Below are 66,269 nucleotides of genomic sequence, written 5' to 3'. Positions count from 1 at the left end.
AGGGCGGTTCGGGCCCCCGGGCTGGGGCCGGAGCCCCCTGCAGCCCGTGGGCAGGGGCTGCCCAGGCCGGGACCGTCCAGACCGGGACCGGGCCACCCTGCGGACCGCTCTGGCCACTGGCTGACCCAGCTGTGGGCTGGGGCTGTGCCCATCTCTGCCGGCTGAGCCACCTCAGCGCAGCCTCTGCGCGGGCACAAACTGGTTCTTGCACTTTGAGGGGGTTTTCTTCTTTCTTAGACAAGAGCATTAGCTTGGGCTAATTACATACCTGCGCAGCAGCCCTTCAGTAGTTCTATGCAAATTGTTTTTGGGCTTCAAAGGGTTGCTGAAGAGCGTGGAAGACCAGGTCCTTTTACTTGAGCTCCTGTTTGTACAGCTTGCAACACACCTTGACAGCGAAACGCTGACGTTCATTACTCTGTAACTCAATACCTTCTTGCTCACCCTCAAGAACGAGCTGCAGGTGGATAACTTTTCCCATTCCAGGTGTGCACTCCCACTGCCCCTAAAATACATAAAGTTCCATTGCTTGTGTGTGAGAGAATTGTTTCTTCAAAAGCTGAATCAGTCTGCAAATAGCATTCTTCCTCCATGATGACGGCGTGTTAAATTTTAGACGTGGCGGCATTAAAGGTTGGCTTGTGGGTTCTGTATTTGACACAAGACATTTATAATAATCTGCTTTATAATCTATGCAGGACTAGAAGCTTTTGAGAATGGAGTTGTTGGAGAGGTCAGCAAACTGTTGCTTAGAAGAGTGGCAATGGCTCTATTCATGGTTCTTCATGGAGTGTTTGGAGCAGTGGTGTTCTCTCTCTTTGGCTGCACACTTTCCCTTTATCTTAAAGTTGAAAAGAAGCAAATATTTACCTGAGACTTTGTTTCTGCTGAAGAAATCATGATGGGAAAAAAACATTTCCTGAACTTTAGATTATATAAGACGTACAATAGTGCTGTTTTTTGGCAGCATTGATATTAATGTTAGAGTTATTTTAGAGACCAAAGGAGGTGGTCTAGTGGCATTTTAAGCATCAAAGTCCTGTGGGATTTAAAAATCCAGAGTGCTAGACTTGCTAATGATCAAAAATGACCTATTTGTATTCATATATATAACCCCTACCTGGAAGAACTGGGTTGGATAGGGTTCTGAAGAACTTTGTGTAGAGGAAGGTGTGTCTGCCCACAGCATGGGTTCAGAATGAGATAACAAGGTCCTTTCTAGCCATGACTATTCTATGATTCTGTGCCATTTTCTGTTTTGATAATTCTTTAAAAGATGGCCCAGCAACTTTAAAAATATTTTTAAACTCCAGGCTGGAAAGGTGGGCTGTGTGTTTGTAATAATGTTGTTAAATTATATCATTAAATGACCTCCAGGTGCTGTGTTTGTACTGACAATAGCAGCAGGCTGGGGGACTGTGGTTATATTTTTCTTCAGGAAGTTCTGAATGTGGGGAACAGTGTGTGTGAAAATGTTTAGAAGCAGGAAGGAGCTGGGTGAGTTTTACCAGGTTGGGCAGCTTGTCCCAAAGATCTGTGTTACTGAAGCTGTGGAGCACTTGGTGCTGGCTCTTCATCGCCTTTCTGGAGCTCCATCTGCTGGAACCAGCTCTCCCATCCCAGGGTGACACTGCACTGGGATCTAAAGGGATTCAGATGTTTCCAGTACTGTGCTACAAAGTGTTGAAAAGCGTATATCAGGATTTTGGCTACTTTGTGGGAAAAGATTGCTATTTCCTGTTGTTGTTCACATTTTACTTAAATCACTCCTTTAAAACCCAAATGAAGCTTCCAGAGAGTGTTTCCACAGATTTGAATTTGTGGTTTCTTTAGGTATCATGTATGTTTTGGGAATAGATTGAGATTATCAGGTCATGGTTGGAGGAAAAAAATGATCTAGTGGAATGATTTGAACTGAAAAGTAAAGAGATTTTTGAGGTGATGAAAAATTACCTCCCATTTTGGAGACTTTCAGCTGTTGTCTTCAACTTGATAAAAAAGCTTTCAGTCATCTGTTGTAAAAAAGAAATTGTCAGGAGAAAGTCTCAGTCTTAGGATGGTCATTCAGATGTACTTGACTCAATGTCTGGAACCTCAGATGTATCAAACAGAATGCAGTACTGAGATTGGATGTCATTTTACATTTCTTTCTAACTAAAATTGCCATCCAGAACTGATGAAATCGTCTCACTGCATCTGCATTAAAGCTTTTACTTTTTACCAATCCTTGTTTCCTGTCAGAAAGGGAAAAACTGACAGAAAGATCCCAGACTAACTGAATCCGAGTTCAACATCAACCTCACTTACTTTGGTTTTCATTTGTTTTTTCTCCTTGGGTAGTTTGCTTAGTTGTTTTGCACTCTGAAAAAGAGAGAATAATAACTATTTTCTTCTTGAAGCTGCTGTGCCAAAGAATAACTCTTCAAAGTGGCTTTGGCAATGCTGAGTGCCAAGACAACTTGCTGCTGGTACTTCTTTTTCTGTTCTTGAATATTGATTCAGTGGGCAGGTTCAGGAGAGCTGTAAAGGTGTACTGAAGTGCCATGCTTGAATTTTTATTTGATTGGAGAGAAAGTGGCATTGTTATTGGTCAAGGTATGGTGAAGTATGCTTTACAGATGACTTCTGAAGAATAAAGCCAGGTTGTTGGAAGCTCTCAGGGAAAAATAATCTAGAATGTTATGTAAAGCAATGATTAAAGGCAAAGCAGCAATCTCCTATTCGTTCAAGTATTTTGTGTCATTCCTATATGTTATTTTCATGACAGCCTAAGATACTGTTCAGCAGTGGAATGATAACAAAGCATGATTTTTTTTAAAAAAAGTTGCAACAAAACATGTTACAGAATGATTTATTTTGAAAATGCTTTACTTAGATTTAATTTTTTTAAAAAACTCAAAAAACAAAAAGAAAATAAACCAACCCAAACCCAAGTAGATGAAATGTAACTGAACAAAGAAAAATTTCAACTCACATGAAGTACTGCAGGAAAATGCTTTATGGGACAGAATGTGTATTTTGTCCCTTCTGTGTTGGTCACCACACTGAAGTGTGAAAGAAAAGAAGTGTAAGTCAGCATAAACCAGTACAAAGCAGACTTCACAAACGGCTGAAGAAACATGCCCAGGTAACTCACTTGCTGCCTACCACTCAGCCTGCATCACTGCTGGGAAGAGCAGAATCCAGCCAAAAGGGGGAATTTCCTGACATCCCTTCCAAAGTTCTCACCAAGTCTGATTTCAGAAGTAATACAGATCTCTACCCTGACCTTGCAGGCCTTAGGAACACAAATCTCACAGATTTTGTCTGGCTTCTTACCATGAGCACAGCAGAGTGAGTTTACATTTTGCTTCAAGCTTTATCTGTCTGTTTGCTGGGTACCTAAATGTGCTCAATACCATTGTATGGTAGTGGTCTAGTGCAGCTCTTGCTGACTTTTTTTCCCCTCATTAGTTTTAGGTGAGTTTTATTCTCACCTGTGAGATGAGAATTAGACCTTTAAAAGTTGAGAGTAACTATGTCAGAAATGTAGGTGGACCAGAGGCAGTAAAACTGAAAAGTGAGAGGACTTGGAAAAAAGAGCAAGTGGGTTATTATTATAGGGTTGTCTAAAGACCCTTAAAAACCCCAAAAGCAATGATATCAATCACACGTGACCTTCAAAGTGACAAAGATTGTAGATCATCTGAATTTAAAAAGAAGAGCTGTTAAAGGTTGCTAAATATTACTGTGGCCTGGTTTATGATGAAAATTTACTCCTAATTGCAACAATCCTCTGAATTTCTGTAATGCTGAATATATTTCTTTTATTTCATTGTTGATCCTGCATGAGGTAACTTTTTTTTGTACATTCCGATAGATCAGTGATGTTGCAGGATGTTTGGGCTTATTTTTGTAATATGCCAGACTGGATTGTGTGTCTTTATACATATATTTTCATTCTGTCTGATGCAGGCAGTTCTACTGACTGGGAGTGCTGACCCACAGTGGTGCATTTTGTCCTCTGAGCAGTCATGGCAGCACAACAAGGAAAGGGAATGGTAGAAATGACACCAGTGCATTTTATTTGTCTGAACAAACCTATCTTAATGAATTTATTGCATTGTTTGCCCATTCAAATACAGGATGAGAACTGTGAGCCTAATGCAAACTAGATCCTGCTTGGTCCAAGTTAAACATGGTGGGACCAAGGGCAGAACACGAGTCTGCCAATTTTCTGGTCTTTGTGCTGCTCACTGGACTGCTTTGCCACATCCCTTTGATTTGTGAGCCTTTGCTGGAACTGAAAGGCTTTTTAAAAGACCTTTGACGGTGCTGAGGCATCAATAACTCAGTGATTTGAGAGCTGAATTAACCTCAAAAATAAATGGTGTCATACTCCATGTACAGCTTGAAATACTATGATATCCTGAATTCCAGAACTGTATCACTGTTGTGTCTCTATGCAGAATATTTGGAGAACACGAATATTGAAACCTTTCCAGTTGCTTTGTTGTTGAAGTAATGGCATTTCTGCAGCACCAAGGAGTCTTAGACATGGGCCAGAAAAGTGTTCAGGAACACAGAAAGATAAATGCTGAGGTATTAACAGCTTGGCACATAGAACAGGAAGGGATATGGGAGAATTAATTTTCTTGCATTAACTTATTTGCTTTTGAATTATGAAGACATTTCTGTATTGTCTGAAAACTGAATAGTAACAAATTATTGTGAGAACTGCTTATTTGTTCTTTTCATCCAAGATTACTTCTGATCTCATGTGGGTTTGGAAATGCTTGCAGAAGAAAAGAATTCTTCCCAAGTGATGTGCTTTTTGTTTTCTTTGAATGTTGAGAGTTTTTTTCAGGCTCACAACTTGTAAAGGAGTGTTGCTCACAGAAGTACTAGTGGATTTAGGAATGACCTGGAGAACTGGAAAAGGCTAAAGGAGGTAACCCCAGGTGTGCCCTGATATCTCCTCATGTCCCTGTGATTATCCAGCATTAGAACAGAAAATGGTGTCATGGCTAGAATTTCTATATTTCTATATCTTTTTGAAAACAGGCAGTGGGAAAGACACTCTGGTGTCAGTGACAGTACATGGGATGTGAACTGCTGACCCGTTGCACAAGAAAGGGCACAGGGAGGGACACCTGGGGACACAGCAGGGCTGAAGAGCCCCAGACTTTTTCCTGTTTAGACCATGAGGGGATAAAAGCCCAGGGATTCCTTTGTTCCGTGTCCCTTCTTGGAGGCACCAGCTCGAGCTGTTATTTTGTTATTGCACCAAGATGAAATAATTTTAAGGACTGGGACATCTGAGACTGTTATGGGAAACCTGAGGTGGAGCCTGTCTCACTGTGAGTGTGGGATGTGCAGCTGAGAAGGGCCTTCGGTCCCAGCTCAGGTGATGGGAGTGTGGCTCCTGGATGGTCAGACAGGGAAGTTTCCTTAACACTGAAACTGAGACCTTTGAAATGTGCTTTGGGAGGCTCCTCACATCTGTGAATAGTTGAAGTGTTAGCATTGTTGAAACTCAAATGGCGTTTGACTCTTTGTATTTTATTCTCCTCCAAATGAAGTCACCCATGTGCACAACCTCAGCTGACTTATGCAGATAAGGTAGATTTGGCAGAGAAATGCATCTATATTTTAGGATATGACTGATTTAACTTGCTTTTAATGTTTCACAGTACTGAAAGAGCTCTTGAATTACTATTAAAAGCATTACTACAAAGGCACAAACCTCAGACTTACCTTTTTTTGTAAAGTTCTGATAATTACTGAGGTTTAGCATTTTGCACAGTATAAAGTTCAAGATGTTTTTTTAATTGAAGAAGTCTGTAAAACCCAGTGACAAATGACAAAGCTTATGCACTGCAAACTCGTAGTAAGAAACCAGTCAACATAATGCACACAGTGAAATAAAATTATGCATAAATATCATAACTCCCATGCTCAAAATTCACATGTCTCTTTCCTTTTGTCCATGGAAAACATAATTTATTTTTTATAATATGCTTTCATCTTCATTAATATTTTGGATTTTAGTTTTGCTTATTTTTGCTTATTCATTTTGTCTGATACTGCTGTTGACAGCAGTTCTTACTGCAACTCCCAGGATATACTGTGGTTGTGATTTGTGAAGCAACCCCACTCATGGTCCCTGGGGCAGAGAACAACGATTTCATAAATAACAAAACCACAAGGAGAACCATATGACTGCCCTTGCAAAACCTGCTGCCCAAAAGCAAAAAAGGAAAGAACCTTGTAAAACCAGCAGGGAAATGGCCTAAATGTGGAAATATTTCAGATTTGAATTTTTTACATTTGTTTTCTTTAGTTACAAGAAAACATACATATATGTGGGGAAGGGAGAGGTTGCATACTGAAGGTTGTCTGAGCATGTAATTGTTTCTAGAGAAGTGGTATTCAAATAAAACCTGCCAAATCAAGTCTTGAAGAGCTTGGCAGAGACAGCCAGAGCTTTCACCATATACAGGACTTTAAGGGCTATTTGGAGAATACAGTATTAATGAGAGACTGTACAAACAGCTAGTGAGAATGATGAAAAATATTTTCAGAGTATCCTGGGATTCTACCTTGGAAGCAGCCAGTTAATTTTAAATTGTAACCAGTAGTTACTCCCAACTAGGGGAAAAAAAACCCAGTAATGTCTTTTGTCTCCTGCTGTGGCCCAGGTACACAATGCTGTTAGGAACATATAATGGAGTCATTATTGGGGCAGCCTGGGGATGTATTACAGTAATTTTTGTACCAAATGCAGCACAAGCTTTTCCTGTACAGGATGCCATAAAACCAGCAAGAGATTTAATCAGGTATGTTAATGGATTAAGAGTATCTTCCTGGAATTGTCCTTAGCTGGTTTATCATTTTTGGGTCTTTCTTCAGCAGTGTATGTCTTCATTAGTGGTACTGCTTTGTGTAATCTAGCAAACAGATAATTTCTGATTAGATGCTCTTGGAGAAACTAATTTATGTAAGTAGATCATGGCTGATCAATTTCCATGGTCCACCTCTCATAGTAAGTGGAAGGACTGGTAATGCTTCTTGTAGTTGTGTACAGGGCTGGTACAGCTGAGGTGCCAGCAAAGCAGTTCAGGGGAATACACTGTTTCATTTTGGGCAAAACCAGCCAGATGAGCTCACTCCACTGATTAAATTGTTAGTGCCAACTCGCCTCATTTTCCATGGCATTAAAGAGAGATTGTTACAAAGAGCGTGTAAAGTCTCAGTTCCTCCCAAAAGTACAGGAACTAACAAAAAGCAGCAGTTTGGCTTCTGGATTGGAGCCCGTTTTGTGGAGAATCCTTGCTGGGAAGAAGCACTTGCTCGTGTCTCTCGCCTGTGTGCTTCTCACATTTGCAGCAATTACTGCCTGAGTGCCGCCTGTCAGCTGCTCTCGTTTGGCTCTCCGTTCTGGTTCGCAGGTTTCTGATGTGGGCCACGGCCACACGCAGTAATTCTTGTTGTTTCGGCTCTGTAATTACAAGGGTATTTGGCTTCTGCCTGGTCTGGACAGAAGAAAAGGTGGCTGATGCTGCTGCTCACTCCAGACAGGTCTGTAGATCAGAGACAGGCTGGCAGCCGCCAGCCCCTCCTACATTGGAGGTATCCAGCTGTATTTGGATCCGGTGGCACAAGAGCCCGGTGTGCCAGGGGCTGCCTTCCAAATGGCTGGTTTGTAGGATGTGGCCGGTGAATCAGCCGTGCTCCCGTTCCCGTGGCGGTGTCCAATCGCACAGAGTGGTGCCGCAGGCGGGCGCTGCCCTGCGCTCCACCGGGGCTGTCACCCGCAGCTGGCTCAGGAGCACCGGCTGCTGCTGATGTTCGAGCCTAAAAGCTGAGTGGGATTACAATGACTATGTCAGAACACGCAGGAGACTCAGCAGAGAGGTGAGTAGCAGCACACAGCATTTTACGTTTGGCTTAGAGGCAGTTTTGATGCTGTTGTTGGAAGCGGGAGGGATCTGCAGCCCACTGAAGCATGACTAATCAGTTTGCTAAAATGCTGAGCACCCTCGAGTTTCAAGTATTTCTACCCTTTTCTTAACAGTGACAAGTGATGGTTTGTAGCATTTATGTGAGGTGTGTATTTTGCCCGGGTCTTAAGCCCTCGACTTGGGAGCTACATCCTGAGGCAGGTTTCCTTGGAGTATGAGGGAAACATGCAGCTTGTGTTTCTGCTGCTGCTCTGGGTAGCACTGTGTCATTAATTGTTATTCCAGAAAAGATGCCAAGTGATTATTGTATCTTATTTCTGCTTTGAGCTTCAGCAGTGGTTTTATTCTTTGTCATCTTTCTGTTTCAAAGGAATATTTTGAAAAGGTTGATTTGTATTGAATGGGGTAATTCTCCTGCATGACAAGAAACGAACTAACAAAAAAAACATGTAAAATGCTAGTAGTCTAAATATTTTAAAACAGGTGAAGATGTTCTTGATTTGTGTTAAATATGTTACTTGGTTCAGACACACAGATTTAAAAACAGGAAGGTAGGTGTTTTAATACAATAAGCAATAATTGACTACATTTTAATTATTAAGAAGGGCTCAGAATAGCTCAGGATAGACAGACATTATATTGCATTTTGTATGAGACGGATGCCAAAACTTGGTTAATCAATGCTTGCAAAACACTCACAGACTGTCTTGGGTGCAAAAGGATTTGCAGTGTATCTGAAGCTGTGATCACAAAGCCACTAGGAACAGTGTCACATAATGTTTCTCTTAAATTTAAAGTCCTGCTTTTCGTATATATAATTATACTCTTTATTTCTTTGCAGTCATTATTCCTAAAACCAAAACCAAACCACTGCTGCAGTGGGTGGTTATTACTGATGCTATCTGCTTGTGCTGTGCTCCCCTGCCTTTTCCTTAAGATGTTATCAGGACTCTGCTTTCTGGTTTTCCTTTCAGCATTCTGTGTCGTGCCACTTTTTAAGGAACTAACACAGTCTCTAAGTCACAAGATAGATCACATTAGTTAGAGCTGTTCAGAATCAGGAACATGGTGAGGATTTATTTGTGTTTTGTTGGAGGATGTTTTGTACATGCTTGTATACAATATATTAGAGCAGTGTAGCTCTTTGATCTTTAGATGCAGATGTTTCAACTGTCCTAACACTGGCTAGGTGACCTTAACTTTATTATTGCAAGGCTTTGTTGTTTCTTTCGTGGATTTTTTTTTTTTTTGTCCAGCAGTTCTGCTGGTGATGAACTTGGGCCAAACTAACTCAGCTGGTCTGTGTTATCCTGTTGCCAGTAACCTAAAGACCAGCTGAGAAGCCTTGTGACGGGTCAGGCTGACAGCTGAATATTGTAAAGTAGAAAAGTACAGCCAGAGTAAGTCACTGAGAGTCTTCTGACTTTGAGATATCACAGTAGGTTTCTTTGGGTGCAGTAGCACTTCCTGGGAACAGTGATGTTCCTACAAATATCCACAATGGGAAATCTTACCCCACCTGTGAGTTTGTTGTGGTTTGTTGCTCAGGCACTGCTCTGAACATGAGCTGAATGAAGGCAGATGTTTCAGCAGCAGTTGGTGTAATATTCTGATGTAGATTGACAATGTCTCATCCTCCAAGTGATAACACAATCATGATCTCTCCAGCTGGAGTCTGGCAGCCTTACCATGAGATGTGCATCGTCACCCAGTGCTTCTGTGCTTCTGCTACCTGAGCTCATCAAATTGCTGTGCTCCCACATGGCAAATTCTGCATGTCCAGGTTCTTATGTAAAGTACATGCAGTTTGTCTCTTTTGTTTCAGAAAATGAAAGACTTCAGTTGCTTTTTACATGTTCCTTGGTGAAAGCATAGTTAAAAAAAACCCCAAAAATCCAAATCCACAAACATAATAGGAGTCGCTTTCACCTTTTGCAATCACTAGGGAAAAAATAGCAGGTTATGCAAGGGAATAAATTTAGAATTGAGGAAGGGGGGTTCAAATGCAGCAGGAATGCACTGGTAGAAGGAGAACAGATGTGCTGAGTTTATTATCTCTTCTGGCAGGTCATCTACGTCAGACCTCAACGTGGCACTGCGTGAATGTATGGCAGCTCTGGATTTATTTCTTAACAACAAGTTCTCGGATGCTTTGGCTTCTTTACAAGCAAAGTAAGTTGATAAGATTTCCTACTTTCTCTCCATTTTTCTTTGCTTCACCATCTCTCAGGAGATTTTGACCAGACAGCTCAGTTCTCTTTTAATAGTTGGTAAGTCTGTATGGTTTTGGTTAAGAAGGGAGTGGTAAGTTAATGTGTTAAGTTTTGGGAAAGACAGATAAGTGCTTTACACTTGTGTGAGTTAATAAAATCTTGTTGTTTACTCACACAAGTGTAGAGCACTTATCTGTCTTCTAAAATTATAGTGTTGATGTCCAAAGAAATTACTCCTCATCTGTAGCACAATATGTGAGATTCTTCCTCCTGGAAGAGTAAAAACCATCTTCTGTCACATTTTTTTTGTCTCCTTTCCCATATTTTTCTACTCACTGAGAATCTGAATAATTACAATTTTGTGTCTAAATGAGCAACTGACTATGAACTGAAGGTTTGAGGAACATTAGGTATGAATTCTTTCTTTGTTGTTGTAACTACTTGCAGAAACTTTCTCACAGCTTATTTTGCAATTCAGTGTCGTGGTCATAGACTCTGTTTCCTAATTATGTTGCAGCTCAACTTCTAATGAGTGGCCCTGCTACAGGCAGTGAGTTCATGAAATAGTTCCTAAAATTGTTGTGTCTTTACAATGTCTGTGATCTGTCATACCCTGTCCTGAAGTTACCTGTGTTCTTGGCTTGTTGAAGTCTGTGGTTAACTTAAATTTCTCCCCCACCCACCCAATTTGCTCCATTTGTTTTTGAGCCACCAGCAAATAGCATCATGCCTTCTTTTAGGACACTGGAATATGAAATGAGTAAAATTCATGGTGTGTATTTGATATGTATCAGGGGTAACCACAATGAATACTACATTTCTCCTTTGCTGAGGTATCAGCCTCATATTTGATGCCAGAATCTGTAGCTTAGCTGTGTAAGTACACTCTGGGAAAGACATTAATGATAAATTGTAGCATCAGCTGTATTTATAATGCCGGGTTTATTCACAGCAAAGTCGTTTAGTGTTCATATATCATTAGAAGATATAATAAAAATGGTAAGAAGAATAACTGTGTTTTCATTAAATCCTGACAGTAAAGCCCCCGTGCCCATCTGGGAAGGCTCACTCAGTGCTTAGCATAAAATAAGGGGATGTTTTATTGCAGCAGGTTTCCAAAACACTGCAAAAGCTAGTGAGGCTATGGGTTGTTTTTTTCTGTAAATCCATTTTTCTTCTATTGCATATGGTTTTCATTCAGCTTTTGTTGGGCTCTGCAGAACATATTTCATGAGCTGATACTCTGTTTTTGTACCTGACTCTATTCCATACTGCAAAACCATTTTGAAACTAATTTTTCATGTTAGCCTGTTGTTATGAGGAGGCCCTTATTCCTGTTGCCTTTGGCAGGGAGGGAAATAGAGACTTATGATCTTTGTGAGTGCAATGAAGAAACAGGATGCTGAATTTCCCTACAGATGAAATCCATTATGGACACACTCCATCTCTTTAGGAATGAGAAGAGTTGTAGAGTGGGCACATGTGGTAGTACTGAGTTATTTCTTTCAGAGCCACCAGTTCCTCACTGTTCCCTTTTGGTGTGCTGAGATTTGAAATTAGTTTTCACAGTCCATAAACATGCTACCAGTGTTTAGAGAAATACTTTTCAATTTCTACATGCTTGTGAAGAATTTAATATCTTAGATTTTTGTGACTTTAATGCTTCTGCTGTAGGAGGTACTCTGCTCTGTATTACAGTAATGCAGATTCACTAAATTGCTCACATTTGGCTTCCACAATAAGGGTATTTTCAACTAATTTGTACCATGTGAAACTGACAGCAGATTTGGCACAATGTGTGAGGCTTAAAATCCAAAGAGCTTTCCTAGCTTAAAAATAAATATCTGAGGATGGTGTCTAGACTTGTGTTGAGGTAAAGTTCTTTTTTTTCCTGTTAGAAAAGCAAATCCATCATAAAGAAAAGCAAATCCATTATAAAGATGAGATCTCATTTCATAGAAAAAATACATCTGGTGTTTTTGACTCATGTTATGTAACTTTACTTGTCCTGAACTACCTTTTGGCTTTTAGAGTCAGTTTTCATTATTATTACCAATCACTGTATAATACTGGTTTCTGATTATCTTGTGCCTTCTACAATAAGTTTAATTAAATTTATCTTTTATATGGGGTATTCAGATTGCATCTAAGAACTCTTAAGAAATTCCTAAAGTTCAGTCTCCAAGCACAGCAGAGATTTTCAATATGTAATGTGCTAACTGTTACCAGGCATAACACTGAAACTGTCCAGTCACTGGAGCAAGGAAAAAAAATCTCATCTTCCTTCTCAGCCGTGAGACATGCAGTAAATCCATTAAATGCTGACTGGATTTTAGCCCTTGTGTAATTACAAACAGACAGTAATAAATTAAGAGTTGATTCGGATGACATGTCCCCTTACCTTCCCAAGACAAATGTGTAATATTTTAATAATTATCCTGAAGGAAAACATGGCATCATCACCTGATAGGTTGCTGATATCAGATCCACTGGGAGAAGGGTAAATGAGATAAATTCATGATAGAATTATCTGGAGCATTGGATGAGGTGCACCACATGTGTTGCTGCTTGCAATATTAAAGGAAGAATAAGACAATGATTTGTCCCAGGCAGTTGATTTCATTCTGAAAATAGCCTCCAACAAGCACTGGGTGTTTGGTGGAATATTAATTCTAGAATGACTGTGCTTTGAAAGCTTTCCCTGGGAGCTGATCTCCCAAAGGTCAGGTGTGATTGCCAAATGCAGAATGGTGGGAGAATTGGGGGAAGCACACCCAGGTACAGTGAAGCTCTAGAAGGTGCTTAGATAAATATGTTGCTCAAAGCTTGGGTTAGCTATTTATTGTAAGAGATGCAATGAACAAGAGCAACATTGTTATTTCTAGGGAGTTTTTATTTTTATGCCTGAGGTCTGGAAGAACACAACTTTTACAGTCTTTGTAAATAAATTAATTGCTACCAAAACCTAACTAAGTTGTTGGCTTTACCTCTTTGCTGGAAGAACTTAGCAGATTCTGAATTTTGGAAAATTACTTTGATTAAAAAGGCTCAGGGATTCTCTTGTTGAAGCACAGATTTTTGTCTTGGACCATCCTGGTGGCTTGTGGTAGCAAGAGAGCTGTGATGGTGGCTGACTGGAGAGGTTGTTGCTGGTTGTTAACTTATTGCTACTGGGGAGTCTTGCAGGAAAAGGAGTTTTATCAGAAAATGTTGGTTCATCAAATATGAGCATTTCTGTGAAAACCTCTGCCATGGGTGTAGTGGGTTGTTTGGCCATTGGGTGGAACCTGGGATCAAAGATGAGGAAAGCCTCCAGGCCCCTCGTGACTGACCACATTCTCCTGCTGCAGGTTTGATTTGGGCATTGGCCTCTCACTCTTGAGTCCCCCTGGATGAACAGACTGCTCACTGATCTGTGGAGGCTCTTTCTCACTCCGTGCTATTGGATTTGTTTTAAGTGTTGGAAGCATCTTGATACTAAATCAACATATGGACTTGAGCCTGAGGTTTCTGTAATTTAGGAATGCATGTCCTGTCTGCTGGATTACTTTAAACGATCTACAGAAAAAAATTTTGAGTACTATTTTTCACAAAAGATTGCTAGCCCTGGGTTAATTCTGAGGTGAAACCAAGTCAAGCTTTTTGACTTTTATACCTGAGCTGGAAAGCTGTGACTGTCCTCACTTAAGCACTTGTTTTAGAGCAGGAATAAAAGAGTTCTGCAACAACTCCGAGAAAGGGCAGTGCTGCAAGATGATAATGATTGCACCATAGTTGGAGAAGAGGCATGTGGCAGAACTCCATAAGTGCCCAAAGATACTGCTTATAATCCTCTTACTCAGTCATGTGATACCAACTACTGGGATAAGTCATTAATCACAATATTAGTTGCATTGATGTCATACAGGCTTGTTAACTCCAACAATGTCCTGAGGAAATTGCTGCTGAGGAATCAAAAGAAGAAAAGTAAAAAGATAACAAGTTTCATTCTGTATCCATCCACATGAAACCCAGGCCTTAAAATTCCTGGCAGTATGCCAGGATGTAGCTGGCAACGTCAATTGACTGATTAATACAAATAGCATAGTTAAATTGTGCTTCTGCCAGCATCCCCACCCCTTAAAAAGAACAAATTTGAATGTTGCTAAATACCAGTTGGCTAATGGCAGACATTAATTATCATCTCTTTTAAATATTAGAAGTAAAATAGATGAAACCATTGATTAGGGAAAGGGTGGTTTGGTTTCAGAAACAAATTATTGGAGAGGGAAATCCCTCTTCACCACATGTATGTGAAAAGTACCAATTTTCCTTTTAGTGCAGTGAATTCAATATTTATCTGCTTTGCTTTAGAAAGCAAGTTTCTACAATTTTGAAAGGGTGCTATTTCAGTCACTTCCCTGTGCTTTTGAGCCTCTGGAAAGGTTTTAGTTTAGTAAATACAAGATGGAGTGTGTTTTTCTGCACCCAGTGTGGCTGATGAATTATCTAATGAACAGAAACACTTCATCAGATTGACATTTTAGTGTGTTCATATTTTCTACTTTACATTATCAGTCTAATGAAAGAATAATGATCTATGAGGCCAAGAAAGAGCTTTCCTAACTCCACTGTATTTTAAACTAATTTCTCTATTCTCTGTCTGTTCTTAGCTTGCAAATGAGATGGATGGTAGCATAGTCTGGGGCTTATAGCACTTCTGGCACCAGGATATTTCCCAAAACAGCTTTTCTGCTAGATTGGTTTAGATGGTGAGGGCAAGTAGGAATTAAGGGCAGCCGCAGAGCACGGACTGCAGCAAAGTTTAAAGATGTGCCTTGCAAATTCCTGCAGTGTAGCCATCCTGCTCTGTGCCCTGTGTGTTGGAAACAGAAGCCTTTTGTCATCTGTGTGAGGGGTGGGAAGCACCAGGCCCAAGTCACCACAGTGAATTATTAGATCACTGATTAATATAGGGTGATCTAAAATTATCCATTAAATTTTCTTTCAATTCAGTCCAGATACCAAAACTTAGGGAGGCAAGTGTATTTTTGGTGTGAGAAATCATATGGATTGAGGTGTCTTTAAAGTCTGGCTTTTCTCCTAAAAAAACCCCCTACAGAATAAGAGGAGATGAGATTGGAGGGCTCCTCAGAAAGTCATGTACTCAAGCAAGGCCATTTTGAAAGTCTCCAAGGATACAGACTCTACAACTTTTCAAGATGTGTGCCACTGCATGGTCACCTTGGTAGTAAAAAAATGTTTCCTGATGTTCAGCCAGAGCCTCCTGTGCTTCATGTTGTGCCCATTGCTTCTGATCCTGTCCCTGGGCACCAGTGAAAAGACCCTGTCTCTGTCCTCTTTGTTTCTTCCCCTCAGGTATTTCTATATGTTATAGGAACCCCCTGAGCTTCCTCTTCTCCCACCAGAACAGCCCCAGCTCTCTTGGCCTTTCCTCATAGGAGAGATGTTCCAATCCCTTAACCATCCTCACCACCCTGCTCTTGAGTGTGTGCATGAACTGAGGAGCCCAGAACTGGGCACAGCACTCCAGCTGGGGCCTCACCAGTGTTGTGCAGAGGGGAAGGAGCCCCTCTCTCACCCTGCTGGCAGCAACACTCCTCTTAATGCAGCCCTGTCTTTGTCAAGAGCACGTTGTTGGCACACCACTTTTTCCTTGGAAGAAAAAGAAAAGAAGCACCTGAAGTAAACACATCAAGAACAGGTGTGTTGAGGGTGGAGATTTTGGAAGGATATCCTTGTTTGACTGCAAGTATTTTTGAATATTCCCTGCCATATATAGCTATCTGATCTGTTCTAGAGTGTAAACAATTGAAATAGCAATTGTTGCTCCTTAACAATATTTGTCTTAAGTCGTGCTGTTTGTCAGGGGTGGATTAGCAAGGTCTACAGAGAGTTTCTTTGTCAGGAATTTATCTGAGCTTGCCCTTCAACATTTTTCTCAAGTCATCCTTATTAGACCTCTGTGCCTGAAGATATTTTTATTCACTTGCAGAGAATTACACCAGACAGGTAAATGCTCTAAATGTGTGCAATATATAAACCCTCTCTCCTGTCAGAGGAAAGGTGCCAGCAATGGCTGCACATAGGAATTAATTGTTTTCCTTGCATTAATGCCAATGTTTTTTACTTTCTGCCAAAGTGGCACTGTCTGAAACCCTACAGAATAATATTGAACAGTTTGGGGTGGAGGGGTTGGCAGAAGGGGAGAGGAGAAAAAAGCTGTAGTTTTTGATACAGACTCTAATGCTTCTGGTGGGAAGATCTATTTCAAGAAGATTCTATTTTGGCCATGGTTATAGTATTGTGTTACTTATCTCCTTGAGCCTGTACTGAGTAACTCTCCCAAGTTAGAAGAATATCAGCTGGATTTGTGTCATATGTTGTAGCATTTATTAGATAATAAAAAACCCCCACCAAAATAAACCCCACCATGATTCTATTGTTTCTGAATGGTGAGCCATGAGGTTAATTCCTGTGCTTTGTGTTTGTTAAATATCTATCCTCAGCTCAGAATTGATACATTTTAGCAGAGTATGTAGAACTGTAGACATGATTTCTTGTACAAATCTCAGTCTGTCACTGTTTCTCAATTATTTTGTATGTCCTTTGTGTTCGATTTCCAGCTCATTTAGCCCTTGTTCTCATGAGGTTGATGTATTTCTAGAATTGGATTTGTATTTGCTTTTTAAAAGCAATAATACAATAAAATCAGCTGTGCTTTTCACCTTGTGTTTTCTTGCAGAACTAAAGACAGCATGTATCATGCCCTGACTTATGCCACCATACTGGAGATGCAAGCTATGATGACATTTGATCCTCAGGACATACTGAATGCAGGGAACACAATGAAGGAAGCTCAAGCCACCTGTCAGAGGTAAGAATAGAGCAATTCAGTCAGTAAACAGTTCCTTCGTGGGAAAATATTGAAGGACTACTGGATACAAAAGGAAATGAAATCTTACAGAAATCACAGGAAAACTGAGGTTGGAAGTGGCATCAGGAGGTCACCAACCTCGTGTTCAGTGGGGGATAATAGCACATAAATGAGGGTGTTCAGCAGTCTAGTCTTGAAAACTTAAATTTACCGCAATATCTGATTTTTCTTGTCAATTAGAATTTGTCCTACCTGTAGTCCTGGTTTTGCAGTGTCTGGAAGTTGTTTACAATGTTCAAACACTGTAGAATATCCCATGGGTGATGGTTGTACTGCAGTTGTCTGTCTGAGTCAACTGTGCTCCCACTTTTGCACCCACATTCACCCATACGCACACAAAATAAATCCGAACACCCCCTTATACCTGTCCTTCATCAAGACACATTTCTGCACGTGAAGGGTAAGAGACAGATCCCAGGAGGACCATGTTGACTAAGTTCTCTATGGACTGTGCTGAAGTTTGTGTGTGGTGAGATGACAGAGGGCTGGTGAGCTCTGGAGGCATGTAGTGACTGTGTGGGTGGCCAGCTGAAAGATACAGTTCTCTGTTTTGATGCTTCTTCTTCAGAATGACCAAAATAACTTTTTTCAGATTTAGGAAGAAATCTACTGTAGCTGATTCTATCAACAACCTTGTGCATAGGCAAAGCCTTGAACACTTCACTGAAGGTAACAATCTTTCACTTTTGTAATGTTTTCCTTTTTTATTTATGCAGTTTGAATCCTGTAGAATTTCACTCAATATGTGCTTGCAAACTGTGAGTTCACTGACAAAATCACTGATCTGGCATTTGCTGGACCAAATGTCCAAGTGTTTTGACCATTGCTGTGTAACCAATCCAAAATCACTGGTCTTGTTGCTTTTTGACTCAGCACTCCCAGAATTTGCTGGGTAAAGAAATATCTAGAAAGGAATATTGAAATTTCTGTAAAGGTTCTAGATCCAGGCATTTATGGAAAGCACCAGAAAAATTCCTGCTAAGTTTCTGTAGCTATGTGTCATTTCTGTTTGGAGTTACATCAGTAGTCTAGAACTGAAATACCACAGCAAATGTGGAAAATATTTTTCTCAGTTTGAGCTCTGTGATCTTATTCTTACATTAATGGGCTAAGTGTTTTTTAATTACTTTTTGACTGATTGATTTGTTTTCTTCTCTCTGTGTGACGTTAGAGGAAATCCATGCAGAAATTTGTTATGCTGAATGTTTACTTCAGAGAGCAGCACTCACATTCCTCCAGGTATGAATTCCTGCATGGCTCTTGGGGGGAAAAGACACCATAGAGGTTTCTTTTCCTAAATGGACTGGTAGAAGGCTATAGTTTGACCTAATGCATCTTTCATCTGCATCAAGTCCGGGTTTTATCTGTGCTATCTTTATATGAGCTATTAGAATGTTTAATTTTCCCTCAGCATTATTAAAAAAATGCTTACCTCAACACACATAATGCTGAGAGTCCTATGACACCCTTCCCAACTCCCTTTTGGATGTGTGAAATGTAACTGCAGCAAGCACCAATTTTCAAATGATGTGTTGGGATATCAGATTTTAAAAAAGAAAAGAAAAAGATGAGATGTTCATTGAAGCTGTGCTGAAATACAAGCAAGACTTTTGTTTGGGTCTGGCTGGTGTTTGCTTTCTCAAGGCTGCTTTCTCACTGGTTTGTTCTTGAACAGCAATTATGGCCTACACATTAGGCTCCACACATGCTTTCTCCTTAACAGAGCTGTCTGTCTTTAACAAAGGGGAACTCTCCCTCTTCTTTGGATTTTATCTGTCTGTCCTAATGAAGCTTGATTTGTTTGATGGAGCAACATTAGCAGTACTTGCTAGGGCTCCAGAATGCAACTTAAATTGTTAGTCACAGCTGAAATAACTGATTTTTCTTCTTGATTTGGCTGCACTTGCTCTATGAAAGTGGGCCTCTTCATCTACCGAGGGGATAATAGCAGCCACAGTCAGAAAAAGGCTGCTGCTTTTTGGCTCAAGGATGCTGATAGGAAATGGAATGCAGGTGGTGGTTTTATAGTGTTTGGGAGTTGCCAGGTGGGCTCTGATTTATGTTGCTTACAACAGTTTATGAACCGTGTAACCTTTTTCAGCCATCTGCTAAGTCCCTCTGTTAGAAACCATTGCTTCATAGCAACACCCTTAATCAGAGGAGCTTCTAGTAGTTTCTAGAATGCTGCTGATGGACTTTGAAATGACCAAAGTGTAGCTACCTGTTTCCATTTTCCTTTGGGATGAGTAGCCTCTAGCACTGGGGGCAGTTTGGGTGAGAGCTGAAACTATGGAAGGAACACATTTGAGAACTTCCCTGTTATAGGTAGAGCCTTCTCTGTCCATAGAAAAAGAGCATTTTAAAGCTGGGTCTCTTGGTTTTAAGCACTATTTTCACAGATATCTGTTTATGAACATGTTTATAGAAACATGAGATTTACAAGTACAAAAATAATTTCTTGTCCTCTTTTGCAAAGTTCTCTTTGCTTCATGTTCTTTTCTGTGTTTAATTTTTCATGAACACATGAACTAGTTTTAAAAATTCAACAGAGACACTTGGTTCCATCAGCTACTGATGTAGTTTAGTTTTGATGCTTAGAAAAATTACCAAAACCAATGAAATGTGGTCTCAGCATTTTTCAAGGGCTGAAAAATTCTCACATTGGTTATCCCTGTTGTTGGTATCATTCTGAGTGTTAACGTTTTAAAACCATCTTTCTTCCTTGTTCCACTTTCTGTTCAAAGGAAAATATAACTGAACCTTTATACATAGTTGGGTGTGCTGCACCCCCCCCCAATATGCTGTACTTAGTACATCTAATTAATTAATCACATCCACGCTATTTTCTCCACAATGCCCTCTTACGATTTTTCTGTGATGGTATCTTCTGTTAAAACACATGTAGACTCTGTCTTTAAGTAACAGCAGAAATCAAAACAAACCAGAATGACAGATTATATAAGTGAGGCAAGAAAATGCCTCCAAAAAGTTATGAAATTAATATCCCCTAACTAATGGTCCCCCAGATAACTTTTCTGTAATTTCTCAGTTTGTTATAGCTTTTCATGTAACATGTTATCTTCCTAGTATGGATCTCAAATATATATATGAATATTCAAACCAGAAAGAGCATATCCTGCATAATTTTACTGACCCTGCTTCACTCTTAGGATAATGAAACTGTATTCTGCAGACTCTTAAGGACAGGCAGTTTACTTGTGAACATTTTCTGGCTCAGCACCAGATATATCTTAACTACACTCAAGGACAAATGAGAGAAAGCTGTTTTTTGAAAGAGCCACAAATGCATGTACCTTAGGTGACATCTATTAGCTGAGTCCTATGTTCATGAATGCAAATTGCGATGGTTCAAAGGTGACAAGGGTTAAACTGATTACAGAAAGCATTAAAATAAAATGCTTGTGTCTAAACAGAGTAAAAAATGTTAATACAGAAAGGAAATCCTAAATCCTTGTATTATGTCTTAGAGGCTTATATTGTCTATGTCATGCTGGTTATGTTCCAGGTGTGTATTAATCTTAAGTAGAAAAAAGCCTTTTATAATGCTTACAAATTCATGCTGCTAATGTGTTTCCATTCCAACAGGATGAGAATATGGTCAGCTTCATAAAAGGAGGCATCAAAGTCCGAAACAGTTACCAAACCTACAGGTGAGTCAGAGTGATGATGTCATTAAGTGCACTCTATAAGGAAAAAGTGCTGGTGGTGAAATTATCCAATTCACAGATTCATCACTGTTGTATTGACTCAGTCATTATTATGGGCCTCACATCTGCAGATTTGCTCAGCCCACACAGACTCTTCCTTTGCACAACAAAGGACATTAACATTAAGGTTGATTTAGATTGTGGAGACAGTGCACCCTAGCTCTGGTAACTCCTAAGGTTTGCCTACTTCAAGTACTATATCCTTGAAATCATGTCAAAGAAAAACCATTTTAAGTGATGTGCAGTTCGTGTCTGCATAGCACAATTTGCTGGTCTTGTAGACATTAGGCATAATGAAATGGCATTTTTTAATAGTTCCAACTGCAGCTTTTTGGAGCATTTAATACCAGTACCTGAAGCACAATAAAAAGTGAAGGCTAAATATGCATCATATTTTATTTATTTTAGAATTATAAATTGTGTCTTGTGCCCAGCAGACACAAAACAGCAACAAGTCCAGGTTCTCCAGAAGTCCACTGGAAGGGAGAGAGATGACAGTGTCCATGTTTGTGTGGGTTGAAGGTGACTCTTAATGTGGGTCAATAGGCTCCACTTACAGGGAATAGTGTTGTTGGGAACAGCCATTCAATAAAAATGTGACAGCCTGAACACAAATGCATGTTGCCATTAAAACAATCTTTTCCCTCTCCTAATAATTAACAAAATATTAATAATATTATATAATATTAATATAATAACAATATATTTAAAAAATCAATAGTGTAAAAAGCACATAGCTGTAGAAAGTTTGGAGGCAAATTCATTTAAAACTGAGCTGGATTATGTGGGAAATAAAGGGACACTTCAAAGCTGAGACCTATAAAAGTTAGAAAACTGAGTGAAAGTAATTTCTGATATGTCTACCCATTTTAGAATATTTATTACAGTTGTCTTTTCCTATATAAAACAAAATGTTCTTTTGAACATTCACTTAATTCAGGGATTAGTGAAACTGAAGTCAAATTTTCTAATTTAAATTAAAGTCTATTATGCCTATCTATGCCCTATCATCTCTTTTTGCAGTAGTAAAGTTTGGTGATGCTCCCAACAGCCATCCTTGAAACATTTTCAGGCTGAAATGTGGTTGAGTATTGGCTGTGTCTGTTTGACAGAAGTCCTCTCCAGGATTCCATGGCTTTTAATTAATTTTATTTAATGATAGTAATGTGACAGAAATGATTTGTTGATCCAACAAAATGTAGATGTTGCTCACTTGAGTGAGATGACCAATTGGTCTCTTTTTAACTACTCTGTAGTTCAAGGTAATGGGGTTACTTTCTTATTAAATCATAATTAATCATGTTAACAGAATCTTGTGCATTTCCAGGGAGCTGGATAGCCTCATACAGTCCCCACATTATGTCAAAGGAGAGAACCATCTTCACTTTGAGGGAGGTGTAAAACTCGGAGTTGGAGCATTTAACCTGGTATGTACCAACACTCTTATCCTGAGCTGCTACCTCCTGTAATGACCCTAACTTGAATTCCTGAGAAGTTCCACTGGCATCATGCTGATCATGTGGTTAAAATTACTGATCATGTGCTCTGATAGTGCAGGATCCCAGTGTCTGGTCTGAGAACATCAGATAATAACACTTCAGAAATAAAGAGACTGCTGCCCACAACGTGGTGTGAGGGCCAGGAGAAGCCTTGCCCAGGAGCACCAGTTGCCTGTGCTTGTCAAAGTCCACTTATTCTTTACCTGACACTTGGAAAACTACCAGGATCCAGGCTGTTAACAGGGCAGTTGGAAGGGGTGGGGTACATGAATGAAGTTTGGGGTGCTGCTCCAGCCACTCTTGGCTGTTGTTGCTTGTGTTCTGGCTGAAAAGCAGGTGAACAAATGGTGCAGGATGGTTCCTGGGGAGGCACTGACCCAGAGATGGCAAGGGATGATGTGGTTGTTCAGGGAATGGGCTGCAGAAAGTGCCTGGAGCTTCCTCTTGCTTGCATTGCTCTGAATGAGTCTGGCACATTCTCAAATATTAGATTTACTGCACAAAAAACAAATATGGACTGTGTGGTATCAACCCAGCATTTCTGAAACATCCAAGAAGTACTGGAGTTACTAAGCATGTGCTGTGTACACATTTCTGTGTAGGGCATCCTGGAGACACAAGGTGCCTATATTAAACATATTTCTGTTCAAATTGTGTGTAAAATATAGCAGGTATATACATTTACCCTGAAAATTGTCATATAGAGATGATTTTAGTAATTTTATTAGTCATTTATTGTGCTTGGAAAAAATTGTAGGAGGCAATTGGTAGCTGAAAGGCAGAAAGTCTGTTATTGCATAACTCTTATATTTTTCTCTGTAGACCTTGTCCATGTTTCCTGCACGGATTCTGAGATTACTGGAGTTTGTTGGATTTTCTGGGAATAAGGTAAATGTGAACTAAATATTATTGGTACGTTCCCCTCACTCTTAAACTAAAAAACAAAGGAGTTTCTTTCCTCTTTCTCACATTAGCTGTAGCCCTCTGGTATCACACAAGTGCACTGTGGCACTGATGCTTCATACATCTCAGTTTTGTTTTATATTTTTGTCTGAACTATTGCTCTTGAAAGGTTTTCATACAATTGTTCAGTGTTGAAACAGTTGTGAAACATGGTAAAGGAAATGACTAATACAGGGATGTCAACATATTTAGGTTTTAGTTACTGGTCTTTTTATGCAGACTTGTGCTCAGAAATCTGTAGCCAAAAGTGTATTCTTAGCCTTTAATATATTTATATAGCTTCCTTGGTAGTTACTGTCATTATGGGGTCTGAATGTTCCTGACAGGTTCTTGCATGACGGGGTGGGGGGGAAATCTATTTCATTACTGCTTTAATAGCAACTGGAAATTTGAGTGTGGCACCTAAATTCTCCTACCTAAGGGAGTAAGTGCATTTTTGCCTGTAGAGTAACCAGTCTGACCTATGTTTGTTTGAGGAAAGAAGTTCAGTAATGGAGCACCAGAAAATTCACATGATGATGAGAAAGAGCTGTGCTACTGCTTTATGGATCTGCAGTTTCTAAAGAATACTGAATTGGCAGGAGTATCTTGGCCTTGCTTGTACCTGCCCTTGTCTCTCTACCAGCAGAACACGAGATTCACTCAAAGCAGGGCTCCTGGGTTAAGAAAACGTGATGCAGAACATGATCCCTTTCACCTTAACCACTAGCCACATTTTTCATAAATGCTGGGTAAGGTCAATGTCTGATGCAAGCACTAGAAAAGCCATGAGAATAAGTTAAGTTTTAACTCTTTTATAATACTTTCTATATACAAAACAAGTTTTAAGGGGAAAAAAGTGTCTTTTTTTTATCAGAGCTGAAACCTTACATGGCAGGTGAATGACTGTCATCACCATTTTACTGGTTTACAGGATCTTATATTGGAAAATAAAATGTCTTAAAAGCAAGGAACAGAGTGTGGATTACAATTTAGAAACTTCTAGGAGCTGACCAGGAGCTACTTCACAGCACAAATCAAATAGTTCTATCTGTCAGTTTCAACAACAGAGCATTTAAAGCAAAATATTCTCTTAGAAACGTAAAGGCAATTCATGTACTGAGCAGAGTTCTGAGAATACTTTGGTGAACACTCATCTTACTCCTGCAGATGGAAATTGTCCCTCCAATGGAGTTTTCATTTGGCCCTGGGATATCTTGAATGTCTGCAAGTGGGCTGATATTTGTGTTGATGAGTCAGCTCCTATTACAGTTCCTTAATAACTCACTGAAGCATGACCTAGATTACCATAAATTTGAGCAAAACCCTGTTGTTTGCACACCACACAAAGGAACATTTTAAACATGTTGATCAAAGTTCATTGATGGTCATTTATTTTAACATCCTAAAAAAGTCTTTCTGCATATAACATTTGTGAGTCAGGTGCCTAAAGCCAAAAGCAAAATTGCAATTGCATGTGCAGTTCTTTTCTTGATGGTTTTCCAAAGTTTGCAACAAGACAGGAGACAGGAGTCTAGAGGGTGAAAGAAACAGTGACAGAGGAGGAGAGGTGCATCTGTGCTGCACTTGTCCAGGAGTTTTTCATACACCTGTGTTTGATGCTGCAGTCTTTTCCTTTAAATGCTTACTCTGAATATCAGATTGTGCAGCAGAGTCATGGTTAGTGCCTTGAGCTGTTTGCTGTTTACCTGGGAGAGCTATAGTGCACAGCAGGACAGTGGATTTTGGTGTGGGTCATGTGTTTATTAGAACTGGATATAAATTTACATTGTGTGATCCTCCACGATACCAATGTGCCTCAAAGCCAGCAGGTTTGCCCCTGGGGACTCTCCTCATCTCTGAGTCATGTCGTGGGGAACAGCAAATGAGGACATGCCCAGAGCTCCAGCACTTCCTAAGCCATTTGTGGGCACTGTGGACACCATGATCAGCTTAACAGCAGTCTGGAGTCTCAAAATAGTAGGTGGGATAACATCAAGAAAATATAAAAAGTAGCCTGTGGCCATGTTTGTTCCCTTCCAGTCCAGGATGTGCCAGCTGTGCCCTTCACACTGTTTAAGCTCCTTTCCTTTGCATCGTTAGTCAAATCATGGTTTTATTTGTGTTTAGTAGCACAGGCCCCACATTTGGGCAGTGAAGTTCTGTGTAGTTTTGCCCACTTTTGAGAGAAGTTCCTCGTGGGCAGAGCTGTGTCAGGCACCCTGTGCTGGGGAGCACAGCAGCCTCACTGGGCAGTAGGTGGAGTGTGTGTCCCATCTGCACTTGGGTGTTAAACTAGGACTAACCTGTGACGTGCCCAGTGATGTGAGAGCAGGAGACTCCTTGCACTGTCTCCCTGGAAGCCTGGATCCTCCTCACTGGCTCCTCTGCCAGGTCCCAGGCTAATATTTACTCTTGTGCTTATTTTATAGGTGATTACAAATGCTGTGCTGCTAAACTGCAGAACAGTTTGACATGAGCTTACCATATGTTTAGTGCAATTTGTCAGAGGGTCAGATGACAGCGTGATTTCACAGGAAGGCAGGAAAACTGTCAGATAAAACCAATTTCTTTCAAATTATACTTTTTTTTTTTTTTTAATGTGGGAGGACACTTTTTCCAAAGCTGAAGAATGTTCTTGATGTGTCAATTTCTAATAAATTGAATTCCAGTTTCTCACTAAGTATCTCTTTTGAATTGCATTTTGGTCTCTTCAAATTTTAAATGAAGCTTAAATCTAATATTGTTTAATGGAGTACATTCAAATACCCTGTCTATCAGCTTAATTTGTCAGTTCTTTGTAAAGCTATTAGTATCCATCCTCTTTGCTAAACCTGCAGCAATGTGATCAGGCCATGGGACATGAAAAATGACCTTGTTTTGCTTTCATGGTCAAGATCCCTAATAAAAAGAATTATTTTAAAATAACAGCCAATTATTTTTGCTTCAGGAAAATCAATGGATTTTAGTCAGTAACAGCTGAAATAAATATGAACCAGTCTCAGTGTTGTCTGAAAATGATTTTGAGAATTGTCCTTGTTTGTCATGCAACTGCTGTGGGAATCCCTGGTGCTCACGTGGGGAGTCCTGAATGACAGAGCATTGGATGTCTTGGGACACCAATTCAATCAATGAGATACTGATATAATATAATGTAGTGACAGTCTTGGGAATTAGACTGTGAGATGTCATGAGGAGCTTGCACAGAAGGCTGAGTTACCACACTGGAACATGTCTGCTCTGTGCTCTTCTTTATATCCTTCAGAACAGTTTATGTTTTGTGTGAAAATAAAACTGAAATGTGTTGGTGTCAATTAGGGAAATTACAAAAATATCTTTCTGGAAAAATGATGAACACTTACTGCTTTGACATCTGCTTTATATTGTTGCAAAATGCCCTGTAATAGATGTTTGGAGACTCATTCCTGGTGTTCTGGGATTGCTTCTATCAGTTGTGACATAGGTGTGGGAGATAGTTATGGGTCATTTATGGTTAGAAGGTGTGTCCTGACAATTAAATATAATGTACTCACTGGTGCCAGTCCCTGAGTGAGTGCAGTGTGTTTGCAGAGTTACTCCTTAGGCTCAAGTAGCTGCTTGTGATTTGGTTCCCAGATCCTCTGTCTGATCCTGGAGAGCCCTACATTGCCCAGCTCCTGGCACTCCTTTGGCTCATGGGGATTGTAGGTTAATCCCTGTAGGCTCCCAGTGGAGAAAGGGTGGTGCTTGAAAACTGATTCATGTGCCTGATCCAGGCTGCTGTGCCAAACTGTTCCTTAGAGGAGAACCTCTGCCTCAGCCAGGCACAGAGGGAGCCTCAGGAGGCCAGCTAGGGAGTGTGGGATGTAAAGCATGATTCCCAGAGACACCCTTCATATTCCTATTTTCTGGATATCCCATTGTAAGAGAAGCAGTTGGAAAGAGATTTTTTTGAGAAGAAGCAGCTTTGCTGCAGTGTATTCTACAAGCAATGCTAATAACAACTAATAGATTTCTTTTATTTAGACTGTGTCTTCTGCTGGTTCTTATTACTTTAATACAGAAAGTTTGGGATATTCAGGTGGCAGAGTGAAACGTAAACAGCTTTTAATACCTCTGCTGGACTAGATAGGTTTATGGACATTCCACAGAGTGAACTAACTTGTTCAGTGAGCTTCTCATGCCTGTGTAACTACTCAGTTCAATAATTTAGAATTAAGGGTGTTTTAGATTTGCAGCCCTTTTCTGATTGGGCATTATTCTTAATCCAGTTACTGCTATCCAGGATGCAGTCCTGTGTAAGGTGGGTGTGGGTTCATTCCTTGTCCATACAGATTATAACTTTGTGTTTGACTGCACTCAAATATGCTTCTGAGACTAAAGCATAATTGAGATCAACTTGACAAAGGTTACATTATTGTATATGACAAACAAAGTCTGTTTGAATCATTCTTAGTGCTGTTCATATTGATTTGATATATATTTTTATATAATATGAAAGATATTAAATGCTGTAAGGCCTAGTGTCAGTAAAGGCTAAGTGAAATATCAAGCCTGAAGATTTTTTTATTGCAAAAAAGTGTACTTTGGAAATATACTTTGGAATTTTTTTGCCAAAATTCATTCCATGGAATGTTTTGTTTTAGTTCTACCTTGAAATGCTACTTTTTAAAAAGACAAATATTTCTGGGCTTCATCTAGGCAGTTTAAAGATGTTTAATACATCATATTTTGTTACTTATTTGTGTCAATCAAACTTCTCTCAGCAGAAAATTATACTGGTTTTATTTTGCTAAGTACTTGATTTTCATGAAGTCACTGATTTTCTGTAATGATTTTACTATCTTTTAATTTCTTTTGTAGTGACATGCAAGTCAGTATTTTCATTACTTTGTCCCAACTAGATGTTATAATAATTGATCTGCAAATATGAGTCATATTTTTCCTTATAGCAGTAATTAATGTAATACATTGGGTTTTAAAAATAAAAACAAAGAGAAATCACAACCCCCTGTATTTATGTGAAAACAATTAAGTGCACTATTAAGTGCAATAATAAAAATAGATGTCTGAGGAAAATGAGAATATGATTACAGGCTTCAGTGTTTACACAGTAAGCAATGAAGGCGTGGTGGTGTAACACCCCTCAGTCAACAAGGACATACAAAAGATGTAAATCTGTGCTGGGATCATGCTCTGAGGGCTCTCCCCAATGCCTTTCCTGGTGCCTCTGACATCCCTCAGGGTTCCTATTTATAGTGTAGCTGGTTTGAAAGGGTGTCCTTGTAGTCACACACATCGTGTTCCAGTGACCTTGACCTGCAGTGACGGAGTGACTTTTAAACAGATTTTGTCCCAGCACACAGTGGATATCTTACTGTGCATATTCACAAGTAGGCAGATCTCTTGTTTGATACATTTGCATATTTATATTCTTGCTGCTGATATCATGGAACTAGTCCTAGAATGGACTGATAAATGCTCTTGCCTCAGGAACTAGAATCCCTATAGCTGGTTATCCATCATGCTGTCATCGACTATGAACACGGTAATCAAGACTATGTACTTGATTGCTTTAGTTCTTCCCAAAGGGAACAGAAATACTCTTCTTTTCATCATATTTTTCCACTTGTAGCAGTGGGCCAACATCATTGCAAAGCTCCTTTTGTTCTTGGCATACTTTAAAATGTCTTTTTGTCCTGGTATCTTTTGCTCTGCTTGTTGCAGATTTTATTTTCTTGATACCTTTAACTCTTCAGTGCAGTGAGCCACAGCAAAGAAGAATACACTGTACAATGGTGATTTGTGGGTTTTGCCTTGCTTTTCAAAACCCTGTGTTTTGTTTCTGGAAGGCTGTTTAGCAGCACTTGGGTCACAGTGATAAATTGTCTCTCATTTTCTTATGTTAACCATGTAATACATCCCAAGTTGCTGCTCTGTCAGTGGGTGTTTTCCAGGCTAAGCAATAACTCCATGAAAAACTTAGACAAATGAATAGATGTATTTTTATCTTTGATTGCTGGATAAGCAATCAGTGCCTTTTGAGGAATTTGTCAGTGCTTTTAGGGGAATTTGGTGAGTGAGCAACCTGTAGCTGACCCTGCAGAAGTTAAGCCAGCAAAACAAAACACAGCACGGGTTCTTTTCCAACACCTTGTCCCCCTCCCTCTGTTTGCACAGGAACATGGTCTGCTGCAGCTTCAAGAAGGAGCATCATCGTACAGCTTTAGGTCGGTGCTGTGTACCATGCTGTTGCTTTGCTATCATACTTTCATGACCTTTGTGTTAGGTAAGATTGCTTATAATAACTCTTGGATTTGATTAGCTCTTGTGGGACACAAGGGGGAAAAGATGATTCTGTCACCTATTTGTTGGTGAATTGTCTGTAACCAGGTTAAATGTAGCTCATTTGTGGGTCATATGATCAGTAATGACCACAACTGAAGACTGTTTTAGTTTTTAAGATGGATATGTGTTTTCCACGTGAGAAGGGAGATTCTGGGGATGGCCAAGAAAGTTGTGAGAACTAAATCTGTTTTAGCCAGGTGCATTATTGGGGAAGTTAAAATAATGGCTGTAAATGATAATTACTTTGTTGACACTGGATTTTTGTGTCAGCTTCCCACTAATGTGTACTTCTGTGTTATCTCCTGTTAAATCATTCTACAAAATGTGTTTGTGCCTGAGTTTTCAAGTCAGGAAGCACAATGTTTTGAGGGCTTCCTGCTGCTGCCTTAGTGCAGCACCAACTTGTATTTGTGGCTTACTTAGTGGAGAGAGGAGCCAGCATGTCGGCCAATTGAGGACTGAAAATCAGTAACTTGCATTCCTGTTCTTTTTTTTTTTTTTTTTTTGGCTTTGTTTTCTAACTATTTTTTTCACTTGCATTTTTACACATTCTAGGGACAGGAAAAGGAAATGTTGAGGAGGCAGAAAAACTACTTAAGCCTTACTTGGCACGCTATCCAAAGGTAAAATGAATCATAATTTATTTGGTGTGATCATTTAATGTTTTAGTGCCAAAAATCAAAGATCTAGAATGTATGGTCAGATTGAAAACTGTTATAGAATACTTGTATTTTTATTATTATTTATTACAGGGAGCCATATTCCTGTTTTTTGCAGGCAGGATAGAAACACTAAAGGGTAATATTGATGCGGTAAGTAATCATTTTTCTCTTGAGAAAGTAAATTTCAAAGGCTTTAGAAAAATTCCTCCAGGAATGTTGTTTCCTTTTTGGCTAATGCTTCCTTTGGCTTTGGCCTATATGTAATTTGTAGTTTATTGAGTTACAAATAGGAATGTTCTAAACTACTTTGACTAACTTGTTTCTCTATCTCATTTTGCTGCTCCTCACAATTTCTGGTGATAATCTAGTTCACCAGGATTAATGACACAGTTTTATCATTGTTTTTCCCATCCTGCAGCAGATTGTGTCTTTAATGATACCCAGTGGTAATCCTTTGCCTTCAGTGTGAACAGAGAGTCATAAAAGACTTGAAAAAATTATTAAGTTGAGAAATGCACATCCAAAATACTCTGAGACCAGAGTATCAGCTGGTGCTCAGGGCAGTAGCTCCCTTGAAATCCACAGAAGTGCAGCAATAAATGTCAGCTGAGCATCTGTCCTCTGCCTTCAGTTCCCTAATTTCCTGAGACACAAGCATTCATTTTGGGTATGCTTAGAAACATAACTTTCAGGAATGGGGAGCTCTGTGGCAGGGTAAACTTGCTACCACAAGGATGACTGTGTAGCCAAGAATCTCTTGTGTGTAGCCAAGAGATGTTGGGAAACACTGGGCTGTCAATAATTTGGAAGCTGCTAGGGCCATGCAGGCAGATCCTGGAGCCCCAGTGTGTGTTCCAGCTCCTCTGTCTGTGCACTTACACCTGACTGAGGCAGTGTTTGGAAATTTCTGTGTGCAGGCAGTCAATAGGTACGAGGAATGCTGTGAAGCTCAGCAGTACTGGAAGCAGTTTCATCACATGTGCTACTGGGAGCTGATGTGGTGCTTCACCTACAAGCGCCAGTGGAAAATGGCTTTTTTCTACGCAGACCTGCTGAGCAAGGAAAACACTTGGTCAAAGGTAAGTTCAGCAGAACAGGAGGGCAGGAGGACATGTAGCATCTATTAACTTTCAGGCAAATTGAGTTGACTTTTTGTAGCTTTGAAGGTACAGACTGCAAAGTAAAACCTGGCCTGCTGTGAGTGCTACAGAATGATGTGTATTGCAAACATTCAAATCTGTAACAGATGGTGGGCAAGCAGAAGTCTTTCGGGCCCAACTGGTAGATGAAGAGCAGCTGGTTAAAGATGCTGTGTATTGACTGGTTGTGTCATCAAATGTTGCAATAAATGGTGCAAGTTGCCATTTCCTTCATTATGCTGTGGATAAAAGCTCTTGTGCTGATGAGTGAGGTTAGCCATGGAGGTGCCTCCAGGGTAATAAACACAATTAGAAGTGGCGCCTATCCCTGTGCATCTGGAAGGGAGCAGCTCTTCAATCCAGAACCCTGATAGCTTTCCTCCCTTTCTCTTCCCTTTTTGCCTTTTTCCAAATGGGGGCTATGTTTCCCCTATTCCAGTTAGGGGGGATTTTCTTGGACTGGCTTGACTTCACAGATATGATGGCCAGTGGCTTAGCAACATCATTCACCATTTCCCTTGGGATCCATGATCTTGTGGACCTTCAGGTTCATTAGATGGTCTTGAACCCAAACTTCTCCTGCCCTGGGCAGTTCATCTCACATTCTCTGCCTTTGCCTTCTTTGACCCTCCCTGAGGCAGGGAGGCTGGGGCACTTGATGGTGAAGACTGAGGAGAAAAAGTCAGAGTTCCTCAGCCTTCTCCAGATCCTGGGTAGCCTTGTCTCCTGTTTTCTTCCAGAGAGTGCCCACATTTTCTCTAGTGTTCCTTTTATCACCAACATACCTATAGAGTCTTTCCTTCTTGTTTTTTCCATCCCTGACCAGACATCAGGGCTTTAGTTTTCTTAACCTGGCTGTTCAGACAATTTCTCTATATTCTCCCAGGCTACATGTCCTTCCCTTCACCCTCTGTAGGTTTCCTTTTTGTGTCTTGAGTTTGTCCAGTAGATCCTTTTTCACCACATGGGCCTCCAGGAGTTTTTGCCTGACTTCCTCTTTTTTTAGGATGCATTGCTCCTGGGCTTGGAGGAGGTGATCCTTCAATATTAACCAGATTTCATGGGCCCCTCTTCCCTCCAGGGCTTTATCTCGTGGTGCTCAACCACTTAGATCCCTGAAGAGGCCAAAGTCTGCTCTCCTGAACTCTCGGGAGTGACTATTTTCTAGAACCTACTATTTGGGATATGTTACCAAGTGGTGATGGGACACAGACACTGTAGAATATTGAGTTTTTCCTCTGAGCATGATCTTATCTTAGGTTTTCTAGCATGTGTTCCTAAGAGTATTAAAAACTTACTTAAGTATGAGATTTTTTTCTTGGAATTTGGACACAAGCTATAAGCTAATACATACTAAAATAACACATACATGATTTAAAAACAATATTCTATGCTCACTTTCTAAAATACTTATCTCTTACTTAAGTTTTTGTAAGACTGTGAGCAAAGGCAGTAACTTCTTCCCTTTATGTTGCTGGTTTTTACTTTATATAAATAAAGGAGATCCTAAATGGTTTTTTGCTTTATATGAATAAAGTTGATGTAAATTTATTTTTCTGTATAGATATTCTTCATTGCATTTGCAGGCTACTTACATTTACATGAAAGCTGCTTATCTCAGTATGTTTGGACCAGATGACTGCAGTCCTTTTGGAGACAGCGAAGTTGAATTATTTAGGTAAAATTTGCAAACTCACAGTTACAACAATTTACAATCTTTTCATGTCACAGTGTTGGGGGAAGAGAGGAAAAATTATTCATCATGTAGATTTGAAGAATTGTGCAAATAGCATTGGATTAGTAAGAAATTGCAGAGTTCAACATCCTTTAGACTAAAGTGGACCCTGGGTTCAGACAGCAGATTTCTCCTGGCCATACAGTGGCTGCTGCTGTTCCATGTAAATACATTCTTTTTCACTTGCTTCCCTTAATCAAAATGGAATGTAAGATGTGAAAGCCTTCAATGGATTGTGCTGCAAGTTGTGTTCTTCCTTAGTGGGAACATCAGCACAATTTGATTCTTGGGTTCTGAGTCTCAGGGAAGTAAGAAATTATTAAATGTGCATGTGAATCTATGCGTTATAAACACAGTGAGATAACCCCACTGTGGTAGTCTCATGTTTAAGCTCAAAATGGCTTGCTGGGGCAAAGAGAATTTGGTTACTTTAGGGTTTAAAATTTTTATATGAGTTAAATTTTTTTTTTTAATGTGATTACAGTACTTTTTCCAAGTTTTCTCTGTCTTTTGTAATCATTATAAACAGATTTCACCGAATTTGGAATCCACTATGAAATAAATAGTTTTAAGCTTTGGGAGAAGGGAAGGACAAAAGCTAGTTTGCCTCTTTCTTAGTCTGTGAAGAGAGATGAGCCCTTTATAAGTCAGGTGCATCATCTAATTTAATCTTTCAGTGGGGAAGAGTCCCTCTCCTCCTGCTTGATTAAAGAGGAAGCCTAGAGATAAACGTGCCCTGCATAAAGACAGCTTTTGTGAGTATGTATTGCTTAGCTTCCCCAAGGTAGTAATAGCCCAGTGTGCAACAGCTTTTTTAAGTTCTCCTTGGTTTGATTTTTGTTGGTTTTTTTAAGTTTGAATGTCTTCGTCTCAGAGGTTCACAGGGGAAAAATTCCTTAAGTTTTCCTTTAAACTTTCAGGATTGTTCCCAGTCTGAAACTGAAAATTGCGGGGAAATCTCTGCCCACAGAAAAGTTTGCAATTCGGAAAGCACGACGGTATCTCTCCTCAAACCCTGTTCCTTTGCCTGTCCCACCTTTGGTAAGTTAGAAATACCCAAACATGCCCCCTTTTCAACATTTTTTTTAATTTAGAGAAATAAACCCGAGATAATTGGAATAGTATCTTTCCGTGTTTCTAAGGTAAAACCTCGGCAGGAGACTGGAATGTTCCCAAAGCAAAGCCAGATGAATGCGAGGAATGCTGTAAAACTGGGGCATGCACCAGCCACAGGGAACCCAGCCAGCTGTTTGTGACACGTAAATGTGTTGCATGTGTAACTCATTATTCCAGCTATAGAGTAGCGTGCTCCCAACAGCTTTCTTTTGGTTCCCTTTGGAGGAACTTTGCCCTGGGTCTCTTCTGTCGTGTCATTTGCTAACAGAGGACTATAAGGTACAAGGAGGGTCGGTGTCAAGGAAACAATGGAGGGTTTGGGGACTGCATGTAAGGAGCTGTTTAATGTGCCCTGAGTGTTTGCAGTTTGGTGCTCTCCAGAGCAGCTCATGGGTGCTGGGATGAAACAACTGATTCCTTTGGCCCCTCTGTGAGAAAACCACTGTGGCTGCTGGGGTTTTTGTTTAAATTTTTTTAACCCTGTAATACTGGCCTGTTCCCTGTGGGCAGTTGCATGAGGCACCCATTGCACTTAGAAAAATCTGTCTACAAAGAACAGGGATAAAAGAACATGAAAGGGCTTTAAGTCCAGGGATTTGCCAAGTACAGTGTTAACACTTGCAGCGCTTTGAGCTGTTGTGTTTTTAAGAAAGAGATGGATAATTAGTAAATACTCTTTAAGGAAATGCCAGAATAAGAAGAACCTCTTGGAGACCACTCCCCAGCCCACCAGGGGTACGTGACACTGTGCCTCCTGAAATAGTTGTTACAGCAGAGCGTGGGTATTCACCAGGGGCCACGTTCCACTAGTAAGACTGAAGTGAGAGAAATAATTAGGTTACTTTGATGTGCCTTTCAGATTTCAGGGAGGAAGGAGTGCACACACCTGGGGTTTGGTTGGGCTGTCCTGATGGGATTTTGACAGAGCAGGTTTCTGTACCAGGAGCTCTCTGGCTGGGCACCGTGTCCTTGGCTGCTGTGCAGTTGCGTTTCCAAGGCAGCAGATGCCGCAGCTGAACAGATAAAAGCGCTTAATGGATGTGGAACTGGGGACAGAATCTCATCTCCAGGATTTTTCTTTTCATTATCAGGAGACTTACTGGAAAGAGTGAGTCCTTAAGAAAGTCTTAGCTCAGAGGTTTAGCTTGAATAAATGTGATTTGAATACTTCTGTTTGAAAACCATGTTAATGAATCTGGACCAGGCCCTGTAAACTCAGCACAGGTTTTCCAATCAACAGAGACCAGATGGTGAAAGCAACAGTGACTGGAGTTAACATGCTGTTTCAGCTATTCTAGCCTGAGAGCTTTTTCTTTTTGCTTTTTTTTTTCTCTGCTGTAGTTCCACAATTCAGTTCTTCCATATAGAAATTTTATCGAAATGGTTTAAATTATCACATGCAGATAAGATCATGTAAATAAATAGAACAAATATATCAGACACTGATCTGTTCTCTCTGGTGGTCAGTGACAGGACATGAGGGAATGACATGAAGCTGTGTCAGGGGAGGTTTAGGCTGGGTATTAAGTAAAGGTTCTTCACCCAGAGGGTGGTTGGGTACTGACCAGGCTCCCCAGGGAATGGGCACAGCACCAGCCTGACAGAACTCAAGAAGTTTTTAGACAATGCTCTCAGGCACAGGGTGGCATTCCTGGGGTGCAATTGGGCTGGACTCAATGGTCCTGGTGGGTCCCTGCCAACTCAGGATGTTCTGTGATTTTATGATTAAATAATGTGTCATGAAGGCCACTTGTAAGTCTATATAGTATTTTAATCTTTCACTTAGTGATTGGTAGTAGCAATGGGCACATTTGGTGATATACTCTAAGAACCACAATAGCAAATAGGAATTTGGCCAGTAGTTTTTAATAAAACTTACCCTAAGGACAGTGGAATAATAAAGAAATTACTTTCTTTGGGAACATCAAACAAACCTGAGGAATGTGAAAGGTTTGCAGTTCAGATTTAAAATTCTGTCTGTTTGAAACTTGGCTTAAAGGTTAAAGGGTTTGGTTTTATTTTTGGTTTGTTTTGCTGTCCTGAGATTTCATACTTTTCCTGTGGAAGCAGTACATTGCAGATATTTATGGATATTAATGCCTTTGCTAGGATAGAACTGAAAAACAAGAGATGACCTTAATGAAGGGACAATTAACATGTGCTGTGAATGTTTTAAGTCTGTTTTGTTGGTACTTGCCTTCTTCTCTATGTGAGAATATGTTTGCATTCTGTTCAAGCAATCTCCTTTGCATTGTGTGCAGTAAGCAGCTCTTGAGGTGTCTTCCAGGGCTAATTTCTTCTGAAAACCAGTGTAACAAGTTTTCATTTGCAATGAAAATACATTTTGACAAATTGACTTTATTTAAGGAACCTGTAACTTTTTCATCATGCAGAGATAAACTGAAGTATTTGACAACTACATTTATCCAGTGCTGTCATTTCTCCCTGACCCCAGGAAATGATGTATATCTGGAATGGCTATGCTGTAATTGGAAAATGTCCAAACTTAACAGAAGGCATGTTAGAGACTTTAAATGAAGCAGAAGAAGCATTGGCAAGAAGTTCAGGTAACCAGTGGTTTTAAGTAGTCATTTTACACTTTAATAGCTAGAGATGGCTAGAGATATTATCTGTGAATAGAGACACACTCATTAGTAAAGTTAATTGGGTCACAGGAGGAACATAGATAATGAAACCATGAACTGTTTAAGCAGATAGGAATATTTTTTACATTTAACATAGCAATAACTTACAATAATGCAAGTGATTTTCTGTCCAAAGATGTGTGTTAGGAGTGGTTTATGACATGTGATAAAGGTCTGTTTATTTTGCTAAATCAATATCATGTTCATTGACTTGATTACCTGGATCCTGAAGCTTTGTTATCCTCAGATTTTGTTATCCTCAATTTTTAAGGACAAATAGGAGAGGAGTTGTTTTTTTGTTTTAAAAGTGCTGTCAGTTTGTGATGTGACCTTTGGGCTGAGTGTTCTGATGTCACCAGTGTGCTGCAGAAATCCAGGACACCAGGGATGGCCTTTCAACGAGCACAATATGGGATTAAACTGAAACAGGCTCTGTTACCACATTTTCTGTCACTCTCTTAATTAGCTATCCATGGAAAAATTGAATTGGTGTTTATTTCTTGTCAGTCTTCCCCAGTTCCTATGGGAGTGCAAGCAGTCTACACAGCATCTCTCAGAATTTTTCCTAGATCAATATTTGATCTTATTACTATTATATACAACCTTCCTGCAAAAGGATCAAGCCCCTGTTCACAAAGGAATATAGGCTAAAACACTGCATTGCAGTCTTTTCTAGGGCCTTGGACTCCTGTGCAGTGAGTTACACAAGATTTGAAAGGGTTGCTTGAAAGACTGGCTAAAATTATCTATTTTTAATTAATTGAAAAAGAGAATGGGAAAATATTTTTAGTGAAGGTGACATCTTAGATAAAGGCCTTTGACCTTTTCACCTTGTCATCCATTTTGTTTCATCATTTTAAATAAGTGAAGTATTTCCCTGTTCCCTTTTTTCTTAGTTGGAAAATTGTGGCTCAGGTTGCATTTTGCAGGGATTTGTAGCAGATTCATGTTTGTAGAACACTATGAGGACATTTAATTGAAAAGTGGGATATATTTTAAACATGATAACAGTTTAAAGTGCTGCCTGTTCCAGATATTGACTTGCTGTTTTCAGGCATATTTAATGAATTGGAAATGAGCAATCAAGCTGAAGATTTTGCCTGTAAACTTTTAAGATTAAGCTGCCTGTATGGATCAGCTATGAAAAACCCAGATGTTTTCCTTGATATGTATTATGCAGAAACTTTCTGATGGAGAAGAAGTGTTCATAGTAAGGATTTTGAACTAGGTGAAACAGGCAACACTCTGGGCTCTCAGAAGTATAAATTTCAAAGAAGGGTATGGTAAGATGTGACGTACAGATAGCAAAGTTTCACATATTTTTATTTAGCCAAATGAAGGTAGAGAATTGACAGCATTCTTGCCTATTGGCAATGTCAGGAAGCAGAAGAGCTGTACAGGGCAGTAAAGGCAAAGGGTTGAGAGACTGCAAACTGGACTTCAGTATTTACAAAATGATCAAATGACCTTAAATTAGTTTTTATGTGTCAGAGCAGTAAGACTCTGAAATAGTGGTTCAGTGGGAGTAGGGAGAGAAAGGACAGCCCAACAATTTTTGGACAAAGTTGGATCAATTTATGGAAAGGTTGATGTGTGTTTGTCTCTGCATTAAATTAAATTCACCAATTAGTTCTTTCCTGTGTTTCAGCAGATGGACTGTGCTAACACTTAACCTTTGAAAAGTTTCCCTACAGGCAGAAAAGTCTCCTCTGTTGTAGAGTTTTCTAAAATGTGCCATTTATTTCCTTCTGCAGCTACAGAACTACTGGCAGATGACCGGTGTGTGATAAAGCTGTTAAAGGGATTATGCTTCAAGCATTTGGGCAAGATCTCAGAAGCAGAAGACCATTTTAATTACATCTATTTAAAGTAAGTTTTCATACCTGGCATGTAGGAGAGCTCTTGAGTTTCAAGTAAGAGGAGATGCAACCATGATATGAATAGAAGGGAGAGGAGTGCAGTATCTTTAGTGTTTGCTTCAAGGTATTTCAATTTTAATTTCCACTGTTATTAGCCATGTGTTGAAGAATTTCAAATCTTCAGTTTATACTTTTATTTTTAAATAAATTTTTATTGAGGTATTTTCTCCTTTTTGGGGAGCTGAAGGTGCACGGAATTTTTCAGATACCACTTAGCTTTTATTGCCCCTTCCTCTTCCCAGTCATGAAGAAGCTGTACCCAAAAAGCCAAATGCACTCTGCAGAGACAGGTGGGAGCATGATTACACTGGGAACTTCTGCACATCATGTGGTGAATGGCACCTCTTTTGTCAGCTCACATGGATAGAACTCATGATATTTCTAACAATTCCCTGATAATAAAGGCATTATTTTCTAATCCTGAGATTATACATACTGTGTAGAATGCTTATGCAAAATACATATTTAATGACCCAGAAGGGAGCTTTGGATAGAGAACATGACAAGTGTTGTAACAGAGATTGATAGCTCCTTCTGATCTTAGGTAATCTCCTATTTATTTGTGTTTGGAGCTGTTAAATGAGGGAAACAATATATCATTTCAAGGTCTCTAGGCTATTTCTTTTCCAATGCAGTGAGAAGAAGATAAAATATGACCATTATCTAATTCCAAATGCCTTGCTGGAGCTGGCGATACTGTATCTGGACCAGGATAGAAGAGAAGAAGCAATAAAACTTCTGGAAAAAGCAAAGTAAGTGAAAAGCCTGTGTTGGTGTCTGATGGATCAGTTTGGTGTTTTACTGGTTAGCAGGAAGAAGAATCATTTCATTAATATCATGGAAACCCATTTCATTTTTCCAGTGGGAGAGTGCATGCCTTAGCTTTGGTTTGCATCTTTCCAGTGGTAGGTGTTACATTTGTTCAGTCAAAAAATTTAAATATCTTAATAGGAATGTCAAAGGCTTCCACAAGAAATAATCCATGTGTAACAAAATTTAATAATCTTTGTAGTCTATTTGCTTATTCATATAAAAGATGTATTAAATTAAATCAAGGCTCTGTGTTATGGCTAAAATAGCATTACTTAAATTGATGGCCAGCAGTGCCTGTTTCTCTCCTTGATGAAATACATTTAAGATAATGCTTCAGGTTACACTTGGTATCTTTGATTGTTTCATCTTCATCAAGGCAGCTAAACCACCTGCTTTTACTGTTTGTGGGATTTATTGTTCTAGCAGTAGGTTTATGGGAAGTTGGACTTGATCATGTGTATTCTTTATTATAAAATTAACAAAATATGGCGTTTACCTCTGAACCTTTATTTCTCTGCTGAGTCAAAATTTTGGCTGTGATGGGGAGGGAGGAAATTCAACCCAAACAACTCTTCCCCTCTTGAAGCATCCAGCAGCAGCAGGGTAGTTCACCTCTGCCTGGATCCTGAATGAGTCCAGATGTGCAGAGTCACTGCCACAGGTGTGAGCAGCTACAGAACCACTGCCTGCCCCTGGGTCAGAGAGGTCAGATAGAGTTTTAATGTTGCTTTTTCTCCAAGTCAGGCAGCTCTGCAAGTCAGAGTAGCAAATCAAACCTACTAAAGATTATGCCAAAAGCCTGTCAGCACAAAATTAAAATATTGCAGTCCTTAATCTCCTGTGCTTCTGAGCCTGGTTCTCTGTAGACTCATGGAAGATATTAAGAGCAGCAAAAATTGCATTAGCAAAGTGTAGTGGAAAATGTTTCAATTGGCTTCATGTTCCTCAAAACACACCTCTCCTGTCCTCATTTCCTTTTTTCAAATCTCTCTTAACAAGAGATCTAGAAATGAATGACTTGGAGCTGCTGATTCCAGCTGAAACTTCTGTCATTGCTGCTTGGCCATTGCACCTTTCCCTGTCAGCTCTGAGTGTCTCAGGAGAAGGTGTTTGGCTTAACAGACAGCAGCCTTGAAAAATATGCTGTGCCTGGTGTATGAAAGCTGCTACTCAGACTTGCTGTGCTCAAAGAACTCTTGAGAACTGTAATGACATTCAAAAAACAAACAAACCAAAAAACAAACCAAACCCCCCCCCAAAACCAACACACCCCCCCCTCACCTTTATTACAAACACCTCCTTGTTTCAGTCAGTCATAAATAACGGTGCAGCTCTTACATTTCCACCTGTGGCATTAAAATGCCCTGGGTTTATGAGCTTTCAGCTACAAGCACTGAATGTCTCAGCAGCCATGAGAGGGAGAGCAGAGTGTTGGTGGGGTTGGGGCTGCAGAATTCAGTTTGCAGTTGGCAGGAGCGCAGGCGGGCGCTTGGCTGGTGCATGACGCTTGATTTGCCTGACCTAAATCCATGTCCTGCTGCTGGCTTGGATCCTCAGCTCTGGGAGAAAGAGTGGGATGAGATGATAAACAGTTTTGGCTTGGTCATGCATGGAAATATTTCTATTTGTATGACTGTAAACTACAAACAAGAATATCAGTGTACTCATGAGAAATACAGGCTCGGCATGACAAAATCGATTTCATTTAAAGGAAAAACTCCAAGGGGTTTCAGATCAGCACACAGCAGAACCCAGCCACCTCCTTTTCTCAGTCAGCCTCTTGGGTGTTGCATACATAAAATTATAAGCTGCTGTAGGATGGGCATGGAATTCCTTGTTTTCACCAAGAGACTGGCACTGCCACGGACAGATACCACACTGCCATGCTCGGTTTGAATTATGAATTTAGAACTGAAATGCTGTTAAGATACACAGAGTTTAATACTTAGTGTTATGTTTCTGTAAAGATGACAAATGTCTTCTACAAGTAAATTAGCATGGTCTAATCCTCTTTTGTATCTGGATTCTGTATCCATCCTGTAGGAGCTGACATGTTAATTCCTACTAAGTAGGATCTGTAATTTCTATGTGGTCCTGGGGCAAATTTTCTTTATTTTACATAAGCTTTTCCATGAAAATACAGGTTCTTTGAATCTTCCAGTAACTCTTTAAAGCATGACAGAACTACTGGGAACTACAGGCAGATGACAGTGCAGAGCTAGGCACTCTATGTGTGTGGTGGAAATCTTGCCAGTCTTTCCCTGGGATGGTGAATTGCTCCTCAAAAGCTGATATGGAATCTGGTGTGTGCCCACTTTCTCTTTCCAAGCTCTGGAGCAGCAAATTGTCTGCCTTCAATTCCTACATGCAGAATTCTCACATTGTTACCAACCATAGGATGGAGATGGGGCGTTCCCCTCCTCTGGATCAGGAGAGCTTCCCTTCTCTCTTCTTTCTTTATTTTCCCTCCTCCTCTTTACGTTCTTCAAATGAGTCTGCCTTATTAAAATGATTTTTTAAAAAGCTGAAAATATTTGTATTCAAATCTGTCAGTTACATTTTGAGAGGGAGAAAATTTCTTCTAATTTCTGAATGTAAACTAAGTGGATGTTACAGATAATTAATATGGACTCGATATTTTGATTGAGTGGACCAGATTCAGTTTCTTATTAAGCTATATTTTTCTGGTAATTGCCAGACAGTGGAACTACAAATAAAGAACACAGAGCTGCATTGTTTGGCCAGGAACACATGCCTTGTATTTTAGAGTAGGCAACAAAGGAGCTTGTGAAGAAAGGATTTTTTGCTGTCTACTGTTGTTTTGCTTAAAACAGTAATACAAAGATAACTTAGAAATGTTTTAAAAATATATATTCATTGGAGTGGATCTTTTGTTTCAGACAAAACTACAAGAATTACTCCATGGAAACAAGGACACATTTCAGAATTCAAGCTGCCCTGCACCAAGCCAAATCCGGCCCAGAAAATGGAATGCACTGTGGAGCCTCGGCAGTGTCGTAACTTTTTCTTCTTTGATGTTCTGTTTGTTGCAAACTTTGGTGCAGAAAATTACTGACACTTCAGAATTATTTTTTCTTTTCTTTCAAGTCAGTGAAAAACCAAATAACTTAAAATTTCAAAGGTGATGCATAAAACATTAATCTATTGTAATAACATGGCAAAAAATTTCTCAAACCAACCATAACCCTGAAAAATATTGTTTTTCCAACAGTGGCTTTTTGAATACTTACATCTGTGTAATTCATTTTTCAATCGTGTGCCTTTTTCTTGCATTTGCAACTTTATGTTGTAGCTTGCTTAGTGAAAGGGGAACATTTGAAAAAAAAAAACCAAACAGCAAAAGTTTAAAATTTCCAGATTTAATCTCAGTTCTAAATGTTTGTTTGGATCCACACTGCTAGCAGCTGAGAGGGAAGCACTGCTTTTTCACAGTACCTGCTTAGTTGGAACGGTGTGAGAAAATCTCACAGCAGGGAGGGGCTCTGGATCCTGGGCATTTCTAGTTGTGCACAGAAAGCTTCTCTTTACCAGCTTCTACCAGTCACATTTTTGCTTCTGTAAGAAACCTGCTGGTGAAAAGAATGGTGTCCCTTATGCAAGTACCTTGACTTTTTCTTTAGTTTGGTTTTCCTGTCAAGTCTGCTGCTCGTAGCAGCTGAATTAATTTACTGTGGATTCCAGGGAGAAAGGTGGTGACAGCATAAAGCTCTATCACTTCTTTGACAATGGGAGGTTCTGAGGAAATGTCTTTTGTCAAAATGAACATGATCTGAAGCCTATGTCAAAGTGAAAGCACAAGTCCTTGAAGGTCATTTAGGAAATGGCAACACTGCAGTGGCTGGAGTGATTCAGGAGTTACTGTGACAGCCCAGCCCTTCCTACAGTGACTGCTTTTCGCATTCCCAGGCTGAGATGTCCCTGTTGTACAAGGCTGATGTTCCCTGTGGGAGGAAGCTGAGGCTGGAGCAGGCTCCCTCAGCACAAAGGACAGCCCTTTATCCTATTGCTCTTTATTGATCTTTTGGGAGATTTTCTGTGCAAGGGGCTTTGAGAATAGAGCAATGAGCTGGGCCATGGAATTCCTGCTTTGCTGGAAAACTGGTGAAGTCAGTGGTACCACAGCTTTGCCTCGTGTTTGCTGTTCTCCAGGCTAGCTCCATGTCTGTATGCCTCTGGGCTTTTGGGGAACACTTCTACCTCCCTTTTGAAAGAGCTTCTTCCCCATTACCCATTCTGATGGGTGGAGATGGGAGGTCTTCTGACAGCCCTTTTTCTCCAATGGAGACGTTTGTCAGGAAGATTCATATCTCTGTACCTCACAGTGAATACCCTTTCTAAAGTGATTGTTCCCAGCAGAAGAGAAAATTGACAGTTTATAGCTCTGCTTTTGCCTCCTCAAAGGAAATAAATTTGTTTTATAACTGTAGTTTAATATGCAAGGAGACAGAACCACCAGTTCCTCAACAAGGAGAACTTGCATTGTCTTAAAAATAGATATCCTTTATAAAAGTCCTTGCAAGTTAAAAATCATAGATAAAGTATGCATTTTTTAAAGTTTAAACTTTCTCAGATAAATTCAGTTCCGATAAATTTCTCGATTCAGATAAAATTCAGTATAAACAGTTATGCTATTTACATGCTGCACATCAAAACTTCAGTGTAAAAATTCAGTCATTCTTTGTATAGAATAAAAAAAGTTTCTTGTTCTACTTCATGCATATAACGCCTCTTCTTCCAGTTGTGTCCTTTTCAAGTATTTTGGCAGCCTTAGCATCTTTTAAGCAGGCAATGCCATGTGAAAATTAGCATAAATTGTACTTTGCAGAAAGTGAACAATCCTTCTGAGTGTAGATTCATTTTTCATCTTTGAAATTTCACCCACAACTCAATTTTGCCTGATCTGAGATACATCACACAAAGGATGTACTGTGTGTGATACTCAGTCAGCTTTCCTGATGCTTTGCAGCAATGAAAATCACAAAATTTTCCTAAGGTTTTCATAACCTTCCTAAGATTTTCACAGTCATTTTTACTCAAATACCAGTACCAGTCACACTTGGACCTGATCTCCAGCTTCAGCTGGGTGCTTTGTAGTTCACTGGGATGTTTCACTCTGACTCCTTGGCTCCCAAGCCACAGCAAATAATCACCTTCCTTATGCAATGAGGATTTATGGACTGTAATAGTGTGGATTCACTGGAGGAAAAGATGAGTGGAAGGGCTGGTGCATTGTCACTGTGTAAGTTTTTTGATGTGTTACATTTGCAATTGCCCAACATCATTCTGCTCATCAGTTCCTTCATTTTGGTGCTCTTCCATGGCAGAGATCCAAACTCCATGGGGTCAGTCTGGGCTGGAAGGTCGATGCTGGGCTGGTTTTTCCATTGCTCCTCCAGAAGCTGCTGCCTGCTGCCTGGAGCAGCTCTGCTGCTAAATTGCTTCATCAGTCTGGAGACTCAAATGCAGTGAATCGAGGGAAGCACAAATGTTTAAGTTCTCACCTCAGGGTACTCACTTAGAGCAGAAAATAGCAGATATTGTCATTGAATTGCACATCAGAAGCTGAAGCATGGCCCAGTATTCAGGAAATGGAAGTATGACTGCAGATGGATATAGTCCACAGTTCAGCTGCTGAAGGAGTGGTTCCTTCTGCATTCAGACACTGAACTGTCTGAGCAATGCTTGAGAAACCCACTCTGTGCACCAGCTTTAGTCAACAACTGCTGCTTCACTTCAAACTGCTGCTTTAGTCAACAACAATCAGCTCTTCCCCATCCTCAGCAAAGCCAGAGGTGTTACCCAAAGACAAAAATTACTAACTCAGACAGCAGAAAAGTTTTCTGCACTTGGCAGGACCTTTATAATAAAACCTACAAACTTTATTTATTTTATTTTCTATGTATTGTTTTAAACTATTAAGTGCTTTCCTGCCAGTAACCAAGGAGGGGTAGAAATACCTACTTGGTTTCCTGGATGTCTGCAGCAGAGGCTGTGGTGTCCCATGGGATAATGCTGTCACCTGAAAGTGGTGCTGGCAGGAAGGGCGAGGCAGTAAAAGGGGTGTTCCTTTTATCATGAGCTCTGTTATGTGGAATCCCTGTGTGCAAGGCCTCAGTGCACTGAAGGAGGAGAAGGGCTGAAGAGCCAGCAGCTCCTGCTGAGGTCTGGTCAGGTGTAACTGCATCAGCTCCCAGCTCTTGTAGGTCACACAAGATGAGATACAAACTGTGGGGTGGAGGGTGTTGGGCTGGAGCTGAAGCTGGACACAGCTTTTCTGGGTGGTCATAAACATGATACTGAACTACTGAACATTGTAATATGGAAACACATTTTAGATTGTTCAACACTACCTGTGTCAGAGGAGCCTGCTTTGCTTACTGACACGTGGTTCAGTTGCCATCCACAGTTCACACGTGCTGTCAGGGATGGATAGTTTAAGGACTGTCCCCTTCTGACTGTGCCTGGCTTCTGGCTGTTTGCACCTCAAAACTTGGCTTAGGAAACAGCATTTCATGAAATACAGGAGCATAGAACAGGATCATATCAAACATTTCCTCCCATTTCACACTGGTTTTGGCATTAAATCCTGTATTGAATGCTTTAGTATTTTTAGTTATCTGTGGCCTGGGTCCAAGACTAAAAGCTCACAGGCTGACAGCTTGTGTGCCTCTGGCCCAACAGAGGCATCAAGTAATGCTTCTCCATGTGAAACAAGGCTTTCCTACAGGTCAGTCCCAGAACACAAAAAGCACTCCCCGGAGTTTAAATACAACACTCAGCCTCCAGTTCCACCTGCAAGATGCATTTCTTTGCATTCTCAAGCACAAAAACACAGCAGCAAAGCAAATGTATATGAAATGACCAAAACAACGTATTCAACACCATTCCCCTCTGGGAGGAAGAGAAGATAAAGAGGTGAGTCATGTTGTTTACTGCTCTACAGGAAAATGGGTAATGGTTGGCAACATCACTGATGAATGAGATTGGGCAACCTGAACAGACTAGAAATGAACTTACTTCTTTTCTCATTATGTTCTGCAAATACATTTTGGTGGCAGATTATGTGCAAAGCGTGTACCAGCAAGTGTTTTAATTGAATGATTTGTCATCACAGAGTATTTTTTAAAGATGCTATCTAGGTTTGCTTCAGGTGTTTAAAAAAAAATAAATCCAAGTACTTTCTTTTATGGACATGCCCAGTCAATCCCTGTCTTCAAGATTTATGAATAGCAACAGAGCTAATAAATACCTGCATTGCACTGTGGTAAAGTTCTGCACAGTGTTTGCTCAGATTCAGTCATGACAGTAGGACTGGGCTGTGCTCCATTATCTTCTGTGGTTTTTTTAAACCTCAGGACTTATTTATATTGCTGGCTAAGCATAGAAAAAATGTTTATTTAGAATTATGCATTGCAGGGAAATCTACCTGCTTTCTCTCTCCTTGGCTATTTTACAGAAAGAATACAAAACAGAGTAGTCATAACCCCCTGCATGCTCTTTTTATGGGCTGATTCAATTTTAAAAAGGCAAAGAAAAGTTATCTTGTGCTAGTGAAGTACAGGAACAGCAGTTTCAGGCCTGTGGCCTAAAAGTAATGTAATGATGTGGTAGAAAGAGAAGATAGGCAGAAGCTGCAATACTCTGGATTGTTTTCTTCTTCCCCTTTTATGCTGCAGCACACAGGGTGTGAAGGTAAGAACAACATCCTTGGTGCTGGAGCTGTGTGGGATGTTTGTCTGCAGTGCTGGAGCCCCGGGGCCATGCTTGGTGTCAGCTGTGTCCCAGGAGGAGCTGGAGCTTTGTGGATGTGGTGCTTTCCCTGATGTTCTGGGGAAGGTGATGGTGTGAGATGCCTGCAGCTGCCTCTGCTCCCTCTGCAGATGTGAAACAGGAGCTGTGTCTCAGTGGAGTTCAGTAAATCATTCTGAGGAGTGAAGCAAGGCTGTTAACTCCAGAGGACCCTAGAATTACATGGTTCGTGTTCAGTGTCATCTTCATCTGGGTACAGTACCCAACACTGCTCACCACCACTAAGGTTCTGCAGCTGTAGGTTTTTAGTAGCAAACATCAGGGCCAGTTAGAGTTTTGGTATTTCAGTTGTAGATATAATTCCATGTTGGAAGGAACCTCAAAGATCATCAGTTCCAACTGTTCTTGCCAAAAGCAGAGGCTAGGCAAGGTGACCCTGTCCAGCTGAATCTTACAAGTGTCCAGTGTTGGGAGATCTAGCATTACCTGGGGAGATTATTCCAATGACTGATGCAATTGTGAAAAATTTGGTTTCCTTTCATTCTTATGGTTTGGAATGTCAGGTTTCCATTCTGTGATGCTGGCTGGGCTCATCACTGATGCAAATAAATATTGGTATTTCTAAGGAACAGCAGGAATTCCATGCACAGTGCCTTTGCTACAGCTCTGTGGTTGTCTGATCTGTCACACACACACATACATAAAGAAAAGCATATATAAATATACATAAAACATCCATGTATGTATACTCACACACAGTGGTAACAGGTTCTGGAGCCAAAGCTTTTTGAAGTTTTCAGAACTGCTTTTAAAGGACAGGACTTTTAAAAGGCAAGATACTTGAAACAGAAAAGAAAGCTTTGATGATGGCTGAGGGAAATGCCGAGGTGAAAGGCCTTTACTAATGGTTTGCAGTAAGATCACACTGCAGGACTGTGCAGTTTGCAGCCTTCTAGAAGAAATCCCAAGGCAAACAGGCAATCTAGCAAGAGCCCTTCAGTGGCATAACCTCATAAAAATTAAGTTTTATGCTCTAGATTTGAATGGCATCAGTTTTCACTCTGGACTAGCAGAGCTCTGCCTCAGTGGGACAATGCCTGGGATGGCTCAAAACCAGTTTTGGAGTGATTCATCCTTTCCCCTTTGAATTCTTGACTCGTCTGCCTCCCTCAATCTGCTTCCCCAGCGTGAATCCTGGATTACACAGGCAGCTCCTGCTAACGTGGCAGAAATGTGGGCAAAAGATGCTGAAAAGGTGAAGTTTGTCTGGCAAAAGTGCAGCAAGGGAGCAAAGTGAGGCTGGGAAAGTGCTCGGTGTGGGCAGCCGGGGCACGTGTGGTGTGTGTGGTGAATCCAATGTTTACTGCTGTGTGCAGAGCTCTTGAAATGCCTTCTTGGAAAGAAAGACAAATGTTTTGTAGGGGTTGGTGCTGCAAAGAGCAGGTTTATGAAGTTTCTGCTGTTTTCCAGCCAGGACAGAGAAGGGCTGGGGGCTCTCTGTGCAGGCTCCGTGTGGCTGGGCCCCTCTTGCTGAGTAAGCAAATACCTCGGTGCTGTGGGAACACAGAAAGGGCTTTGCACAAAGGATTTCTTCATTATAAACTCCTCTCTGCAGCTTTTACTTAGCAAAGTGTCAGAGCAGAGTGGATGTTGTAATGAATCAGTTGCCAGCATGAAAATACAGTTATTTCTTTTGCTTAAATCAAAAAGATGCTTTAGCAGAGTACACTTAGACTGTTCTCTCTATCACAAAGCATTAACTTTGCATTTCATACCAAGAATTCCAAAGCCTCAAACTCTTATCCCAGAACAGGTTTAAATGCCAGATAATCTGCAAAGGATGGTTAGCATAAATTATATTCTTCAAAGTTAAATACTATATAAAAGGAAAAGTTAATCCTTGAAGCTAATTTTTATTCTGGGTATTAAGCCAAGAAGGGTTCTTCTGAACAGATTTTATTCATGTGTTTTATAGGTTGTCAACTAGAATGTATGTTTTTAATAAAAATGTGGTGTCTGTAACAAACTGGGTAATCAGCCAGCATCCACATTTTTTCTGATTCCTTTTAATCCAGGGTTTAACTGCTGAGAGACACTAAATGTTTAGTTTCAGCCATCTTGTTATTTATTTCACTGGAAGTCTGACTCAAAGGAATTCTCATCTTTACCACAATTGCACAAGGACAGGAAATGTCGAAGTCCTGAAACTGTGGCAATTGAAGTAAATTCAGGTATTTCATAATCCCTCAGCCCAGAAATGTACCCTCCTGCCACTGGAAAGGGAGACTGTCAGCCTTCCAAACACAGAATTGCTTTCAGCCCTGGGAAGCAGCAAGACCTGAGAAGCTTTTAAACCCTTATGTGGCTCATGCTCCTTAGAAAGAAATGCTCTGGGCTGGGTTTATTTATGTATAATTCTCCCCCAGATTTACATAATGAACTGGCAACAAGTAATAAGGATTACCAACCCTAGATGTAAAAATTATTAAAGTGGTAATTCCTGTAGCATGCAAGAATTTTTAAGCACGAAGGTCTGTACACAAAATTGAGTATTTCTTACTCGTCATTACACCTCTGGTTTCAGGTTTGTGGGAGCTCCCCTCTCACGTAGGAGACAAAATCCATTTCCTACCATAATCTGCAAGTGGAGCCCAAGCACGTCCTTGCTGTGCCTCCTGGTGCAGCGCTGCCCTCCCTCCCTGCAGTTTCTGTGGCAGCTCTGGCTGTGGAGGGGACAGTGGTGCCACTGACCTGGGCTGTGTGGGTACACTCGGTGTCCCTTGTGCTGCTCAAATGGAGCCTGGTGATCCCTCAGCCCTGCTGGGTCTGTGCCAGGGCTGCTGTGCCATTTCCAGCCCAAAATTACAAATGCCATCATTGCACTCGGTGTTTCCATCACACTGCACAGGCCCTATGAAAATGCTTCAAAGCAACAGCTTCCCAACCCAGGTACTTGCACACAGTGGCTCTAGGAGGCTTTCTGGTTTGTTCTTTTGCAGACATTTTCCTATTCCCTGGCTTTGGGTGAACAGGTCCAGGTGAGTCAGAGCCAATTCCTTCCCCTCAGCTGCAGGAGACTCCAGCTGGGAACAGCTGTGCTGTGCTGGACTGTCTTCATGTGTTTGAAGTGCAAGTAATTTGTTAGACACCTCTAAGGTTCCTAAATATCTCTCCATCTTATAGATGGTAGAAATAAGGCACAGATCTGGTTTCACAATTAGCTAAAATTCAGGTTATACATTATTTTGCATTCAATTTAGATCAATTCTTCTTTGAATTAGAAATCACCCAGAACAGTATTGTACCTAAACACTTGAAAAATAATTTGATTTATTTGTTATATTTACACATTTCTCTTTAAGCTAAAATTTCAAAATTTTTGTAATGTTCTTTTGTCATCAGCTCCAGTTGTAGCCCTTCACACCTTTTTGCTATTTAACAAGTATTTTAATAAAAGTAATTTCTTCCCTTAGCCCAGTGAATATCAGTGTTAAAAGTTCAGCTGCTCAGGTATTAGCTGCCTAGGAAAGCATTCAGCTCAGCAACCCATCACTTCCTACTTCTTTTAAATTTTTCTTAATCAAGTCTTGTAATAAATAAAGACTAATACCACCATGACAACACTTTTTTTCAAATTGTTCATTTGCCAGTTTTAACAAGATAAAGAAATGAATACTTAATGTGGACATTGTTTTACCAAAAAAAAAAACAACCCAACCCCTGAAACAAACAGACAAAAAGGAGGACACAAAGGAACACACATGGAATGATGAAAAGGAACAATGATATTGCACAACTTCGGGTCTCTCTTCCCAGATTTTGATCCATGTAATTAGGTATGTATGAATTCAGCAAAACATTGTGTCCAGATAATGTGTGGCCATTTGAGTGAATCTAGAACTGCAGAGTGTTTTCAGATCCCTTTGGCTGCTCCTTGGAGTTCTTCTCTAAAGGAGCAGGGTGCTGTCAGCTGCAGGAATAATAAACAAATGCTGACTCTCCATTGTGCTGACCAGTTATCCATAACCCACAGAATTACTATTCTCCTCTACTGTAAATGCACTAAGTCCTCAAAGGACCTGGGTCTTAAAGAACTTGTTGTATCAAGAACTCAAACTATGGCTGAAACACAATCAAAGAACATCCCCCAATTTGCTGTGGTTAACTTGAGATTGTGTTTCATTTCACGAGACCAGGGCTTCTCACTGGTTAAGGGTGGCACTGAATGCACAGAAGTCACAGTAGGTACATTAAGGGAGTGGGGGAGAAGAAAAAAGGAAAAAATCATGCAAAGTGGAAAAAGATCTTTACAGCTACAATCTTTGCTGGAGCCTCTCTTAACAAGCACATACTGTTTGCTACAGAAATCAGGGAACTGTGTCATTCTGGCTATAGCAAGACTGTTTGCCCCTCCACTGCTACCCTGACAGTCTGTGTTTAAATAAACTCTGCATTTCTGTGCAGAACAAAGTCTATTTTTCTCCTCTCTGCATTCATTCCTGTTTGGTGGACTGATGTGTCAGCCAGCAGGGCTCAACAGATACATTTAATACAGGAGACTGAGATACAGTATGTTTATTCTTAACTTCTGATAACCTAAGAACTACAAGAACGAGAGATGCAGTATCCATTTGCTATGATCCAAGACAACCATTTTTAGGGAAAAAAAGTAGAATAAGTGATCAATGCTAATACTACATTAGTTCCAAATGTATTTTTTTTTCAGTTATGGCAGCTTAACTATTTATTGTTCATCTGGCCCACTTTTAATCTGATCAAGTTAAAAGTCACATTAAAGTTTAAGGATTGTTATTTCATCAAAACCAAAGGAAGTTATAAAAAAACCCCATGAAACCACAGTTTCACTGCAGGACTTGTGTCGTATCTTCATAATCTGCATCACTTGTAGAAAAGGGATAATGCATCTCAGTTTGCTTACAAGCTAGGAGATCACTTTGAAGTCTGCATATTCCTAACTGCAAACAAAATATAGCACTTTTAACAGGTTATAAATAAACTGGTTTTCAAGCATAGAGCCAGCCCAACAATAACAATACACTATTAAAAAGACCTAAGGCAATGAATTCCATCTCCAATGGAAAAAAAAAAAAAAAAAGGAAAAAAAAAGAAAAAGAACTGTGCAAACAAGCTTAAAACTATTTCTTTGTGCCAGTGTTATAAAATGTAGACTTCAATAAAGCCTTGACCCAAATGCCAGGACTTGTGAAAAGAATCAGAACAAAACTGGTTACTTTATTTAAGAAAAAAATACTCTTATCTTGCTGCTAATAAAATTGGATACACGCAGTTTGAACATTTACAGTTTCTGTAACACTTTACACAATTCCTATATATGGGTGTAAGAACAAACATTAAAAGACAATGGTGGGTCAAGGCTTTACATTAAAAATAACAACCTACTTTTCTATAGTCTCTAAAATACTATGTTTTCCAATATTTGCAGCCATTCAGGAATATTTTTTTTATTTATTTATTTATTAGGAAATGTATACTTTGTGCATGATCTTAATTCCTAATTCCTGGCTCTTTGGGCTGAATGACAAAAGGATCAAACCCATTGAAGTGGATGGTCTCCTTGAAGGTTCAGTAGAGAAACCCTGGCTCAGTTAGTCTCATATGATGAAAGCAGTGCTGCATCCACTGGCTCCATGCAGGATGGACAGGTAAAGGATCTCATCAACCAGTCATCTATACAGTCCAGGTGGTAAATGTGCATGCACGGCAGAAATCGGATAGGGTCCCCATAAACAAAGTCCATCATACAAATGACACATCTGGAGGGGAAAAAAATAAAATATTTAAGCTGCTGTTACCAACCTGGATATGAAAAACAGTGTAACATCTGTTCCTGGATGCTTCTAGTATTTGTAGATACTGTGAGGGTTAGCCTTGTGTTAGATAAAGGAAAGAGCCTCAGATGCACAGAGTGCTTTGGGTTAAAGGGACCTTGGAGCCCACAGAGTTCCAAACCCCTGCCCCCAGCAGGGATGCTCCTCAGCTCATCAGCCTTCTGCAGGGCTTCATTTTTTTAAAAAAAAAAAAAGCTACATTAAATTACAATCCCTGAAAATAAGGCAAATCCAGGATGACAAGGTCAGGTTTCCCAGGGTAGCATCCCAAACCAAGGCAACAGCCACATCCATCCATTCAATCCCCAGGACTTACTCTCGGATCTTCTTCTCGGAGCCGTCTCTGCCGGGGTCGTAGACTCCTTTGGGAAGGTGCTGGATGAGGCCGATCCGCTGCGCTATCCGGATCTGCTCCTCTTCCGTCAGCTGCGTGGCCAGGCGAGTCTGGCTCGGTGTGGGGTGATACACAGGAACAGGCACCTGCTCCTGAAAGCAAAATGTTTCTGTTCAAAACCACCTCAGAGGCTTTCCTAGCCTTCCACAGCACTGTACAATTCACAGTGCTACAAATATTTGTACAAACTCCCACTCCCGCTTTGCCATTTTGGGGCTCTAATTATAATGAGAACAGGACAGGGAATTGAGGGCAGTATTTGAGCAAGGAGCTGCTCGTGGTTATTCTCTACAAAAGCTTTTGATCTCCAGGAATAATTATTCAAACAGGAGACACATGGACAAAAGCAACTCCACCAGCCAGCAGGCAAATAAACCTTACAGACACCTGGTGAAGTGCTAAGGTACAGAACTGAGCAATGCAAGGGCTTCAGTACCTGCAACTGAAAGTGGATTCCACGATTTTTATCTTTTTAGGAAGAATTCTATAGAAAGACGAGGACACTGCTTACTCTCAAAATTTTCAGAGCGGAAGGTTTATTTATTTTGCAATAATTAAAATTTATATGAACTGTTTTGGGCCACGCAAGCTTAAATCTAGTACTGTGGATTTCATTTTCATGTGTTAAAAGAATGTTACCTGGACAGAACTAACAACAGCTTAAGAAAGTAACCCAAGTTTTATGTTCCTTCTAATATGACTTTAGAAGTCCTTCCAAGCTGGATTCAACTATGGATACGTTTGAGGAATATCCTTTAAAAAAAAACTTAGGCAACCTATAGCTATTATGCAGTTCTTCCTCGACCACATTCTGAGAAGCTTCTTTTGAATATTAATGAACTTTAGATCAAGTATTTTTACTAACATTTATATTAACATGGTATTTCACTTGCTTTTAAAGCATTTTTTGGTACATAAATACCAATTTTGAACAGGATACACTATAAGGACAGTATTGGCCAGTAGCCATAAATCTGCTATTAAGAGGGAGGCAAATTTTTGCAAGAGACCCATTTTAATGGTTCTTCTTAAACAGCAGAAAAAATATTCAACTTATAGATGTGTCTGAAAATAAACCTGCTGCATCAGACACACAATGCACCTAATCATCTGTTTGGCAAATGCCAAATTTGCTGTTTCAGAGGACACTGGTGCAGGCTGAGCCCAGGGCAGGTGTGTGCAGCTGAGGCAGCACAGGTCACCTCCCACATGTAACACTGCATTTGTCAAACCCAGTAAAGCCCTTCTCCTTTCACTACCAGGAATCACAGCAAGTGGACAGCCAGCCAGGACTCCTGGAAGGCCAAGAGAAAGCTGTCCCAGGAGTGAGCAGCCTCTCGCTGGTGCCACCCAGCAGCAGAAGCCCTTGCTTGTGAGAAATGCTAATTACAGATGCAAGTCTGCCTGGCAATTCTTCACTGAACACAGTGCCTGCCACTGGCAATTCAGCTGTGGGGTGAAATTCACAGTCAGCTCTTAATTTAGCTGTCCTAGGATTTCCCCCTCAGATTTCCTGGCAGAACTCAGAGAAATTATGAGATGGTTCAAAAGACAGAACATGCCAGGGGTTCTCCAAGTGATTAATTTCCTGACTACTCTGAACCATATTTCACAGAATCACAGAATTCTTTTGGATCAGCTGCCTTTTAGTGTTTTTAATTATCTAAAGTATTCTCTAATAATTATTTGGACAGAGAAAAGCAGCAGCTGAACCTAGGGATGGCCTGTCAGATATAACAGTGTTCAGAAAGTGATTGCAGCCTTTGGTACCAGCAAAATAAAGCATTTTCCCCTGATAAATGCTGCAGAGCCTCTGCACTGAACACTTCAGCTCGAAGCAGAGCCTGGTCCTGGTTTTATGTTTCAAGAACTTAACACCACAAACTATCAGTAACTTTTTTTCCCAGGGCGTTGCTGCACTTCTTTGAACAGATTATTAAAAACAATAGCAGGACATTACTGCTACCTCCTTCACTTCTAGGAAAAAAAGAGGAGCATTACAATGAACCACAGGCACAGCACAAGCTGCTGCCAACGTGGGCAGGAGGAGGGGAGGGGAACTGTATTTAACACAGCTCCCCTGGCCTAAGCCATGGCTGCAGATGATAACGCAGAAATTCAATGAAAGGCAAAAACAGGAGGACAAAACATCCAAGAAATCCTCAAAACGTCTGAAAGTAGCAACGAAAACTGATGCTGAGTATCTGTAGCAGAAGAACAGCAAACTGATGATCTCAGCAAAAATGTTACAACAAAAGGAAACAAGAGCTAAGTAAGAATCTGCCGTGAGGTAGAACGGTCACATCTGGACAACTCTGAAGTGAGCAACAGACACACTGCCCAATCAACAGCAGCTTTGGTTAAGTTTTAGAGAGGAAATCAACACAACTTTTAAACCTGTGCTAGGCCAGATAAGAACAAAACCTCATTCTCTTGTTCTCATCTTTTACAGGCACTTGTGAGTGACCACTGAGGGACCCTGCAGCTGGGAAAGCCACTTGTGCATTATTGCAGCGCCCCTTTGCCCTGGGTGTCACCTTCCCTGCAGAGGGGCTGGAGGGACCCCCGGCCCCCAGCTCGTGCCAAACACACAAATGTTTTCCCCACTGCCAGCGCTGGATGGAAACTCCTCCCTTTGGCATCCTGTCTCAGGTTCCCTCCAGCACAGCCACCCCGACGTGTCTGACACAGCCCATTAAGGCAGGAATTTATAGTCGCCAGCTGGGGGCTTCTACAGTTTCACATTCTAGACAAGAACCTCTTGTCAGAGGAGTAACTGGGTGAAAATGGTGGTGTCTTTCAGCACGATGTCCTCACGCTGGTGAATGCAGAGAGCTGGGGCTGGTTGTGAAAAATGCAGAACAAATTACTGTAAATAAACCACAGAGACCACTCGATACCCAGGCACTGAACACAGCGTTCAGTGGCACTTTGATCTCCCCTCCTGACTGCTATTAAAAGCCTGCCCAAACAGAGCCCTGCACATGAATGTACCAGGGAAATGGAGAACACAGCCACACACGTTGCAGTGTCACATTATCGGGTACATGGACACTGACCCTTTCAAACCAGCCCTCTCCCCTCCAACAGGGAAAAAGGTGTGTTCACACCTGTATGATTCTAGAACTATTTGGAACTATTTATTCATGAGAACGTGAGAGGCCGGGTTTCTCTGACTGCAAAGTGACATCCCCAGCTCCATCCAGCCCTGAGTGGAGCAGGGCTCCTGCCCCCCTGGCAGCCCCTTGGCCACAAACCCAGCTCAAACCCCACGTGGCAGCTGCAGCCCTGGATTTCTCCACCACCCAATCTCTGCAGCAATTTTGGGAGTTAAAACATCCAACAATGATTCCAAGCCGCCGGTCCCGTGTGGGTTTATCACCCCTTTGCAAATCCTTCACAGTTTATAAAGGCTGCTTTCACTGACCAAGGTCCTGCTCCTCCAGGGTGGGAACCACGAGACTTCACTCAGCTCACATTTGTAACTAGGGGCCCCCTGACATGTGTGTATATAAAAAAGATTGTATTTCCCAAGTAATTATTATTTTACTCCAAAGACAAGCATGAATTTATTGCTCTGGTGTCTCACATTTCTCTTATCAACCATAGAAAATGTTTTTGCAGACAAAATTACAAAATACTGAACTTCTAGCCAAAGTCTGTGTTATTTATCATTTGATAAAGATGTAAGGCACTTCAAACTAAGATGAAATTTCATGCTAACTCTATTACTACGTGCAAAAAACCCTAAAAGAGGCCAAAACAAATAATCAAATCCACATATTACTGTCAGGCAATGAAATAAAAATCACTTTCTGGCACTTAATTTGCTTTAGTCAATTATTTTTTCCCCATAAGCATTTAGTAATGATGAAACACCTCAGATGTCCATAATCCTGGAGATACACAACTTTCTCTTTGTTCACAAAGTCAGTGGTATCAGGACAAGTTTCCCTGGCTTTCTGTGCATAGAAATACCTCACAATGTTTATTCAGCCCTTAAAAACAGCAGCATTAATTCAGACTCAAGGACTAAATCAGTGTTTGTGTCTCCATCTCACCCCAGCTCCTCCTCCTTTGAGGGGGGAAAAAAAAAAAAAATCATAGAGGGCATCTGGAGGTCTGCATTTTTCACTCCTAATGAAAATAAACATTTTCACACATGGCCTAAAAGGCCCAGAAACTTTCTACACACAAGACTTTCAAGCACATTTTGCATTCTTGACGAGAAAAAGGAGGTTTGACCAGATATGGCTTTTAGTTTGAAGTTTCCTCATCAATGCAACTTACTTTAGTTACTTATGCTGCTGTAAATCTGCTTTTCTCTTGTTTTACAGCCTTTTTGTCTTGTTTTTGCAAGTACCATGAATTTGTAATACTCTGAAAACAGGTCAGTGGTAGATCAGAAATGCTTAATCCCTGGATAAAGATTATTTTAAGATCCCTCTACGCCACATATCAGCAGTATGTTATCAGGGCTTTTGTTTGTTTGTTGTTTTTATAATTGCACCAACATGCCCAAATTATCCTTTCGGGATGTTCAAAGTGAGATGAATAACTCCTAGCATTGAATAGTTCCAGAAGTTAAAGCCTCACTGCTTGCCCTGTTTCCATCCCTAAATTTTCTTTCTCACCTAATCCAGTGCTCTCTGCGTGTCTCACCCTGGGATATTAATTTCCATTTTATCACCAGATCAACATGTATCTGTTAATTCAGTCTGACAGAGGAGACAAACACCTCCCTAACTATGTTTATCCTACATCTTTTTCACACTTTTTAAATACCAGTAGCTGTAGCACTTACATCCTTGCGGTCATTGACTAATTAATTAATGCAAATATAACAGTTCCATTTGCATTTCCCCAGCTGTTCCCACAGCTCTGTTCTGAAATCCCTTCAACTTGCAAATGTCCTGCCTGGAACAGGATGTCTGCAGGCAGCTGCCCTGCCTCACACACACCAGCCCCCATCACACTGCAGCCCCACTGCAGCACTCATCACCCCTACACACAGCTCAGCCTGGCTGCTCCCCAGCTTTCTCACCTCTAAGGAGAGCAGGGAGCCCAAATAACTCACCTAAATATGAACAACCTCAGTTTATAAATGTAAAGTCAGGAGGTGAGAAGAAAAAAAAAAATTGTGCTCTTCAGGGTCTGTTTCAAAAATTCCTGCTGAATTTGATGAAATTTTCTCTTCTCACCACTTCATTACTCACAAGGAACTTGCTGGGATGATGGTCCAGGGACCTTTTCTGTGAATGTCATTCTGATCAGCGTGAAAAATCTCAAACTCCATCCATATGTGAATACACATTCTGAAATAATATCCTCCCCCAAGACACATTAAAAAACCACGCGCCATTACAACGTGCATTATATGACAACTACAGCTTACTTTAATAATCCTTAGAATATTACGAGCAGCCTGCCAACTATAAAAGCCTTTTTCTGCCATACAGAAGAGAGCAGTTAATTTATAAAGGTGAACAGCAGTTGCTATAAAACATCATGTAATGAAATTGTTACCCATTTTTTTTATATTTCTGCTTCCAACTAGTCGGTCACTCAGTATGAATAACTGCAACAGCTGGGCACTTAATGCTAAAAAGGTCTTCTGAAAGAAAAATCTCCTCCTCTTCCCTCTCCTTTTTGGAGGGAACATCTGGGACAGACAGATCAGATACACATGCACACACACTTCCCACCACGATGCTCCTAAGGAAAGATTACTAAGAATTCTGGCATTGTAGGAATTGGGCACTGCAAATAGGTTGGTAACTGATAAAATAATAGACCGAGGAACCAGCTTGCACACAGGAGAAGAACCTGCAGGACCTGTGCTGTGTATCTCCAGTTGTTGACCCCAGTTAAGAAGCAACACCTGTTTTCAGTCACGGATCATACTTCAGAGAGGTGTTTTTTGGTGAAAGTCACGGTGGTTCTGCAGAGATGGCACAGCCTCATTCACACTGTAATCAAAACTGTAAAACTGTCTTGTGCATTCTTCACAATTATTCCACCAAAAGTACTGGGAAATAAATGTATCTAAAATGTTAGGAAAGAGTAACAACCATGAAAGAAAGTGACTCCTGACTGCCAACTCCCAAAATATCACCTGTCCCCTGAGCTCAGCTTTGCTACCAAAAATAGGGCTGGGACAGACAGAGGAGGTACAAAGTAGATGCATCCTGCCTGCTGCTTTCCTAGACAGTGACAAGGGCTGTGAGAAAAGGACTTTCAAGTTCTGTCCCTGTGCTGTCACACAAACCCAAAAAGGCCATCAACCTACTGCCAAGACAAACACTTGGCAGTGCCCTTGCAGCTTGGCCAGAGCAAACCCAGCCTCACCTGCCAGATGGAAATCACCTGCAGCTCTGCAGAGTCACCTGCTCTGAAATTTGATTAACCATCAAGGCAAACCTAAATACAAAAGACTAGCAAGAAAGAGTTGTAGGGAAAAAGCCGTAATTAAAATGCAGTAATTACTCCCTGGAAGCACAATCTCCTGACACAGCCAGTTTTTACATTTCCAGGCTGCACAGCAGGTTTCTCTGACTCAAGGGCGTCAACCTTGAGTACTGATGGTTCCAAGTGCTGATTTCTTGTTCACCAGCTTTGTGTCAGTTTTAGGTGTCCCTGTTCCTTTCTCCAGAGATCTCATCAAACATCAGAGTGTGATTTTTTTCAAGAAAGTCAGTAACTTATACACCAACATGTCCCAGACCAGTAAATTGCCCACCAGAGAATTGATTCCAGCCCTCCAAACAGCCTCACTGACAGCTCAACTTACAGCATCAGGCCACAACTTCTGAGAGATAACAAAGCCCTCTTGTTACAGCTCCCAGCATGTTTATTTTAATAGGCTTTTTTTTTATGTTGAGAAGGAAAAGATTCATAAACAATTTATAAAAATTCATGCTTTTCTGTCAGGCTGCTGCAGTGAGAAAAGCCAGGAAAAAAGAGTTGCACCTAAACATTAAATTAAGGATACTCAGGCTCAAAATGCAGCCTCCTGAGATTGGAACACCCCTGGGACTACAAAGCAAAACAGCTGGGTAGGGAGAAAATGTAGCAGAAGGGACCAGCAATCAATTCTGCAGCTGGTGGTGGAAGAACAGCACGTGAATGTGGATCATCCTACCCCATAAGAAACCCCACACCTGTGTTATTGGTACATGTTCTCTCTCACTTAGGCCAAGTGGTTCTTTGCAGGAACCTCTCCTGACAAGAGCAGACAGTTATTACAGTGCTATGGCTGCATTAAACACAGCACTTCGGGTTCAGCTGGGATGGCTGCTGGAAAACCGAGAAGTAGATTTAACAGCAGATAAAAACCTGAAGTTTTGGGGCAAAGAAAACAGTTCTGAGGTAGAAAAGGCTGAAAACAAATCTCTCAGACTGTCTCCTCTGCAGAAAGGTAAACCTTTCTATGTACTATGAACCTACTATGTACCACCCACTTACTGCTGTGGAACTGCTGGGTACCAGGAAGCAAAAATTAAAAAGAACACCCCAAACAAAAGAATGGAGCTAATGAGTTTGTTGGAGGCTGCATTCAAGCACAAGAGATGGGGGAAACTATGATGGAAAAGCTGACAGAACACAAACAGTCCACACAGACATAGGGGAATCGTTCACACTTCCTTTAGACACCTTGGCTTTCTGCAAAGGGTAAATATCAGTCAGTACAACTTGTTTACAGTATAAATCGAAGGGGTAAGCGCTTAAAAATGGCAGTATTGATCATGCTGGGGAACACACAGAGTTTGACTCTCACTGAGCCAGGCCCTGAGCACAGCAGCAAACAGACTTTGCTCACACCCAGCCCTGCTCCCTGATGTGGGATCAGGGACAGACACGTGGGATCTGTCCTGGACACCATCCCCACGCACACCCCAAACCAGCCCGAGGCTCTGACTCACCTCTGGGTACATTAAGCTCACACGTGCTTCTGCCACCCGAGACACGGGCCTGGCCCAAAGCTCCCATCCCAAAGCATTGCATCACCCTGACAAGTGTGTGCAAGTCCTCTGTAGGAAGGGCTGGGTATGGATCACTGGACAGGCAGTCCCAGGGAAGAACACAGGGATATAAAGGATTCAGGTGGGCAATGTAAGGCACTAAGAGTGAACAGCAGTGCACTCTGTGCCCTGAACTGCTACTGAACCACAGACTAAGTGCAGCTGAGTAAGCACACGCAGTCCCTGCTTATGGTGCCATTTCAGGGAATTTGGGGATTAGGGCACAGCTGACTCCAGCTGGTCTAAAACAGCACTGCCTCAGGACTGTGGGTCCTGCCACGTCCCTTGCAATGGCTCCAAGGACACTGCTCCGACTGACTCTTCCCCCTCGTGGAAAGCAAACAAGCCACTGCCACTGCCAGTGTGATCTCTGCAGCTGCTGGGAAAGCTGGGAACAGGCACGCAAGAGGAAAACGGGAGGAGTGCCCCTGTTGGGACTCAAGCCAATTGTGAAAATCTGACTCTGAACACTTAAAAAACAGCAAGAGTGCTAAAATGTATTTTCTGGCAAGAATTAGGTCAGTTCGATGCAATTCTAAGAACAAAACAACCCCTCTGAGGACTTCAGGAACAAGGTAGCAAAAATATGGAAATCAGCTCTAATTAGCCAGGAGGGCAGACCAGGGACAAGGGGCCAAGCGAGGGAGCAAACACGAAAATGCACATTAGCTGAAGACAATCCATCAGGGGAGTGCTGCTGAAGCATAAATACAGGTTTAAATACAGCATAAATGCTGTACTTCAGTGTGTAAATAGACATGTATAGGTGTGTATTTAAGGCTGCTAGTTTGAACTAACGAGAACATCATAAGACATAGCAGAGAAATATTATGCAGAACTAGGAAAGCATTTTAGAAAAAGAGTGAGTAGGATATCAAAAGATTGGAGAAACCAAGTGATGAATTATTTTCATCTCTAGGCTGAGTGTTACTGTTGAACATGATAAGCACCCTCCCTGAGCAAAGAGGACTCCAGAATGCAATAACAGCCTGCCTAAAGTCTAATAGCCTTGCCTAAAGCTCCTTTCCACAGACATCCAAAAGCATCCTATCAAGGAGCTCAGGTGCTCCTACATCAGGTTCCTAAAACAGACACAACAGTCCCAGCTAGGCTGAGAACATCACCTTTATGTAGGGTCTCTGTGAGGCATCAATTCAGCTTCAGGTAAGAGGTAACACAGGTTACAAAAACAAACAGGCACAGCAGCAGCTCCCTCAGATCATCTGCCCCTCATGCACCATCCCAGGCCATGACACAAACTGCTTGTTTGTAGCCACCTGGTTGTAAGCAAGCCCCGAAAAGAAGTCTGAAAGAGGACACAGTTGTTCTTTTCATACAGAAATGAAAAGTCACCTCACCAAAATACACAGAAGAGGCAAGGTAGGAGAATGCTTCTGCAAACTGACAGGGACCTTCACTTTACTGGGGTTCAGCTGATGAGGTCAGGCTGTGCCACAGCCCAGGTAGATGGGCCAGCAATGGGCTCCCCCAGCAAGGCAAGCCAAGCAGAAACCTGATGAACATTTTTCTATCAGGACTGGCAGCAAACAGGGACTCAGAAGAGCAAGATCTCACACACTGCAAACCTCTGCCACACCTGACAGAAGAATTTTCCATCATGCTTCACCGCAAACAGAGACTCAGGAGAGCAGGACTCTCATGCAGTAAAAAGCTCTGCCACAGCATAAGGAAAGGAGAGAAAATAGATTGCTCTACTAAGGATAAATGACTTGGGGGAGAAAAGGGGCAGCAGTCCACACGCTATTGCAGAAGAGCTTCAAAAAGCAGACGGGGCTGGTGATGAGCTGGGTCTGTGTAACCACAGAGCAGGAAAACCTGCAGCAGAGAGACTGCTGGTGTGGGGCACCTGCTGTGAGACTGTGTCTGTGAGGCAGCCCGTGACAGCAGGGTTTGTTCCAAAACCCAGGAATCTGTGTTAAACTTCACTGCATCATAACTTTGTACTCCATTTGAAATATTTTAATTGCCTTTTTAACAAAGCCATCCTCAGTTACAAATGCTTGCTCAAGTAGAAAGCTGCCACACCTTGGCAGTTTGATGGTACACTCAGCTCCACAGGCCTTTTTATTTTCCTTGTTGGCATCTGAATTTCTAATGAACAGTGGATACCCTGAGATCAAGGTGTGCAAGAAACCTCAGTGCAGCAGGGGATTGTGCACAGGCAGCCAGGAGGCTTCCCAAGGCCAGTTAAAGGATACATCAAGGCTGCATTTTGCAACAGCATAACCACAGCTTTTTTCTTAAACCTGTTTCTGCATCAGCCTGCTGGAAAGCCACAGACAGATATGGCTCACATACACCTGCCATGTGCTGGGGCACCTCAAACACTGTCTGAGTCTCTGTGCATCGCTGTCCCAGTGTCATTGGCGAGGGGGCTTGGAGAGGGTGTCCATAGCATCCACCCAGAGCTCCTCCCTTCCACCAGATCCTTGGGAGACTGGGGTTTTCTGTGATTTCAGGCACATCTTCAAGCTGGAGCTGGGGTTTGAATTGGTGCCAGGGCTGTGCACAAGAGGCACAGCTCCATAGTGCGGACACCAACACTTCCCCCAGGCACCCACTTGCTGCCATCTCCTGCTTCAGGGAGAATGAGCACACACAAAAAATGTGATCTGACTATTTGTTTAGCATCATTTGATAATAACATTAATTATTTCATCTGATAATAACATTAATTATTTCATCTCTGAGTTAATAAGCAGCAGCTGTAAACAGCCAGAGGCACAGAGTCAGCCTATTGGCTCATCTCATCCAGTCATTTATTAATCTTAAAGGAACGTCCAAGGCATTAAATGAATATTTCTAAATCCCTTGGTTTGTTGTTTTTTTTTAAAGCAGTTCTCTATTTATAAGCAAGTAATGACTGCATGAATATCAAGGCACACTAAAGCTTGATGGAGCTCCACTTCTCGATGCAGTATTAGCAGTGAACACAAGGGCAATGTTGCTATTTTTTCCAGCTAAGTCTTGTCCTCGCAAGCAATGACTCTGCGTTTTCAGCTCACAGGGCACCAATCCAAGTGTGATCTCATGCAACTGTCAAACCTCTTCTAACAGAAAAAAAGCCTGTGCCAAGAACAGGTAGAGAAATCATAAATAGCTCTCTCAGGAATTGGTTATACAAGTGAAATATTTCCAGAACATGTTTTTCCTACTATTTTAGTTTTAAATGCACAGACACAGTTCAGTGGGCACCTGGTCATCTCTTTAATGTGTCACCAGACAACAAGGATTCATTTCACTGCTATGTATGAAACAGCCAGTTGCTGGTGCAAGCAGGACAAATTGTAAATGTTCAGCTTCACAGATAAATAAGGTACAACCCCCCACCACTAACTGCACATTCAAACACCTGGCTAATCAACCTTTTCAATCTATGGTGTAGTGAGGCTTTTTACACTCATCTTTAGATCTTGCCTGCCCTAGTTTCATACCAAAAATACCCATGTCCGTTTCAGCACAGGTGCTTTTGGAGTAGGTGGTTTGAAGGGAGAACTGAAGCAGGTCCAAGGTATTGCAAAGGTGAGGGGGGAGATGGGGAGCACAGAGCCCAACCCAGCCTCTGCAGCTCCCATTTCATCCTGTTCAGCTCCAGTGGGATGAAGAAAAACCTCTATTTTGTCAGTCCATTCCCCTGTTTACACCCTCTGTCATGGAAGACAGGGTTTTGTTTACATGCAAATGCCTTTCTGAAGGAAAACTTGAAGTTTCCACAATGGATTCTTCCTGCTGTCTGCACGGATCAGTAAAATCTACCAATCTACCACTACAGCCCCAGCAGCACACTTAGTAAGGATTTCAAATACTATCCAGGGACATGGCACTTGAGCACCTACTTAAGTACTTGCCTGAATTATGGCTCAGGCTGCCACAAAATCTCAGAAGAACAGAAAACTGTTTGAGAGGAGGGATATGAAAACAGAGAGGTCATTTTTCTGAATATGGACTGACTGGTTGGAAGACAAAGCCCCATTTCACCCTGACACACCCACACGAGGGCAGCTGCAAAGCCTGGAGATTTCCAGCCTCAGCTCATCCGTACGCAACAATCCATCTTTCACTTTGTGTGAGGAGCACCAGAAACCCTCAACACTACATACAGTGATACACAGGAGGCAGTTTCACAGCTGGAGTTGAGAAAGTCTCATGGAAATATAAAATTTGTCTGTACAGATTTAAAAGCTCTAATTTACCAAGAACATTTACACACACATACAAGGACACAGCTCAGGTCCTGCACTGGAGTGTAACTCCACCGCTCTGGGTGAGGTTCATGCTACTTTTGTTGTCCCCTTCAGTCAGAAATGAGAGCCCAATGTCATTAACATTACACTACCAACAGTCTCAGGCTTTGTGAAAATATAAAGAAACACTCGTACTCACTGTATTCTCCTGCATTAATGTTTAGGGTGGAATAACCATGTCCTGCTGCAACCTACACGCTCACTAAAATAAGTTTTGTCAGTTTATACTTGCACAGACAAACTGCAGTCACAACAGAACGCCAGAATGGAGTAACACTGAGACTTTTTGGAGATAAAAAAATACACACAGCCCCAGCAAAACAGCTATCTA

At 40.9% G+C, this 66,269-nt stretch overlaps 2 protein-coding genes across 3 annotated transcripts in view; one reads left to right on the top strand and one right to left on the bottom strand.

Moving 5' to 3' along the window:
• The first annotated feature begins 7,358 nt into the window (after nucleotides 1-7,358).
• Nucleotides 7,359-44,348, top strand: TTC39A (tetratricopeptide repeat domain 39A). The gene is made up of 18 exons (XM_015636065.3): nucleotides 7,359-7,896; nucleotides 10,011-10,115; nucleotides 16,902-17,033; nucleotides 17,686-17,762; nucleotides 18,265-18,332; nucleotides 20,700-20,764; nucleotides 22,149-22,248; nucleotides 23,143-23,208; nucleotides 29,422-29,530; nucleotides 30,145-30,212; nucleotides 30,342-30,401; nucleotides 31,169-31,330; nucleotides 32,977-33,068; nucleotides 34,046-34,166; nucleotides 36,697-36,808; nucleotides 38,641-38,755; nucleotides 39,441-39,557; nucleotides 42,519-44,348. The coding sequence occupies exons 1-18, from the start codon at nucleotides 7,859-7,861 to the stop codon at nucleotides 42,637-42,639; spliced, it is 1,728 nt and encodes a 575-aa protein (XP_015491551.1). The 5' UTR covers nucleotides 7,359-7,858; the 3' UTR covers nucleotides 42,640-44,348.
• A 6,664-nt stretch (nucleotides 44,349-51,012) lies between these two features.
• Nucleotides 51,013-66,269, bottom strand: part of RNF11 (ring finger protein 11) — a 31,047-nt gene continuing 15,790 nt past the window's right edge. For both annotated transcript variants that reach the window (XM_015636067.3, XM_015636068.3), the window contains exons 2-3: nucleotides 53,575-53,744; nucleotides 51,013-53,183 (exon numbers count right to left, since the gene is read on the bottom strand). In XM_015636067.3, coding sequence (XP_015491553.1) covers nucleotides 53,012-53,183; nucleotides 53,575-53,744 — 342 coding nt within the window. In that variant the 3' untranslated portion in view covers nucleotides 51,013-53,011. The remainder of the gene's footprint in view (nucleotides 53,184-53,574; nucleotides 53,745-66,269) is intronic.

This window comes from Parus major, chromosome 8 (genome assembly GCF_001522545.3).
Source record: "Parus major isolate Abel chromosome 8, Parus_major1.1, whole genome shotgun sequence".
In the NCBI taxonomy this organism is placed as follows: Eukaryota; Metazoa; Chordata; class Aves; order Passeriformes; family Paridae; genus Parus; species Parus major.
This window is presented reverse-complemented; position numbering and strand designations above follow the sequence as displayed.

What these genes read in the sequence shown, in the direction of transcription:
- TTC39A (XM_015636065.3), top strand. Translation starts at nt 7,859, where the DNA reads ATGACTATGTCAGAACACGCAGGAGACTCAGCAGAGAG. An exon ending in TTTAATTACATCTATTTAAA is followed by an intron (nt 38,756 to 39,440) that starts GTAAGTTTTCAT and finishes TTTCCAATGCAG; the next exon opens with TGAGAAGAAGATAAAATATG. An exon ending in AAACTTCTGGAAAAAGCAAA is followed by an intron (nt 39,558 to 42,518) that starts GTAAGTGAAAAG and finishes CTTTTGTTTCAG; the next exon opens with ACAAAACTACAAGAATTACT.